This window comes from Nicotiana tomentosiformis, chromosome 12, assembly GCF_000390325.3.
Source record: "Nicotiana tomentosiformis chromosome 12, ASM39032v3, whole genome shotgun sequence".
Classification (NCBI taxonomy): domain Eukaryota; kingdom Viridiplantae; phylum Streptophyta; class Magnoliopsida; order Solanales; family Solanaceae; genus Nicotiana; species Nicotiana tomentosiformis.
In genome coordinates, this window is record NC_090823.1 from 28,445,853 (window position 1) to 28,517,941 (window position 72,089).

A 72,089-nucleotide genomic window follows, 5' to 3' on the forward strand; every position below is an offset into this window, starting at 1 on the left:
TATGACTGTTACTCAGTATGAGACCCGTTTTGTGGATTTAGCCCTTCATGCTCTCCCTTTACTACCTACTGAGGGAGAGAGAGTGAGTAGGTTTATTGAGGGACTCACTCACCCTATGAGGCTTCAGATGGCCAAGGAGACCGGAAGTGATATTTCCTTTCAAGAGGCTCCTAATGTTGCGAGGAGGATCGAGATGGTTCTTGCACAAGAGAGAGGGCAGGGGTCTGATAAGAGGCCTCGTTAGTTCGGTGGGTTCAGTGGTGCCTCGTATGAAGGCAGAGGTAATTTTGGTACAGGCCATCCTCCTAGGCCGTTTCATTCAGCGCTCCATGCATCCCACAATGCTTTAGGTGGTCACGGCTCTCACGTGTCTTATTTTGACCAGCTAGCTTACAATGCACCACTAACTCCTATTAATGTACCTCCGGTTCGTAGTCATCAAAGTAGTTATCCAGGTTTACATAGTCAGTTCCAGGGTCAGCAGTCCTAATAACCGAGGACCTGTTATACTTGTGGTGATCCGAGTATAAGGCAGTTCACAGCAGTAGGGTTCCCGTGCTATGATTCCAGCACCAGTTGTTCCACCACCCGCCCAGCCAGCTAGAAGCAGGGTTTAGACAAATAGAGGTAGAGGTCATGCCGTTAGGGGTGGAGGCCAGCCAGTTAGAGGGTGTCCCTGGGATGCAGTTCAGAGTGGTGGGGCCCAACCCCGATTTTATGCTTTTCCAGCTAGGCCTTAGGTCGAGTCATCTGATGCAGTGATCACAAGTATTTTTCTAGTTTTCCATAGAGATGCTTCAGTTCTATTTGATCCAGGATCTATTTATTCCTATATGTCCTCCTAGTTTGCTTCATATCTGGTTGTGCCTTGTGATTCTCTAAGTGATTTTGTGTGTGTATCCACGCCGGTGGGATATTCTGTTGTGCTAGATCATGTCTATCATTTGTATGTGGTTACTATTGGAAGTCTTGAGAATAGTGTGGATCTACTACTTCTTGATATGGTAGATTTTGATGTCATCTTGGGTATAGATTGGATGTTACTTTATCATGCTATATTGGATTGTCATGCCAAGATGGTGACCCTATCCATGGTGGGGTTACCCCGATTAGAGTGGAAAGGAACTCCTGGTCATTCTACCAACGGGGTTATTTCTTGTATGAAGGCTCGACGTATGGTCGAGAAGGGGTGTCTAGCCTATTTTGGCTTATATTCGCGATCCCAGTGCAAATGTTCTTTCTATGGACTTAGTATTTCCTGCATATTTACTGGGGATGCCACCCGACAGAGATATTGACTTCTGTACTGATTTGGCTCCGGGCACTCAGCCCATTTCTATTCCACCATATCGTATGGCCCCGCTGGAGTTGAAAGAGTTGAAGGAGCAGTTACAAGACTTGATTGATCAGGGATTTATTAGACCTAGTGTCTCACCCTAGGGTACACCAGTATTGTTTGTGAAGAAGAAAGATGGTTCAATGCGGATGTGTATAGATTATCGGCAGTTGAACAAGGCTACTATCAAGAACAAGTATCCACTTCCAAGAATTTGATGACTTATTCGATCAGCTTCAGGGTGCCAAGGTGTTTTCAAAGATCGACTAGGTTTGGTTACTATCAGTTGAAGATTAGGGTATCTGATGTCCTTAAGACAGCTTTTCGGACTCGGTATGGACATTACGAATTCCTAGTGGTGTCATTTGGGCTGACAAATTTGCAGAAACATTTATGGATTTGATGAATTGGGTGTTCAAGCCCTATCTGGATTCATTTGTGGTTGTATTCATTGATGACATCTTGATTTACTCAAGCAGTCGAGAGGAGCATGAGCAACATCTTCAGATTGTGCTTCAGACTTTGAAGAATAATTAGTTATATAACAAATTTTCAAAATGCGAGTTTTGGCTAAACTCAGTTCCCTTTTTGGGGCATGATGTATCGGCAGAAGGCATAAAAGTGGATCCTAAGAAGATTGAGGTAGAACTGGTCTAGGCCTATTTCAGTTACAGAGATACGGTGTTTTCTAGGTTTGGCGGGTTATTATTGCTGGTTCATGGAATGGTTTTCATCTATAGCAAGCCCATTTACCAGACTGACCCAGAAAGGTGTTCCATTCGGATGGTCAGACGAGTGTGAGTTGAGCTTTCATAAGCTCAAGACTGCTTTGACTACGGTGCAGGTCTGTATTATGTTATGGGACTTGTTGGTACATTTGGACGGGATCCCGAGGGGCTCGGGTGAGTTTTGGACGTAGTTCGGATCATTTCAAATGGTTTTTGCATTGCTGGTTTTTCTGTTGTTACTTGTTGCTTCTGATGTTCTACGCGATCGCGAAGGCTAGGCCGTGATCGCAAAAGGTGTTTGGTGTGTGGCACTATTTGCACTACTTGTTCGCATTTTTGAGGTCGTGTTCGTACTAGATTGAATATTTTAGTCTCCGCGTCCGCGTCCATGGCTATGCGTTCGCGTAGTGTTGAGCAGGGGTTGGTCAGTCTATATGGATTCATCATCGCTTTCGCAGAGAGTTGTCCGCGATCGCGGAAGTTTGGTAGTGTGTTTCATCGCATTCGAGAGGCTTTTTCCGCGAATGCGTAGTGCAAAGTGAGGCAGTGTAGGTTTGTGCTTCGCGAACACGAGGCTTCTACCGCGTTCGTGTAAGAGGATGCCTCGGCAGAAGTATAAAGTACTCTATTTCAAGGGTTTCAGCCATTTTTACATTTTGGGTGCTATGGAGCTCGGATTGACGCGATTCTTGAAGCAATTATCACCACATGAATTGGGGTAAGTGTTCTCTACTCGGTTTTGGTTATATTTCATGAATCTATCTTCGATTTTAGCATTTGGATTATGAATTTTAAACAGGAAATTTGGGGTTTTGGCCTAAATGTTCATAATATGAATTTTTGAGTTATGAACATCGAACTGGAGTCGGATTTGAGTGAAACTAGTGTAGTTGTACTCGTAATTGAATGGGTTGTCAGATTTTGTAAATTTTGTCGGGTTCCGAGGTGGGGGCCGGGTTGGGTTTGTGGCCGATATTTGGGCTTTTGATTTAATATTTGATCTTTTTTGATTGGGCTTGTTTCCTTGGGCTTTATTTGATGTATTTGAGTTGCTTTTGGCTAGTTTTGGACCGTTCAGAGGTCGCTACGCGCATGATGGCATCTTTGGAGCACCGCTTGACTTGCTCGGCATTGGTATTGGCTTGTTCGAGGTAAGTAACTCTTCTAATCTTAGAGTTGAGGGTATGAAACACTGAAATACGTGTTATGTGATTTGTGTTGAGGTGACGCACATGCTATGTGACGGACGTATGGGCGTGCACCATGTGAATTGGGACTCTGTTATTTCCATGGCACTGTATTGTGGTCCTACTTTGTTAATGTCCGTATTTTCACCATGTGATAAAGTAATTGAGCTGTCAATAATGCTAGATACCATGTTTAGGCTTTATGACGATACTGCTAGGACCCATAGTGGTCGTTTCTTGCTGTTATTTCACTTATTTTATTGATATTTCGTACTCAGTCATATTCATGCATTCATATCATATCTCAGTCTCAGTTATTTATTCATACATCATATCATTATTGTCGGGCTAGTTTCATGGCATTGTGAGCCTTTGAGTGAGACTGGAGACTGATGACTGAGTGAGGCCGAGGGCCTGAGTGAGATTGATATTTTGGGATCAGGATGCACGCCACAGCATGTTATATTGCTATTTTGGGATCGGGCTGCACGCCGCAGCATATTATATTGATATTTTGGGATCGGGCTGCACACCGCAGCATGTTATATTGATATTTTGGGATCGGGCTGCACGCCGCAGCATGTTATATGGATTACATTTTATATGGATTGGGCTGCACGCCGTAGCGATATAGCGCTTGGGCTGAAAGGAGCCCCTCCGGAGTCTGCACACCCCCAGTGAGCGCAGTCGACTATATATATGTGGATCGGGTTGTATGCCGCAACGGGCAGTATGGTCATATATGGATCGGACTATACGCCGCTGCAGGTATTGTACAACGCTGAGTGATTGAGTGTGCTAAACATAGTGAGAGAGAATGCGAGACAGTGAGACTGAGTACTCTGAGAGTGTGAGTACAAAAACTCATCATCGAGATGCATTGCATTTGACATGTGTACTTGAGATACATGCATAGAGGTGCATTTCCTTCTTCTACTCGATTTTGGGGACATTTATGATTTTATCTGTATCTTGACATGTAGACATAGAGAAGTACTTTCCTCATATTATATGAAAATGAAACATCTTACTATTTGTTGAAAGGAGATTTTGAAAAAACCACAGTTTTCAAACTTATTCGTACTTTGAATTTTTCGGTAAAAGATTTGGGTTTTCACTGAGATACTTGAAAAGAAATATTTATTTTTCTGGAACTGTGAATGAACTGAGCCTTTTATTTCTGAGATACTCTTTTGTTATTGTACTATGCTGTTATGAACTGTTGTGGAATATTGGTGTTGTACCCGACCTTTTTGTTAGCTAGTCACTACTATCAACCTAAGGTTAGGTTTGTTACTTATTGAGTACATGGGGTCGGTTATACTCATACTACACTTTTGCACCTTGCGTGCAGATATTGTTGATGTTGTTGACTGTTGATGTTGTTGTGTTCGATGGGAGCTGGATTTGAAAATGTGTATGTATCCTGGTTGTAGCTGCCTCTTGTTCGTGGTAGCCTTAGATCTACAAAACTCTGTTAATGTACTTTTCAAACAGACGATGTATTTACTTCATTTCGGCTTTGTAAACTCTATTCTTAGAAGCCATGATTTGTACTACCAGTTCTTGGGTAATGTATCAGATTCAGATAATTTCTTAAATTAATTACTTTATTGATTGTTATTGGAATTGGTTAGTGGTTAACTGGCTTAACTAGCGGGTTGGGTTAGGTGCCATCACGACTAATTAGATTTTGGATCGTGACATAAAGTTATATTTTTAGAAAAAAATTAAAATTTTAAACAATGATAATCAGCTTGCTACTCTAAGCTCCTTTAAAAAATTGAGTCTTTTTCATTTTAATATGCACAAATAGATTTAGTCTTTATTTTTTGTGTAGAAAGATTTTAGTCTTTCGCTATGGTTCAAGTATACTTATCTTAGAACCTATAAACTTCGGATTCTAGCTTTGTTTATGATATGAAGGCAGATATCATGCTTGAATCTTCAAACTTTTTCGTATTAATTTCTATGTATTCTTATGTGAAAGAAAATAGGAGAAAAATTCATTGCCTAATTGATTAAAGAGACAATATAAAATTGAAACCAATCAAGCCCTTAATCTTCAAGAGTTATCTACATACAAAAGAATATAGGATCCAAAATCTAGCCTGTTATCTTATACTTCAACAATATTCGATTAGATTATTATTATGACTTTTAGAGTGGAAGTCCTTTAAATCTAACAGCTAATTACTTTAATATTTTCCTTTAAACAATGTATTAAAGTAGAGGTATAAATAAAGAGATTTTATGTCCAATTTGAAAATAAAATAAAAAGCTTGATTTCTTGAGTAGAGTATTCTTGCAATTTTAAAAAGATAAAACTAAGAATGCATTGGTCCTTCAAAAAGTTGAATTATGGAGATTGGGAGAAAGAAAGAAAATATGTAGTCAAGTGTCTCTCACGTCTGTTGCTTTTCGGGATGTAAAGGTATGCTCAAACTTTGCTAAAATTACCAAAATGCACACAGACAACTTTCCAATAAAGGATGAAAACCGGGACAAAAAATTCAAAAAGTGGTACAAGAGATGTGATGATGGTTGATGAGATAATCAAGGGTAGTTTCGTCAAGGAACCGAAGTTTTATGTTATAGTTTTCGGCCAATCATGTTGCTCAATTTTCAAAAAATTACTAAAATACCCTCAACTATGCCAAACAGGCATGTTGACCTCCTGTATGCTTATTAATAGGTAGATGTTATAAGCAAAATCAAATTATGGTGGATGTCAACTCTTTCTCCATGATCTTCTCAAATTCTTAATGACATATTCAATGACATATTTCTATGCTTAATGACATATTCAATGACATATTTTCTTCACTTTTCATGTCTATATAAAGGCCTTGTAATAGATAGGAAAACACACACAATTGAAGAAGAAAAAAGAATCTCTCCTATCTTTCTCTCTATATCTCTTAGCTTGTTTTTCCTTGTTCTATATTGTTACTTTGAGCTATATTTTATAACACGTTATCAACATGAAGTCTCTAACCTCAAGGTTGAATTCCACTTCTGGTAAGGTATATGTCGATGATCTATTGTCAAAATTATCCAGATTTTATTTAGAAAGGTATGTAGTGTTACAGACACGTCTTTCTGCTATAACAACAAGTCTGACCTTTGAGCCAGATAAGTTTGTACCACTATTTAGAATAAGCAATGGTCTGGTTATTAGAAAATTAGTATTTATGTGGCTGCTAAGGATGTCACCTTACTAAATTTTCATGAACTAAATAATAGGTGACATGCGGTATACTAAATAATCTACAAAATTAAAATTATACTTTATTATGTATGCTTATGGTTTTACCTTATAATAAGATTTTAGTATGCCTAGTATAATGATTATATATTAGTTTACTGTCAAATATAATATAATAATAATAATAATAATAATAATAATAATAATAATAATAATAATAATAATAATAATAATAATAATATTTGTAACTATTTTATTTTGATAAGATAAAATATTAGTACAAGAAGTATATACTACACCAAATTTTTCATTAATGATAGTTCTTATCAAATTAACATGTTGAATCACTTCTATATGGAAAGCATATAGTAGTAGATAGTAGACAGAGATTTGTCCACTATTTTTTTGATTCCCTGATTGACTTAAAGGTTCTGCTATATCTTTTTATTTTTCTAGAGAGCATAATACTTAGTTTTCACAAAAGTGCATGGTAACTAGTAGTACTGTTATTCTGTTTGATACATAATTTTTCCTTAATGTTCTGATCATATCACTTTCATCTTGAAGTAAGCTTATTGCAGCAAAGACAACATGTGAATTTTTAATATTATTTTGTATTTTTATATATCTGTTTGACACTAATTACTTAACTGATTTGAGTAAATGAAAATATATTGTTGAGAATTATATCTAAATGATATTATAAAGAGTTTAAATCAAGAGGTAAGCATTTCTTTCGTATTTGAAATTATTTTTGTCCTTTGCTATTAATGATATCAACTTCAATGAGTTCAAGTCGCAATGCACTATGAAGGTAAGACATCAGGATCAAGTCCTGATGCTCCATGATGATAAGAGTTGGGTTTGAGTCCCAATTCATTATGGTCTAACATGCTTTTATATTGGTAAGACATTGGGTTTGAGTCCCACTATACCATATTGATGATATAATAATAACTAAAGAAAAATAATATATTTTTCATGAAAATGCACGAATATTGTCCCACTTAATTTACTCCATTCTTGAAGTGAATGTGGTAGCGGCACATAATAAGTCTAAATGAAGACAAGTGGTTGAACAATAAATGCGGGCGTTCCAAAGATCAAAATAATAATAATCATCACTATGATTATAAAAAGAGAACAATAAAGGTTCTCAAAATAGTCCTTCAAAATGTGAAGGCAATGTTTACCATCAAATTGATATGAAAACTAATAAAGCACGCTGCTGATTATGATCCATTCCTTGAAGAGAATGTGACTTGTGATAAGCATTGATAATGCAGACCCATTTCTAAAGGTGACTGTGGCAATATGTAATAAAAGTAATGAATAAAGACATGCAATGCATGATTAAATGAATACCACACAACTCACCTCTAAGGGAGGTTTGAGTGAAATAAAGACAATAAATATTATTGTGTAGTTACATGTATATGTCATTAGTCGCGTACATGTGATACGTAAAATATATATATATATATATATATATATATATATATATATATATATATATATATTGTTGTGCCTTATAAAAGGCTATTAAAGGTAAAATTAAAGCAAAAATAAATTTGCTTATGATGATTTTGACCATGACAATTTATTATGATATAATTTTCTCCGTGAAGGAGACATTTACCATATTAATAGTGTGGCAAAAGATCTTGTATTACAAAAGTTGTTAAGAGCTCCGAAAAAATTAACTTGTTACTACCCGGATGAATAAAATTATTCACGATATTGATATTGTAAAGTCTCAAAAGAAACTTTTTGAGTTTCAAATGTATAAGTCAAAGTGGTTGACATATTTAGATTATAAATGAAAGGAATATTGAATATCTTCATATTTCTATAATCATAACAGGTAAATATAAGAGGTTACCCGATTCTCTTTCTATTTGTACTACACAAATATAAGCATGATGATGGAATCATATGTCACAAGTAAACTAGAGGTTTACTGAAACAAATATTAGTTGGCATGACCGGTTGACCATCCCGGTTCAATTATGATGCAAAAAATTAATTGAGAATTACATTGGCATATATTAAAGAAATAGAAGATTCTTGAAGAATTCTCTTGTGCTGCTTATTCTCATGATATATCAGTTAAGGTTGGGATTGAATCCCTTGATTTCTGGAACAAATAAAAGGTGATAAATATATGGGCCCAGTCACCTGCCATGTGGACCATTTACTATTATATAATTTTAATAGATGCATCTATTTTATGGTCATATGTGCATTTGTTATCAACTTGCAGTTTGGCTTTTGCAAGATTGATTGCTCAAATTATTAGAGCATAGTTCCAGAATATAAATTATGATGATTTATCTTGATAATACTGGTTTAAATCCAAGTTGGTTTGGTAGAAATTGTATGCTTCCAGTTATAGCTAAACCATTGGTTATGAGAACAAAACTGCCAAAATAAAAGTTGGTATGTAATGTATTATTTAATATACAATAACACTTGTACGCATCTAGCCAAGTTATAATAAGTTCTCTCTATCACAATCGGTTCAGGATCAAGAACCAAATAATTTTCACCTAAAAATATGAATGTGCTATATGATTTAATTGTTCCACCACAATGCACAAAGATGGATCCCCAAATAGGGATATGTGTTAGTGATCCCAACAACAGGGGGAGAAAATGGGCAGCTGAAAGAGTAATGCATGTAATGAATTATTATGATTACATCTAGATCCTCGTATGAGAAAATGTGAACTTGAAGTTCAAGTGATAATTCATTTGAAAAATATTGCCAGGCGTATTTGCTGACCCAAAGCTAAATATCATATTCAGCTGCTAATGCTCCAAATAAAATAAAGTTCAAAATGAATAGAGTATATGGCATGCATGAAGCATAATAGACTAATCGGTTCCAAAGATAAAACTCCTTGAATAAGAAGAGGAGCAAATATTCAAAATGGTCATAATAAGGAGGCAAGTGCTCTAGAAGAGCACCACGATATAACACTTCATAAAACCTCATGGGAGAGGCTCAGGTTCCTGAAAATAATAAGATGTCACGACCTAAAATCTGATCTGTCGTGATGGTGCCTATCTCGAAACTAGGTAAGCCGATAACATCAATAACCCCCAATTTCCGTTAAGTTTGAAAAACATAATAATTTGAGTCTAATAAAAGGCCACACAATTTTCGATACAAACACTCCCAAAACCTAATGTCATTGAGTACATTAGCATCTAATTACGAATACAAGTCTGAAAAATACGGTTTGTAACAGTCTGAGACCAAATACAATAATAAGGAGATAAGGAAGGAGAGGCAAGGTCTACGAAACATGGCAGCTACCTCAGAATCTTTGAAAAATCAGTTGCGTGAAAGAATCAACACCCGTTATGTCCGGGAACACCGGGATCTGCACACAAAGTACAGGGTGTAGTATGAGTACAATTAACTCAGCAAGTAACAATAATAAATAAGGAACTGAAGATAGTAACGAGCTACACAGTTATGGTTCATTTCCAGTAATTCCAGCAAAGAATAGACCTGCTATCAAATCTGGCAGTTTAATGTCAAATTAATTTTTATACAGTTCCTGTTCATGTAATCCGTATATAAAAATTTTTCAGAGATATCACAACAATGACAGATAACAATTAAGTGCAATAACAAATGGAAATCAAGTACAACCTCTCAGGATAACAATCACTCACTAGGCTCCCAGCCCTCATCACTCACTGGGCTCCCAGCCCTCATCACTCACTCTCAATGGTACCCGTGCTCACTGGGGGTGTACAGACTCCGAAGGGGCTCCTACAGCCCAAGCACTATAATCTGCACGGCCAACTCACGTGCTGCACGGACAACTCACGTGCCATAGTATCTATATCTGGATCTGCACGGCCAACTCACGTGCTGCACGGCCAACTCACATGCTGCACGGACAACTCACGTGTTATAGTATCAATATCTGGATCAGCACGGCCAACTCAGGTGCTATAGTATCAATATCTCACAATCAGGCCCTCGACCTCACTCAGTCATAAATCTCTCCAGTCTATCGGGCTCTCAATAATCATGAAATCAGCCCAAGCAACAATGATATGATGCATCAATAATGAACAATAGAGACTGAGATAAAATAAACAAGTAAACTGTGATTGAGTACCAAACAACAATTTAGCAGATAATTCAACATGTACACGACCTCTGTGGGTCCCAGCAGTACCAACATATAGCCTAAACATGGTTTCTAACATGCCTTACAACCAAATTTCCACAACACATAGAGAGCATATAGCTAACAACAAGTTATTCAACTTTACAGTTTCACGGGACGAACCAAGTCACGATCCCCTCGGTGCACGCCCACACGCCCGTCACCTAGCATGTGCGTCACCTCCAAAGTAATCACATGATACAAAAATCCGGGATTTCATACCCTCAGGACCAGATTTAAAATTGTTACTTACCTCAACCCTTGTAATTCTTTATTCCGCTATGCCCCTGCCACGAGAATTGGTCTCTAAAATTCTCGTATCTCTTTGAAGCTATAGCAAGATCCTTGTGAAATCTTCAAACCTTGAACAAGAATTGATGGATAAATGACTAAGTCTTTACTTTCTCTCTCTAAAATGCTCTCACCTCTCTCTAAAATATCAGATAAAACCCTTCAAAATGACCCCCAATAGTATTTTATAAGAATGGAGTCGGGTTTATAAAACTAGAAAAATGAAGCTCCGGAACAGGTTTGGTTATGCAGACCGCATATCGGTCGCATAATCGGTGTCCAATACTGGCAAACATTTGTCTGTGTATGCGGTCACTCTACGGCCCGCATAACTGTTCTACGGTCGCATAGGGACCGCAGAACAGTTATATGGTCGCATAGGCAACCGCAGAACAGTTATATGGTCGCATAGGCGACCGCAGATTTCATCCAAACTGGCTCTCTTCTGCCTCACTTCTGTGGCCATTATACGGCCCGCAGAGTGATTATGTTGTCGCATATTGGACTGCAGAAACGTGTTTTTCCGCCAAAATATTTCTTTTACTTTCCGGTGCGTTGTTCAACCCAAAAACTTTCCTCTACAACCTTTGTACTAATTAATATACCTCGACATCACAAAATCTTAATTTCCTTAGCAAAAATTCTCCGGGTCACTACACATACATCAACATCTGATCAATCTTTTCAACTAAATTTCAAAACCTTGGAACTAAGTGTTCCAAATCATTCAAAAACCTTACCGGGCCTAAACCAATTACCCCCGGCAAGTCACATAACAAATGTAAAGCATAAATTGAGCAGTAAATGGGGAAACGGGGTTATAATACTCAAAACTACCGGTCGGGTCGTTACATTCTCCCCCTCTTAAATAAACGTTCGTCCTCGAACAGGTTTAGAATAATACCTGGAGTCCTAAATAAGTGTGGGTATTTACTCCGCATCTCCTGATCAATCTCCCAAGTAGCTTCTCCGACTGGCTGGTCTCTCCACTGCACCTTCACTGATGCTATGTTCTTGGGCCTCAATTTTCGAACCTGCCGGTCTAAAATAGTTATCGGCTCTACATCATAAGTCAAATTACCGTCCAGCTGTACTGTACTAAAATCCAAAATATGATACGGATCCCCAACATACTTTCGGAGCATGGATTCATGGAACACTGTATGAACACCTGATATACTAGGTGGCAAAGCAAGTTCATAAGCTACATCTCCAATTTTCTTAAGTATATCAAAAGGCCCAATATACCGAGGGCTCAACTTGCCCTTCTTCCCGAACCTCAACACACCCATCATTGGTGAAATTTTGAGCAGAACCTTCTCCTCAACCATGTAAGCAACATCACGGATCTTCATGTCGGCATAACTCTTCTGTCTAGACTGCACCATGCGAAGCCGCTCCTGAATCACTTTAACCTTCTCCAAAGCATCCTGAACCAAATCAGTACCCAATAGCCTAGCCTCACTCGGCTCAAACTAACCAACCAGAGATTGACATCGTCTCCCATATAATGCCTCATACGGAGCCATCTGTATACTTGACCGGTAGTTGTTATTGTAAGCAAACTCCGCAAGTGGCAGAAATTTATCCCAAGAACCTCCAAAATCAATGACACAAGCGCATAGCATATCCTCCAATATTTGAATAGTGTGCTCGGACTGCCCGTCTGTCTGAGGGTAAAATGTTGTACTCAACTAAACTTGTGTGCCCAATTCTCGTTGCACTGCTCTCCAAAACTATGATGTAAACTGCGTGCCCCGATCTGAAATGATGGACATCGGCACACCGTGTAGGCGAACAATCTCGCGGATATAAATTTCAGCCAACCACTCCGAAGGATAATTAGTACCAACTGGAATAAAATGCGCGGATTTGGTCAATCGATCTACAATCACCCAAACCGTATCAAACTTCCTCAATGTCTGTGGAAGCCCAACTACAAAGTCCATCGTAATACGCTCCCATTTCCACTCCGAAATTTCAAGTCTCTGAAGTAATCCTCCCGGTCTCTGATGCTCGTACTTTACCTGTTGACAATTTAAACACCGAGCTACAAACCTAACTATATCTTTCTTCATTTGCCTCCACCAATAGTGTTGCCTCAAATCCTAATTCATCTTCGCGGCGCTTGGATGAATAGAGTACCGCGAACCGTGAGCTTCCTGAAGAATCAACTCGCACAAACTATCTACATTAGGCACACATAGCCTGCCCTGCATCCGTAATACATCATCATCTCCAATAGTGACTTCCTTGGTATCACCGTGCTGAACCGTGTCCTTAAGGACAAGCAGATGTGGATCATCATACTGGCGATCACTGATGCAATCATATAAAGAAGACCGAGAAACCACACAAGCCAAAACTCGATTCGGCTCTGAAACATCCAATCTAACAAACTGGTTAGCCAAGGCCTGAACATCCAAGGCTAAAGGCCTCTCTGTTACCGGTAAGTATGCTAAGCTACCCAAACTCTCCGCCTTACGACTCAAGGCATCAGCCACCACATTGCCCTTTCCGGGATGATAAAGAATGGTGATATCATAATCCTTAAGTAACTCCAATCACCTTCGTTGCCGCAAATTAAGATCCTTCTGTTTAAATAGATGTTGTAGACTCTGATGATCGGTATAAACCTCACAATGGACACCGTACAAGTAATGCAGCCAAATTTTTAAGGCATGAACAATAGTTGCTAACTCAAGGTAGTGGACTGGATAATTCTTCTCATGTACCTTTAATTGTCTGGACGTATAGGCAATCACCCTACCGTCTTACATCAGTACTGCGCCGAGACCAATATGCGACGCGTGACAATACACAGTATAAGACCCTGAACCTGTAGTAAAAGTTATCTTGAGCTTCTGAAAGATCTCTTTACATTCATCTGACCACCTGAACGGAGCACCTTTCTGGGTCAATTTAGTCATAGGTGATGCAATAGACAAGAAACCCTCCACGAAGCGACGATAATAATTGGCCAAGCCGAGAAAACTCCGAATCTCAGTAACTGAAGATGGCCTGGGCCAACTCTGAACTGCCTCTATTTTCTTTGGATCCACCTTAATCCATTCACTGGACACTATGTGTCCCAAGAATGCTACCGAACTAAGCCAGAACTCACACTTAGAGAATTTGGCATAAAGTTTCTCCTTTCTCAGCCTCTATAGTACAATACTCAAGTGTCGTGCATGCTCCTCCTGGCTACGTGAGTACACCAGGATATCATCAATAAATACTACGACAAATGAGTCAAGATATGATTGGAATACACTATTAATCAAGTGCATGAATGCTGTCGGGCCATTTGTTAGCCCAAACGACATTACAAGAAATTTATAGTGGCCATAACGAGTTCTAAATGTCGTCTTTAGAATATTCGAATCCCGAATTTTCAAGTGGTGATACCCCGAAGTCAAATCAATTTTGGAGAACACCCTCACTCCCTGAAGCTGGTCAAATAAGTCATCAATATGCGGCAAGGGATATTTATTCTTGATTGTAACCTTGTTCAACTGCCTATAATCAATGCACATCCGCATAGTACCATCTTTCTTCTTCACAAACAGAACCGGTGCACCCCAAGGTGACATACTGGGCCTAATAAACCCCTTTTCAAGGAGTTCCTAAAGTTGCTCTTTTAATTCTTTTAACTCAGCGGGTGCCATATGATACGGAGGAATAGAAATGGGCTGAGTGACCTGCACCAAGTCAATACCAAAATCAATATCCCTGTCGGGCGGCATACCCGACAGGTCTGCGGGAAATACATCCGGAAAGTCTCGCACGACCGGTACTGAATCAATAATAGGAGTATCTGCATCAACATTTCTCACAAAGGCCAAATATGACAAATATCCCTTTCCAACCATACATTGGGCCTTCAAATAAGAAATTACCCTGCTAGGAACAAACTCTAGAGAACCCCTCCATTCAACCTTCGGCAACCCTGGCATCATCAATGTGACAGTTTTTGCATGACAGTCCAGAATAGCATGACATGGAGACAACCAATCCATACCCAGGATTACATCGAAATCAACCATACCGAGTAATAAAATATCAACCCTAGTCTCCAGTTCCCCAATAGTTACCACACACGACCAATACACACGGTCCACAGTAATAATATCACCCACCTATATAGATACACTAACATGTGAAACTAAGGACTCACATGGCATATCCAGATAATGAGCAAAATACGATGATACATATGAATAAGTGGAACCAGGGTCAAATAATATGGAAGCCTCCCTGTGGCACACTGAAACAATACTTATGATCACTGCATCTGAAGCAACAACATCTGGCCTGATAGGAAAAGCATATAATCGTGCATGACCGCCACTTGATCGGCCTTCCCCTCTTGGGCGACCCCTAGCTGTCTGACCCCCACCCCGAGCTGGCTGGGCGGGTAGTGGAACTGCTGGTGCTGGTGCCGTCAGTCGAGGAGTCTGCTGGGGAGCCCCACTCAACAGCCTAGGACACTCTCTCTTGAAATGACCAAATTCCTCGCACTCGAAATAACCCCTCCTTGGACGGAACTGCTGCTCCTAATATCCCGAGGAATTACCTGTAGAAGCCTGAGCGAACGAGGCATGATGAGAACTCTGCACTGATAGTGCACTGAATGAAGATTGGCTTGAGTGTGCATTGTAAGAACTGCGGCTAGCTGATGCACCACGATGAGATGGACGATCCGTCTGAGCATGTATGTAAGAACGACCCCTACCGTGGTAAACCTGACCCCCTGAAGGAACACCATTGTAATCACCTGGACCACGAGGCCTCTTAGCCTCCCTCTATTCACGTTCCTGGCTACGAACCATCTCTATCTGCCGAGCAATGTCAACTACCTCATCAAAAGTAGCACCAGACACCCTCTCCCTAGTCATAAGTAACCACAGCTGATATGTGAGGCCACCAATGAACCTCCTAATCCTCTCCCTATCAGTGGGAACCAACCAGACTGCGTGACGAGCCAACTCAGAAAATCTCATCTCATACTGCGTCACAGACATGCCATCCTGACGTAACTTCTCAAACTGTCTGCGCAGCTCCTCTCTGCAAGACTGCGGCACGAACTTCTCCAAAAAGAGGACGAAGAATTTCTTCCATGTAAGTGGTACTACACCAACTGGCCTGCGCCTCTCATAAGCCTCCCATCATCTGAAGGCAGCCCTAGAAAACTGAAAAGTAGTGAAAGAGACCCCACTGGTCTCCAGAATACCCGATGTCCGAAGCATCTACTAACACCTATCTAGAAAACCCTGAGCACCCTCTGACTCAGTACCGCTAAATGGTGGAGGTCGAAGCCTCTCAAATCTCTCAAGTCTGCTTTGCTCATCATCAGCCATAACAGGAACTACTGGGGCCTGAGCAGCTACAGCAGGCTGGGCTGGTAGCGCCCCCGGCATCTGAAGTCCTTGTACTACCTGGTTTGGAGTACAGGCAACAGGGGTATGAGTACCGACCTCAACCTGAGAATTGGCAGGTGCGGCCGGAGCCGAAACCGCCTGATCAAGACCAGTGCAAGCTGCCAATATCTGGGCCAAAGTCTCCTAAAGGCCTGGAATCTTAATGGGCACAACTGGTGCGTGAGCTGGTCCTATTGGCTCAGCTATATATGGAATCTGCTCCCGACCTGGAGCAATTGGTGGTACTACAAGTACGGGTCCAACTGTGGTACGAGCTACAGCTCGACCTCTACCTCGGTCCCGGCCTCGCGCGACCCTAATTGGTGGCACTGGTGGCTGACCATACAATCTGGTAGTACGTGTTCTCACCATCTGTGAGAGAATATAATAACAGAAATTTAGTTTCCGGAATCAATAAATTTGTACGACAGAATACAAGAAAGTGAAATTTTCCTAAGGGTTCTGCAGCCTCTCGAAGATAAGTACAGACGTCTCCATACCGATCCGCAAGACTCTACTAAACCTGCTCATGACTCGTGAGACCTATGTAACCTAGGCTCTGATACCAACTTGTCATGACCCAAAATCTGACCTGTCGTGATGGCGCCTATCTCGAAACTAGGCAAGCCGATAACATCAATAACCCCCAATTTCATTTTTAAGTTTGAAAAACATATTAATTTATGTCTAATAAAAAGCCTCACAATTTTCAATACAAACACTCCCAAAACCTGGTGTCACTGAGTACATGAGCATCTAATTATAAATACAAGTCTGAAAAATACGGTCCGTAATAGTCTGAGACCAAATACAGTAAATAAGGAGATAGGAAAGGAGAGGCAAGGTCAGCGAAATACGACAGCTACCTCAAAATCTCTGAAAAATCAGCTGTGTGAAAGAATCAACACTCACTATGTCTGGGAACACCTGGATCTGCACATGAAGTGCAGGGTGTAGTATGAGTACAACCAACTCAGCAAGTAACAATAATAAATAAGGAACTGAAGATAGTAACGAGCTACACAGTTATGGTTCATTTCCAGTAATTCCAGCAAAGAATAGACCTGCTATCAAATCTGGCAGTTTAATGTCAAATCAATTTTTATACAGTTCCTGTTCATGTAATCCGTATATAAAAATCTTTCAAAGATATCACAACAATAACAGATAACAACTAAGTGCAACAATAAATGGAAATCAAGTACAACCTCTCAGACAACAATCACTCACTAGGCTCCCAGCCCTCATCACTCACTGGGCACCCAGCCCTCATCACTCACTCTCAATGGATACCCGTGCTCACTGGGGTGTACAGACTCTGGAGGGGCTCCTACAGCCCAAGCGCTATAATCTGCACGGCCAACTCACGTGATACACGGACAACTCACGTGCCATAGTATCCATATCTGGATCCACACGGCCAACTCACATGATGTATGGACAACTCACGTGCTATAGTATCAGTATCTGGATCCGCACGGCCAACTCATGTGCTATAGTATCAATATCTCACAATCAGTCCCTTGGCCTCACTCAGTCATAAATCTCTCCAGTCTCTCGGGCTCTCAATAATCATGAAATCAGCCCAAGCAACATTGATATGATGTATCAATAATGAACAATAGAGACTGAGATAAAATAAATAAGTAAACTGTGACTGAGTACCAAACAATAATTTAGCAGATAATTCAATATGTACATGACCTCTGTGGGTCCCAGCAGTACCAACATATAGCCTAAACATGGTTTCTAACATGCCTTACAACCAAATTTCCACAACACATAGAGAGCATATAGCTAACAACAAGTTATTCAACTTTACAGTCTCACGGGACGGACCAAGTCACGATCCCCTCGGTGCACGCCCACATGCCCGTCACCTAGCATGTGCGTCACCTTCAAAGTAATCACATGATACAAAAATCCGGGGTTTCATACCCTCAGGACCAGATTTAAAACTGTTACTTACCTCAACTCGTGTAATTCTTTATTCTGCTATGCCCTTGCCACGAGAATTGGTCTCTGAAAGTCTCGTATTTCTTTGAAGCCCTAGCAATATCCTTGTGAAATCTTCAAACCTTGAACAAGAATTGATGGATAAATGACTAAGTCTTCACTTTCTCTCTCTAAAATGCTCTCACATCTTTCTAAAATATCAAATGAAACCCTTCAAAATGACCCCCCCAATAGTGTTTTATAAGAATGGGGACGAGTTTATAAAACCAGAAAAATGAAGCTCCGGAACAGGTTATGCGGTCGCATATGCGACCGCATAATGGTTATACGGACCGCATATCGGTCGCATAATCGGTGTCCAAAACTAGCAAATATATGTCTGTGTATGTGGTCACTATGCGACCAGCATACCTATTCTGCGGTCGCATAGGAACCGCAGAACAGTTATGCGGTCGCATAGGCGACCACAGATTTCATCCAAACTGACCCTCTTCTGCTTCACTTCTGCGGCTATTATGCGACCCGCAGAATGATTATGCGGTCACGTAATAGACCGCAAAAACGTGTTTTTCTGCCAAAAAATTTCTTTTACTTCCCAGTGCATTGTTCAACCTAAAATGTCCTCGACACCACAAAACCTTAATTTCCTTAGCAAAAATTCTCCGGGTCACTACACATACGTCAACATCTGGTCAACCTTTTCAACTAAATTTCGAAACCTTGGAACTAGGTGTTCCAAATCATTCAAAAACCTCACCGGACCCGAACTAATTACCCCCGGCAAGCCACATAACAAATGTAAAACATAAATTGAGCAGTAAATGGGGAAACGAGATTGTAATACTCAAAACGACCGGCCAGGTCGTTACATAAGATAAAGAGATCTCAATAAGTTATGTCTTTATTGGGTAATAGTAGAACCGATATAAAATGATCATCGACGATATTGTTAATATAATGTAGCGCTCAATATTATTAATATTGACGAGGATCTTAAGCTCAAATCTGTCATGAAATTTGGACAGATAAATGATTGGCCAAATGAAAAATACGTAATGAAAATTGATTTCACCTGAAAAATATGAAGTTGGACGGATAGTCTCGACACCTGAAAGTATAAAGCCAGTGGAGGTATAAATGTGTTTTTGTGTAAAAAAAAAAAAGGTCAAGTCAATAGACATAAAAACGACTTGTGTCACAAGAAGATTCGTAAATATCCTGGCATTGATTATATAGAGACATGTTCTCATGTGGTGGATGTCGTCATTTCAAGTTTTAATCTGGCAATACAAGAAAAATATGATATGCGTATAATGGAAATCATTGAAGGATTTAAATTGTTCCGAAGCATATTAAGGTTTCCAAGAAATTTATTAAATAAAACTTCAAAAATCCTTATACGGATTGAAACAATCAGGGCACATGTGGTATAATCGCCTGAGTGAGTACCTGTTGAAAGAAGGGTAGAAGAATGATTCAATTTATCTTTGTGTCTTTATAAAAAGATTTGGATCTAAATTTGTTATAATCACCATGTATGTTGATGATTTAAATATCATTGGAACTCCTAGGGAGCTTCCTAAAGCAGTAGACTATTTAAAGAAATAAGTTGAAATGAAAGATCTTGGAAAGACACAATTTTGTCTTGGTCTACAAATTGAGTATATGAAAGATGAAATTTTTGTCCATCAATCAGTATACACTAAAAAGATTTTAAAGCGATTATATATGGATAAAGCACATCCATTGAGTATCTCGATGGTTGTGAGATCACTCGATATAACTAAAGATCAATTCCAACCTCATGAAAATAATGAAGAGCTTCTTGGTCCCGAAGTACCATATCTTAGTGCAATTGGTGCACTAATGTATCCTTCTAACATTATAAGGTCTGACATAACTTTTTCAATTAATGTCTTGACAAGATATAGCTTTGCTCCTACAAGGAGACATTGGAATGGAATCAAACATATATTACGGTATCTAAAAGGGACTATCGATATGGGATTATTTTATTGCAATGATTGCAGTCCCGATCTTGTTGGTTATGCCGATGGTGGGTATTTATCTGACTCACACAAGACTCGATCTCAAATAGGCTATGTGTTTACATATGGAGGCACTGCTATATCTTGGCGATCGACTAAGCAATCAATCGTGGCTACTTCATCTAATCATGCTGAGATAATTGCTATTCATGAAGCAAGTCGAGAATGTGTATGGTTGAGGTCTATAATACACCTTATTCGAGACAAATGTCGTTTGAAGTATGACAAACTACCTACAATTTTGTATGAAGACAATGCAGCATGCATAGCCCAATTAAAGGGAGGATTCATAAAAAGGGATAGGACAAAACACATTTCACCAAAGTTATTTTTCACGCATGATCTTCAAAAGAACGGTGATATCAATGTGCAACAGATCCGTTCAAGTGATAATATGGTTGATCCGTTCAAGTGATAATATGGTTGATTTGTTCATAAACTCTCTACCAATGCCAACCTTCAAGAAACTAGTGTACAAGATTGGGATGCGAAGGCTCAAGGATGTGAATTGATGCTCTCATCAAGGGGAGTTAATACGCGTTGTACTCTTTTTCCTTTACAAGGTTTTGTCCCACCGGGTTTTCCTTATAAGGTTTTTAACGAGGCAATCAAAAGTCGTATTTCTAAACATGTGTACTCTTTTTTCGTCACTAGGATGTTTTCCCATAAGGTTTTTTCCTAATAAGGTTTTAACGAGACACATTATTTATGGACATCCAATGGGGAGTGTTATAAGAAAAATCAAATTATAGTGGATGTGTACTCTTCCTCCATGATCTTCTCAAATGCTTAATGACATATTCAATGACATATTTCTATGCTTAATGACATATTCAATGATATATTTTTCTTCACTTTTCATGTCTATATAAATACTTTGTAATAGATAAGAAAACACGTACAATTGAAGAAGAAAAAGAATGTAGAAAGTAATAATTTTCCGTGATAAAATTTTAATAATGGATTTGGTCCTTAGTGCGGTTTTCAATTAAAAGGTCAAGACTCAAACATTATCTTTAAACTCAATCTGTCTGAAAGTAATTATTGGTTGAAGCAGCTATGGTGGTTTTGGGAGTTGTTTCTCCACAGCATATCCTCCCTTTAGTTCCCATCTGTAAAACCCAAATTCCCCCGAATTCTGCTGTTTCTTCAGAAACCCAATATTTGACGAAGCGTAAAGCTCTGATATTTACTTCTTCTTCTCTGATTTCCTCGTTCATATATACACCTCATCACTACTCTGCCACTGCTTTCCAAATCGATCAATTTCAGCAAGATGAAGATAGAATTGTTCAGCTCTTTGAGGTAAATGTCATTTTCCTCATTGTGTTTGTATGTTACTCCTTTTGTCCGAATTATGTATCATGCTTTCCTTTTTAGTTTGTCCCAGAAACAATTTTTTTCTTAGTTATTTATTTAGAACTAATTTAACTTTAAACTTCTCCTTTTTTCGTTAATGAGATTTTATATCCACACAAATATTTATGGCTTATTTTAGATTACAAGTTTCAAAAAAAATTCGTTTTTTCTTAAATTCTGTGCCGAATCAAACACCGTCACATAAATTGAGACGGATGGAGTAGTAATAATTGACTTAAGCATGACGGAAAATTCAATGATGAATTGTGTTACCAATTTGGTGCTTTTTGTGTTTTATTCAGTATTGTTAAAAATTGAACATTGAGTTTAGCTCAACTTCAAAAGCTAGTTTAGAGGAGTGCGGATAACATAACATGGGTGCCCAACATTGAGATAGGTTTGGCATTGATACAATGATCAAAGATGGACTTTGAGGCTAACTCAAATGAAAAAAAAATCTAGCTCAAGACGTTAGGATTACTCAAGATCGTATAAGGAGACAAACAACTCATTCCTCAATCATACATTACCAATTTCGTACGTCTTACATAAAGATCTCATGTGATATGGATCATATAACTAAAAGAACATTTATCGTTTGAACTAGAATTCAGTTGTGTAATGTGAACAGTGAAGAATACTTTTATATCCCTATATCGAGTAAATACTGCTCCCATTGTCTCAATTTATATAGTACTCTTTTATTTTCGAACTACCCAAAATTGTTTGAACTAGATCTATTTTTATACAGCTTTCAAGAATAATTAGAGGTAAAGTTAACCATTTGTTACGGTATGGAAAGTGAAGATTGAAAATTGGATGTCTTGAAGTAAGAACTCGTTATATACTGGCTGAACTTTGTGAGTCGTGTATATCCATTAGTATAATATAATGTTGGACTTGAGTCTTAGTGGTATTGAACTCTTGACAATTGTGAGTCTTGTGACTTGTATACTTACATTGCAGCCGTTGTTAAACTTGTCAAATTGCTTAACTGAGCTAAGGTTTCTCATCTTTGCTAACCGTACTACAAAGTTGAAAAGCAATAACCTTGTTAACACTTGCTGCATTTCAACTCAAATTAATGGTATTGGACATCTAAGTCAACGGATAGCTTGAAGAATAAGATCCGCCTAAGCCATTTGCAATTGGTCTACACAAAGCTAATATGTTTACTATCAGTAAGAAGGCCACAAATCAGATCTAAGAGAAATTTAAATGTTCCTTGATCAGGTCATGAATAAATCGTTCAAAATCTTCGTAACAACAACAAGACGAAAGCATCAAAACATCGTCTTTGTATTATCATGTTTATTAATTCCTCAGATTATCAGTTTGAAATGTAGTAACAGAACTAATTATGCAAATGCAGGAAACATCCCCTTCTGTTGTTTTCATTAAGAACCTTGAGTTGGCTAAAGGCTCCAATGATTCTACTAAGGTGCTAGCCAACGACGAGAATGCAAAAGTTGAAGGGACAGGTTCGGGCTTCATTTGGGATAAGTTTGGTCACATTGTATGATGTTTCAACTTTAAACATTACAAATATGCAACCAATATCTAGAACTTTCCATGTTAGTTGGATGAATTCTCTTGCTGCTTATCTCAAGAAATTTAAATGCCTCATCTCAAGAAAGTCAAATGCTTGATGTCAGACTTGTATTTAAGATTCCAATGGTTTTTACTTTCTTACGTCCACCAAAAATTTCACACACTTGAAATTCAGTTTCTCTCGTCTAAATTTCTGACCCTGCTTCGAATCTTGCTTTGGAGTTTGCTGTAAATTTGTTTCAGTACTAACCAAAATATAATGTACCTATAATTCTGAAATCAGACAGTTCTCTGAGCATGGGGCATGATTATTTTGAGTTTATTGCAGGTTACCAATTACCATGTCATTGCTAAATTAGCTACTGATCAAAGTGGACTGCAGCGTTGTAAGGTTTTCTGCATTCCTGGTGTTTTATCCCTTTGTTTTCTGTTCCTAACTGGATATTGAACCGCACTGCTCCATTTCAAGTCATTCTAATTTTAAAGGTTTCTATTCAGGTTTCTTTAGTGAATGCTAAAGGAGAAAGCATAGCTAAGGAAGCGAAGATCGTAGGTGTTGATCCAGCATATGATCTGGCTGTTCTCAAGGTGTTAAATCAACCTATTACTTATTGTTGTTGCCAATTGTCATTTTGTTACTAATTTATTCTCTGTACTGGTCAACTTTATACTGACAATTCTAATTTTCCGAATTTCTCCATCAAAAAGATTTTATATATTGGTTAGTTGAAGTAAACTATGACAAATATGATATTAACTAATCCTTCCATTCTATATTATATGACACTTTTTGAGTGGGAATGGAAGTTAAGATATTAATTTGGTTTATATATTGTATTAGTGATTTTGGAAGAAAATATTAAAGTAATGATCAAAAAGTTTGATGGAAAAAATATAAAGCGTGTCGCTAAATAAGTAAGGCAGTCCAATTCCCCTCTGGCTCAGAAAAATATATTCAAGGTCTTACAATTCCAACACCCCTTCCTCTCTAACTTCTCAATACTTATCTGTCTCCTTTAGCAAAAAAGCAATTTTACAGGGACAAGTGAGAACACTTCTCTTAGATTAGATCTAGTGAAAATGAAATGGTAAAAAGAGAATGGTTACTAGTTACTAAACATGAACAATTTAGTGCCAAATAAAGTTGTCAAACAACTCTCGATATCTATACAAGCTGATTGGTTGAAGAGTTCCCTCGGTTTAATTAGTTTTTCTGTTATTCAACTGCAGGTTTATGTTGAAGGCGATGAAGTAAAACCAATCTCTGTTGGTACCTCCCGTGGCTTACGTGTAGGTCAAAGTTGCTTTGCCATTGGAAATCCCTATGGATTTGAAAACACTCTGACAACTGGGGTAATACTTATCTACAGTTTATTCATAGTTCAGAAATATTTCCATAAAGAAACTCATTTTTATGGTTTTATTCCCAGAGGAAAACCCTTCTAGCATTAACTTTTCATGCATTTCTGCTAAACCTACTCAGCATAGAACTTATAATCTTGATTTCCTCTTAGGATGCAAAATGTTTCCATTTCCATAAAAGGTCAGCTCTTTGCTTTTGCTTCATGCTACGTCATCTGATATAAAGAAGGGAAATATTTTGTTCAACTCATAATATTATGTACTATCAACTCTCAAGAATGTCAGTTTACTGCTAGCCAAAAGGGAAGCAAAATCTTGAAACTGATTTGCTCCTGTTTCTCCGTGCAAAGGGAAAGGGAAAAAAGAAGAAGAAACTTAATCATGGGGGAAACGGATATTATTGTAGTTTGTCTGATTGTTTCAAATATTACAGGTAGTTAGTGGATTAGGCAGGGAAATACCTGCACCAAATGGAGCCGCCATTAAAGGAGCTATTCAAACAGATGCTGCTATTAATGCTGGTAACCATTTTTCCTATATAAGACATTTACTGGTTGCGAGAAAAGTTTGGCGAATAGCACTATAGTCACCTCTGCACACTGCACTGTTTGAATAGGACGTAAGACATTGTTTAGAGGGCAAAAAGAGCAGAGCCATTTAAATGGCTGTTAATCTGGTTTACTTGAGCATGAGGCCGGGGCAGAATGCTGGTTTGATTTAGCGGATGAAGTTCAATTTCTAACCGCTGAAGATGTCAAAATAGATTACTTTTCTTTGTCTAAAACTCATCATTCATCTGGTTATGCATCTATGGGAAGCTTTAGTTTTGACCTATAGTTAATAACTTATGCAGGGAATTCAGGTGGCCCACTGATTGATTCATCTGGTCATGTAATTGGTGTAAATACTGCAACCTTCACCCGCAGAGGTAAGAAATTCATTACTTTCATTATTTCTAATAACATTAGTTAATGAAAAAAACTGAATAAAACCTCCCAAGTCCCTTCTCATATTGAGTGAGACTATTGACATTGAAGCTCAATAACTTAGCTAAATGTGGAATCCTACTTAGTATATATTTCTAGAATATCATTAATATATTTGCTATTGAATCTTGATTACCCTAGAGGTTACATCATCTTGTGATTTTACTAAAGAACCTTTTGTCATATACAGAATACTGCAAAATCGCGTTATCTGAAAGAATTTATAGTTCAAACTTTTTTGATGCTTAGAGTTGGACAGGTGAATCAGTAAAACTATAACAGATATTTGATCATCTTGTAGTCATTTCAGTTAAGGGGAGCTTTGGTGTAACTGGTAAAGTTGCTGCCATGTGACCACCATGTGATCAGGAGGTCACGGGTTCAAGCCGTGGAAACAGCCTCTTGCAAAAAATGCAAGGTAAGGCTGCGTACAATAGACCCTTGTGGTCCGGCCCTTCCCTGGACCCCACGCATAGCGGGAGCTTAGTGCACCGGGCTGCCCTTTTATAGTCATTTCAGTTACTTGGTGTTAAACTGAACTGCTACTTTTCTTGCTACCTCGTTGGAGTTTAACACCCTCTGATCCTCATGAATATCTTATATATGCAGAAACTTAGTGATCAGAAAAAGATGAAATCTGAGTGAATGTCTTAACTGCTTTTCGTTTTCAATCATGATGCAGGCTCGGGTATGTCATCAGGGGTTAATTTTGCCATACCAATTGACACAGTTGTACGAACAATACCTTACCTGATCGTTTATGGAACAACATACAAAGACAGATATTGAACATTATGTAGTAAGAAAGTTACTTATGCATGATCTGGGTAGCCTTTGTTGTCTTCACTGGACGGTATTGAACTTGACAGAAAAGGCTTTTGTTTGAAGCTGGAAGAATAATCATGTTCTTAACTGCAGCTCCTTGTGGTGCTTAGTCAATACGTGTTATTTTATTTGGAAAAGGACCAGATTTGTCCCTCTATTTTAAAAAATGTATACATTTAACCTCTGTTATACTATTAGACCGAAAATGCCCAGGGCATTAGCAAAGTTGTTTAAGAAACCCCTAACCCTAAAGGAGGTCTATGGCCCAGCTTTGCACTTTTTTGCCTCTTCCAGCAAAACCATTTCCTTAATCTTCAATGGCATGAATAACTTACTCTTTCCTAATACTATCCAATGGCTTCTGTAGTTGTATTCAGAGGCGGAGCCATGATTTAAAACTTATGGGTTCGGAATTTTAAAAATTTTAAGCTAGTGGGTTCTAAATTAACAATTTATACATGTTCAATAAATTTCTCAAGAAAAACACAGTTGAACAGAAAAAGAAAAGCAATTGTAAAGAAGTGTTGTAACCAAACCCCAAGGGGATTTCCTCAAGCCGCTTACATTTTTGCAGCAACAGACACTCGGCCTTGGGAAGGCATTCCATTTGTGCAATATACAGAAAGTCTAGTTTCAACAACTTAAGTCTCTTGAACTCCACATCCTACTGATCCCCTCAAACGCTCTGAATACTAACTTCAGAACCTCACGATTTTGCAATGCACTAATTGCAGAAATTTCACTCCAGGGGGGGCGAATTTTGGATAGTGTCAAGCTAAATGATAGAGGCAAATGCTTGCAGCTCAGTTATAGTATGTCCATCCAGTTGTGCTCTCCATCACAAACCAACTTAGAACTTAAACCGTATGACATTTCCTTCTCTTTAACTGAGGCTTGTCTCTGGGAGGGGATGGTGAGAGCAATTGGTTTTGTACTATGCCAATTCACGTTGAACCAACACTACTAGAAATTCGGTAAAAACCGATCAAAAAAACCGACCAACGTTGGTCGGTAATGGCCAAAAACCGACCAAAACGCGACCATTTACGTGTGGACGGTATTTTTGTGGTCGGAAAGGCATACCGACCAAAGTTGGTCGGAAATTACCGACCAAATTTGGTCGGTCAATTAAATTCAAAAAAAAAATATTGCAAAAAAAACCGACCAACTTTGGTCGGTTTTTTCCTACCAAAGTTGGTCGGTATTTTAATTATGTAATAAAAAGATTCACCATCTGAGAATCGAACCGGGGTCTGTACTATGACAGGATACTATTCTACCACTAGATCATTGGTACATTTTGTTTTAAAACTGTCTTTTATTTGATTTATACTCTTTAATTATATTTTCGCACGAAAATAACCGACCAAAGTTGGTCGGTTTTATTAAAAAGTAAAATTACCGATCAAAGTTGGTCGGGTTTTTTAAATGACCGGCCGAATTAACCGACCAATTTTGGTCGGTTTTTTAATATTAATTTTTATTTATTTTAATTGAAAAACCGACCAAAGTTGGTCGGTTTCTTGAAACATAAATTTTGCGGGACTCAAAAATAGTTTCCCGCATTTTTGCGCCAAAGAAAACCGACCAAAGTTGGTCGGTTTCATAAATAAAAAAAAATTGAAAAACTGACCAACTTTGGTCGATTTTTTGGTCGGTTTGTTGACCGACCAAAGTTGATCGGTCGACCTTGGTCGGTTTTTACCGAATTTCTAGTAGTGCAATTGAGAGTCGAGCGTTGTTTCTACAATAGTAGTGATAGAATTTATTTTCCTCCTCTTTTGGTTGAATTTTAAAAAGGATGCTTTGCTTTTTCCAGGGGTGCCGTGGTGCATACTATTTGCAGATGATATTGTATTGATTGACGAGACGCGACGCGGTGTGAACACGCAGTTAGAGGTATGGAGGCAGACCCTGGAGTCTAAATGTTTCAAGTTGAACAGGACCAAGACAGAATACTTGGAGTGTAAGTTTAGTGGTGAGACTCAAGGAGGGAAAAAAGAGGTGAGGCTAGACTCGCAGGTCATCCCTAGGAGAGGAAGTTTTAAGTACCTTGGGTCTATTATTCAGGAGGTGGGGAGATTGATGAAGATGTCACACATCGTATTGGGGCGGGATGGATGAAATGAAGACTCGCTTCCGGTGTTTTGTGTGACAAGAATGTGCTACCGAAACTTAAAGGTAAGTTCTACAGAGTGGTGGTCAGAACGACGATGTTGTGGGGCTGAGTGTTGGCCAGTCAAGATCGCTCATGTCCAGAAGATGAAAGTAGTAGAGATGAGGACGTTGAGATTGATGTGCGGGCACACCAGGTTAGATATAATTAGAAATGAGGTTATTCGCGACAAGGTGGGTGTGGCCCCTATTGAGGACAAGATGTGGGAAGCGCGACTTAGGTGGTTTGGTCATGTGAGGAGGAGGAGCACAGACGCCCCGGTGAGGAGGTGTGAGAGATTGACATTGGAGGGCCTACGGAGAGGTAGAGGTAGGCCAAAGAAAAGGTGGGGAAAGGTGATTAGGCAAGACATGGCGCAGTTTCAGCTGACCGAGGACATGACCCTTGATAGGAAGGTATGGAGGTCGAGGATTAGGGTAGTAGAGTAGGTAGTTTAGAGTGTTCATAACAGTAGTATTGGCACGCAGTCTCGCTTTCTGTTGGTAGTAGGTTTTTATAACTAACCGTTATTTTCTTTCATTGTTGATCACCTTACTACCTTATTATTTTTATTCTGTTTTTATATGGCTTTTTGGTGCTATCTCTTCTTGTCTTATTTTTATTAATGTGGTGCTTATACTTTCCTGAGCCGAGGATCTATTGGAAATAATCTCTCTATCCTCACAAGGTAGGGGTAAGGTCTGCGTATACACTACTCTTCCCAGACCCCACGATGTGAGATAATAGTGAGCATGTTGTTGTTGTTGTTGCTTTTTCCCGGGGGATAGTTTTTAATTGGCTTGTGAAACGGTCTTGTGGATTGTTCAGTGTGACCGTTTATCATTGAGATTCCTTGATCGAGTTATGTCACATGCATTTGTTGTCATGCTACTTTTTGTCACGATCCAAAATCCCACCACAGGCGTCGTGATGACACCTAGTATCTAAGACTAGGTAAGCCGATTTCCATTACATTTCGAAGCCATTTATTTAAAAAAAAAAAAAGTAATCAAAACTAACAGCGGAACAAATATGAATATACAATCTCCCAAGACTAGTAGTACTGAGTCACGAACTCTAACTGAATACATGGAATAATCACGAGGACCGAATATACAATACTGTTTGATTAAAAATTAACAGTACAATGAAATGAAAAGACTCCAAGGGACTGCGACGACCAAGCAACTCTACCTTGAATCCTTACGATCCCGCTTTACTCTGCCCAAGTCCGATATCTCTGATACCTGGCTCTTCACAAAAATGTTCAGAAGTGTAGTATGAGTACACCACGGTCATTACCCAGTAAGTATCAAGACTAACCTCAATGGAGTAGAGACGAAGTACAGTCAAGACACTCACTAGTCTAATAGCCTTTGCAATATAATATACAAAATAGTAGGAACATATAACAATAAGGGCGATATAAAACAACCAGTGATATGCATAACAAAACAACAAGAACACCATTAATATCGCTAAATAATTAATAAATATAATTACACCCAATTAAATCAAGTCTTTCAAATAAATGTCTTTCACATATAATTCTTCCAAAACTCTCTTTCAAATATAATATCCTCAAATACTATCTTTCAAATATAATTCTTTCATATAATACTTTCTAAAGAAAAATCATTTATTTCCTCAAATACTATCTTTCAAATACAATTCTTTCATATAATACTTTCTAAATAAAAATCCTTCCAAATAAATATTTTGAATATAATTCTTTCAATTAAGAAGTCAGCCTGTGACACCTCATTTCAAAATCTTAAAAATACGGGTCTCAACCCATTTTCATATATTTCCATGGCACTTCGTGCCCATATTTAAATTATCATATTTCCCCGGCACCTCGTGCCTTCATTTCATATCACAACTGCACGGACAATTCACGTGACAAATATCATTATCATTTACTCGCAGCACCTCGTGCCCACATTTCATATCATAACTGCACGGACAATTCATGTGCCAATATCCTCATTATTTACTCACGGCACCTCGTACCCACATTTTATTTTATAATTAATCTGGCAATAGCTATAGGCTCTCAATTTCAACATAAATCAGATTGTTATCAATTTACCAATAACAAGACAAATTGCACAAGGTATAAAATAAACACAATGAAAATCACAACATCACATGAAAATTACTATCACAATAACTTCACATCATCACATATCATCCCAAACAATAGCCACCCTTATCTCTTCTATAGTCACCCTTATCTCTCCTATAGCCACCCTTATCCCTCCGCCCTGACAATATCAATAGCCACCCTTATCGCTCCTATAGCCGTCCTTATCGCTTCGCCCAGACAATATTCCAATAAATACAACTACAGTAAAATACCACCCTTTTTCCCACATAATATCAACGGTGAAATTTCACCCTTATCTCCTCAAAACAAGAACTCACACAACACACAATTTATACGGGAAAAATATCATGGCAATATAACAAAATCATTTCATATCACAATTTGCCCAATGGCCACAACCAAAATTCCAACGATACAACCAAATCAATTAATTTAACAACAAATAGCTGAAAGCCCCACACAATGTGTATAACACCCCAAAAATAATCAACAGAGATAGAAATTACTCATCATAAAGTAAAGCCTTCATTAATCCAAACTGAGATAATTAAGTTAACACTTTTTTTTAAACTTGCTTAATTAATTATTTGTATAGGAAAAATTCATATTGAAATTAAATTTCAAGAAATATCAAACCAACCATACTCACGAAATTTCATAAATTTTCAAGTAACAATCACATCAAATTGTCATATAAAAATAAATTTAACAACAAGGATTTAGGCATGACAAATAGATGATTTAATAAATGTCCACAATTACCCAATTTGCTACACAATAATGCCTAAGACTTTAATCCAATAAAATTGGCACATATAAGCCCGAGTACGTACTCGTCACCTCGCGTACACGACTTTTCACATTTCACAAATGGTGCATAAGACTCAATGCCTAAGAGGTAATTCCCCCACTCGAGGTTAAGCAAGACACTTACCTTTTTGAAGTTAGGCCGATATTTCAAAATAGTCTTCTTTCTTGAATTGACCTCCGGACAGCTCAAATCTATCCAAATTAATTGCACAACCTCATTAAAATTCATCAAAAATAATTCCGGATAATAATACGTCGATTTAAAAATTTGTTCAAAAAAGTCAAAAAAAGTCAACGCGGGGCTCGCCTCTCGGAACTCGGCGTAATTTTTACCAAATCCAAACACCCATTCCGATACGAGTTCAACCATACTAATTTTATCAAATTTCGATAACAACTCGACCTCCAAATCTTAAATTTTTATTTTTGGAAGATTTTGCTAAAAACTTGATTTCTTCCATTTAAATCGAAATAAATGATGAATATAACCATAGAATCTTGAAGTATAATCACTTTAGGATATAGAATACTTACCCCAATCCATATGGTGAAAATCGCTTCAATCCGAGCTCCATACCTCCAAATATGTTAAAAATGGTTGAAACCTCGAAATATAGCTACTGCCCAGGTATTTACTCTTCGCGATCGCGAAGCACAAAATTTTTCAGCCCCAAAATTGCTCTTCGCGATCACGGAAAACCAATCGCGATCGCGAAGAACAAACTCCCCAACTCTTCCAAACAACCTCTAGTATAATGGTCATAACGTTTTGTACAAAACTCCAAATGATGAATGGTTTAACTTTCTGAAAACTAGATTCCAAGGGCTATAACTTTCATGTGTTGCTCATCTCCAATTCCTTATATATTTCGATATATAAGCTTCTAAAGTCAGCCCTATGCAACAGAGATTTTCAAACTCTTCCCGGATAGCCTGTAGTATATCTACCATAATATTTTGTACACAACTCCAAATAACAAATGGTTTACCTTTCTGAAAACTAGACACAAAGGTCTACAACTTTAATTTTAGGATCATCTCCAAATTCCTTATAGATTGCGAGATATGAGCTTCCAAATTCGGGTCAGTGCGGCAAGAGTTTCCTCTACGCGATCGCGAAAAGGCTTCCGCGATCGCGATTCACAGTCTCCAAACAGCAAAATTACTCTTCGCGATCGCGACCGTTTGTCCGCGATTGCGATGCATACCTCTGTGGCCAAAAACCAGCAACTAATCATCTTTCGCCATTTCAAGCCTAATTCCACTACAGACCTCGAAATAATTTTCCGGATACGCTCCCAAATTCATAATCACCATACGGAGCTATTGACATCATCAAAATTCCATTCCGAAATCGTTTGCTCAAAAGTCAACTCTTGGAGAAGCTTGGACAAACAGGCTATTAGTCCGAGTGGGTTAAATATGGGTGCAAGTTCAAAAAAAAAAAAAAAATAGGGAGAAAAAGCATGGTCTCCAAAAATAATCGCACTTATATTCCGCTATAAAATGTTATACCACTTCCCGCTTATTTGCATAGAGATTGGATTGGTGCCATCTGTATCCTCAAGTATGTTCAGATAAATTTTTTGGCCTGGTAAATTTATTGATGGGCTTGGAAGCCCAAAGGTTTCGGTGGTCAAATGATCTAGTAATATCTCGATACGCCTGGGATGGATAAAGTTGGAGTTTTTATTTTTTTTCTATACAATATTTTAAATTTATTTATCAAAATTATCTTAGATTTATAAGTTACCCGCTATAACTATGGTTTATTTATCATTCATATACAATTCCTTTAAGGAGTCTCTTTCCAGCTGTGTTTCCTTCTCTAAAGCATGATTCACGCAACAGTTACAAAAAAAATATCACGGAAAAGAAAAAATTGATTGAAACACAGCAAATCTTGTCTTCCCAAAGTTTCAACAAGGTCTTGACGATCTTATCGGTCTGTTCCACCGTCCTCCATCCCGGAAAGTGAAAACTGCTTGACTTCAGGCTCCAGCAAATTGTGAAGCTTTACGTTTTGTAGGCTCAAGGAAAATCGTCATTGGATGAGTTGCTCCCTATTTGTCTATAGTTCAAAATGTGTCGTAGTTAGAAAGTTTTCAACATTCCATAGGAGAAATTACGCATTTTTTGCTTTAATAGTAAATTACGTATTTATGAATTGTTTGCTGAGTTACGAATGCAATTCTCATGCTTCCTGCGACAATACTCTGCTCACGCAACTAGAGGTAATTGGTTGCTAAATAGTTTTTGCTGTAAAAATTGAATCTTTTTAAAGCTATTTTGTATGGCGTACTTCTTAATCCATGTAGGATGAAGACCATAGCAACTCTGACTATGGAGATCCTCCATGTTCCCTTTCTTTATCAAGTTTCTTCCTCGGCCAGTAATTCCTCTGTTCTAGAAGCTCGACAAAGAAATGAAAGGGAAGCATTGAATAGAATAATTGGGAAAATATTGATGATTCTCTAAAATTCCATGATTAACCCCTTCAAAAGCATCCAATCGTTGCAATTGAATACAAAATTTTCAAAATTGGGTTATTGTTTAAGAATGCTATATGGTGGCAAAGCAATGTGCAAAATTGAGTCATTGATTTTTCAGTTCAAACAAACATAAATTAGTACACATGAACCGATTTGAAATTCATTCTCTACTTTTTTTAAAAAAATCGATTAAGAAAAAAATAATGTGTGGTACAGCAGCATACAAATTAAAAATAAATTTCGTACAAACTTGATACATCTACGACAACATACACACTAAAAATAAATTTCATATAACTAATTATACAGTATATAAATTATTTATAACTTATCTACAACTTTCATACATTAACTACAACATCATACAACTTAAATACAATTTACATGCAAATTTTATACTATATATTTTTTGTATGTATTTTATATATAATTTGTATATATTTTGTATATGGTGTTTTCTTTTCCTCTCTCAAATTTTAATTAAAACTTCCTCTCTTAATATAATTCTGATAAATATCAACAACTTATATTTAAAAAGATAGTATTTATAACTTAAATAATATAAATTTCATATAATAATTCATACATTATACAACTATTTTTCAACTTTCATACAACACTTAAATAAAAAAAATATAACTACATCATAGTACAACTTAAATACAATTGACATATAACTATAATACAATTTTAATACAATTTTGTATACACATTGTATCTTCTTCTTCGAGTTTCAATCTGAAATCCAACAAAAATCAACTCTAATCTTCACCAAACACCCTTAAAATTGAGATATAAACTCCAAAGAATATTCTCAATCGTTTGCAACAATACCCAATCCAAAGAAATAATATTTTTAAAAATTCAAATTCGAATTCAAAGTTTCAATTTTTAATGGATGTCAATGGTGGAGAGTCAAACACCTTCAAAATTTATTGGCAACCAATATTGCGTATTACATAGCAAATGCGCAAAAGAAGTCTCGTGGTCGAGAGCTTTTCTCCCTTTTGTCTATAAATTGAGCCTTGAAAGAGGTCTGTTTTTAGCAATAAAATAACGATGACTAAAATGATTCTCTTCATCAGAGTTTTTTTATTTACTTCTTCATTTTCATAAGACCCGAAGCAAGAACTTTGCTATGCACTAATCTTCTCTCTTTTTTTCACTTAACATTAGTATCATTTTTTCAGCTGCTCCACAAGAAGATATTAATATAAGAATATTGATAGAGAATACATGTGTCTGTGTGAGAGAGAGGGGGGAGAGAGAGAGAGAGAGAGAGAGAGAGAGAGAGAGAGAGAGAGAGAGAGAGAGACGAAGAGACAGTCAAGAGAGAATTCCCTATTCAATTCCTAGTAGAAAGGGATACTCATTAATACTAATTTGTATATAATTGGTAAATTGTATATCAACATCTAATTAATTTAAAACTTAAACAGTAAAGGGTAAATAACGTTCTAATGTAATACATATAGGTAAAAATCTCATAAAGTTGCTACCATATAGGAAGGTGATTATGGAGAAAGCAGGCCCACGGAAGTGGTAGAAATAGCATGGGATAACCACTTTTTAACATGGTATTTAGTTTTTATCCAATATTTTTAATGCTGAGCAAAAATAGCTACTAGTTTATTAAAATTAATACAAAAAGACGGTTTGACCCTTTCTTCATGAGTGCTGTGTAAATATTAAGGACATGGTGTCCCTAACATTTACACTGCACACATGAAGTTAAGGGCATGATGTCCTAAAGTTTAACAACGGAAGGTGCAAATACAGGACACTTTGTCCTTAATATTTACACAACATTCATGAAGTTAAGGACACCATGTCCTTAATATTTACACTGCACATATGAAGTTAAGGACACCATGTCCTTAATATTTACACTGCACACATGAAGTTAATGACACCATGTCCTTAACATTTACACAGAACATACGAAGTTAAGGACATGAGGTCCTAAAGTTTAATAACAGAAGGTGCAAATACAAGTTAAGGACATTATGTCCTTAATATTTACACTGCACATATGAAGTTAAGGACATGATATCCTAAAGTTTAACAACGAAAGGTGAAAATACTGGACACTTTGTCCTTAATATTTACACAGCATTCATGAAGTTAAGGACAACATGTCCTTAATATTTTACACAGCACACATGTCTAGCAAAGGGGTTTTTTTATCTGGGCAGGTAAAAATTTATCAAGCACTGGCTAAAGAGTAAATATATTTTAAACAGTGGCTAAAAAGTAAAGACATCTCTAATTAGTGGCTAACTGTGCACTTCCCCCACAGAAGTGAGTGTACTAAACTTGGGCCGTTGGCTTTCGTAGCATGCTTCGGCCTGGCTTGGGTTATTCGTCCATTCTTTAGTCCAGATTCTCAATGCGCGGTGGGTTCCACAAGCTGCAGCAAAGTTGCTTGCTGGTTGCGACAAAATGGGATTCCTCTTTGTTTGTTTATTTGAACTACTTGTAATTTTAAAGCAAATTGCAAAGAGGTGTAATGCGTGTGCGTTTGGACCTGTACTATATTTCTTAAATTTCAATTATTGAATTCAAATGAATGGTATATTTTTAAAATGGTGGATCTTGGTTTAGCATATGAGTCCCCAATGCTGTTACTTTGGTTACCTCACTTCCAACTGAGACGTCTGCTCCTCCCATGGAGGGTAAAGGGAATGCTACCCTACTGAGGTTTGAACCCTTCATCTCAATAGCAGAAGGCAGGGAGCTCACAAACTTCCTTCTTCCTTTCTTCTCTATTTCCAGCATTAACAGTAAAGAGGGCATCCATTGCTTGAAAAGCTTGGAAGAAAGAAAAACAAAAATCAAGTTGCACAGAATGTGAATAATATGCAAAAAGATTGAGCAAGAAAAGCTGATCAAAGTCAAATTTACTGAACATAATCAACCATTTTATGCTTGTGACATCAGAGATGATTAAGAATTAGAAGAAAAAGACCAACGGAAATGACTATCTTTGTTGATTGCTGTTCTATGTTTTATGTCAATGAATGACATAAAACAAATCCATCAACGGGTTAAAAGCTAAGACAACTTGCATATTAAAAGTAAAAACAACAACAAACCCAATGTAAACTCGCAGATTAAATGTATAAAAAGAAAAACAGTTAAGATGTTCTTGAAACAGTTAATAGTATGCTGCATCATTTAAGCATTTTGTAATACTAACTGATGTGATTCACAATATCATATCATGTAATCTAAAGATTGTCTTTTGCTATGGCAAAAAATAATGTCAATACTAATGCTAAGCCACGATTATGCAATCCAGATTATAACATAATATGAACACAAACACAACACAACACAACACGAACTATTGTTATAAGCATCATCACACTGCTAGCCGACTGGTCCAACTATTTCAATAACACTAGTCATCAAAACAGAAACTTTATGGAACTGGGGGCAGGACATAGTGAAAGGAGGAAAAAATAACTCAAAAAGGAACATTAGAGAGAGGGATGGAACAGAATATGACAGTTTTTCTTGGTATGAGACTCATCAAGGCTTCTTACTAGCTGATAATAAAAACATATGATAATAGTCAATTTAAATCAAAAGGGGAAGATATCCAACCAAGTGGATCAACTTTTATAAAGTTTTTTGCCACTAATATTTATGAGTTTTGCACTCCAAGAGACATTAGGGACATCTGTTCGTCAATAGAACAATCAACATGACACGTTTTCCGACATGAGGAAGGGATTAAAATGAGACCAAGAACTCGCTGTTCCATCGGGGAAGGAGCAGATCTTCTGGTGCTACGGTACTCGACAGCATCTTGAAGAATTATGTTTCCCTGCTTATCAATACAATAAAATGTACCTAGAAAGAACCTCCCATCGCTTATACCAACCAACATTCGCCGATGAAGTAGCTTCTTGACATGAGAAACATAACCTGAATTGTTTGTCTCTAACTGATTTGAGCTTCCAACTTCTGGTACGTAAGTGTCTGGTTCCTTGGTGCTCATTTTAGTCCAATTAAGGTGAATGAAGGAAACTCGAAGTACTATGTGCACAATTGTGTAACTGCAGCTACAGCATACGCTAAGACAGAATTAAAGCATCAATTCCTCTTCCCTGCAGAAAATTAAGAGAGGAAGTTAATCAACTGGGGGGTTGGGGGGGTTGGGGGGGGGGGGGGGGTTCCATATTTTCACCTTTGACTCTTGAAAATACATGAAGATGCATTAACAGGGGAGATGTCAAGGTACATTCTAAAACAGTAGATCTTTTATTATTTTTCTCCCCTCCTCTCGCCACAATCAAATTAAACTTGTGGTTGCAATCAAGAAATGAAGCCAATACATCCTAAAAATCAAGAAATTGTGATATCAAGACATTTAGTAATTAGATTCACTTTTCGTTTCGTTAGGCAGTGGGGAAAGTGGAAACAAACTGAAATTGCTTTCATTTGTCACAATCACTTGAAGAAAACCAACCATGGTACTTAAGTAAAAGGAAAAATGATCGCAGAATACTTAAGGAACGGCGGAGGGAAACACGTTGGGATAGGGGCGGATATACCTTGCCCCAAGCGCAGTCACTTCCTCGAATTTTTTACTAGATATGTATATATTGATAATAAACAAAATGAAAATATTGGGTATAAATATAAAAATGACACCGCTTGTCATTAAAGTGATTTATTCATTTGTTCACTTGTTTAAATGTTGGCACCGCTTACGAAAAGTCAATTGTGTACCATTGCACAAGCCAACTCAGGCTTTGACCCCAAAAAATACATTTTGGATTGAGAACATCCCTTTGTGGTTTCACAAACTGAACTTAGACGGAGGCAATGAATTGCCAGTAAGAGGTTATCAATTTATTACTCTTAGCTTCAGACTGAGCAAAGTATAATTACCAAAAGAGAAACATACATGCTAAAATGGAAGCATTGTCTCCAATTGGGATTTGAAAATAAATATGGATTATCTGAGTCTAATTGCTTGCTAGTTCTTCACATTATCGAAGTTGAACCCATCAATCGCAAATGTAAAACAAAAACTGCGATACGAGTCCCTAGTCCATGTTTATCCAGCTAGAGGGTGTCAAAAAATACAAGTAATTTGCCCCAATAAAGATTTAGATACGAGTCCCCGGTCCATGTTTATCCAGCTAGAGGATGTCATACAATACAAGAAATTTGTCCCAAAAAAAAGAAAAGACTCTGACTCAAATGCAGCTGAATAAAATTATACAACTAATATTCCAAACGACATCAAAAACGATGCACCAAAGATTTATGGGTCTAGTTTTTCCCTTTAAAGTTGAACTTATTCCTGCAGGCTACTAATCATCTAGGACTGACTAATACAATTAAAGATGACTGACTAATACAATTAAAATTAGATATGAAACAATATAATCTACTTAAAATACAATTAAAATTAGAAAGAAATTCGCTTAATCTACTAAGCGAATTCTTTCCTTTGATAAGCACATTAATCTAGTGAATTAGAGGATGTGGGGGGCATATTCAAACATGTGTAGGCACAAAATCAAAACTTTGTTGTCTTCATTCAAACGATTAAAAAGGGATTTAGGGTTTTGAAGGAATACAGAGAGATAGAAAGGAAGAAACTTACAGCTGATTTCGCGGGAACTTGTGGGCAGGCAGAACGTTTCGGGTACTGGGGTGGACTATATTAGGTGCTCATTTGGGCCAATTCCTTCAAAAGTTCGGACATTTGGGGGTCGTTTGGTTTGCAACTAGTTTTCTTTTTGACAATTAATTTTTCTTTTATTGGTTTGCCATTACTTATACTCTAATTATAATGTGAGGATTAAATTAAAAAAAAATTATTTGATAGATATACTTCTTCTAGATGCTTGGTTCATTAGAATTCAAAATAATTTTTACGGGATATAAGATGTGTTTGGCATGAAAATTTTTACCTTGATAATAAGTACTCCTGAACTGGTCGAGAGAGATGAACCCGTACCACATTTTTTCGAATCGAAACCATGTGTTTAATTTATGTGAATATATTTGACTGGTCATAGAGTTTAAGAAATAAATGAAAAATTTTAAACTTGTGATTCTAAACAAGTCATAATATTTGTGTGACTATAATTCTTTTGAAACTTGTGGTGTTAAACAAGCCAGAGTATTTGTATGGCTATAAAAGCTTCTCACTACGGATAAAATTGGAAGTTTAAGTTAAATTATTTTCAAATTTAGAAATAATCATTTTGGAATGGACAAAAAATAAAATAGGTTCATATAAACTGAAATGGAGTGAATAGTATTTTTTTCTTATTTATATATAATCTAAGCAAATATTATGGGAAAAGGGGTCTGAGTGGAGGGTGGGTGTGGCATCCCTTAAACAAAAAGGCTTAAGAGGGTTCAATGAGAAAATGAGTCAAATTCTACCGGATCAAACTTATGGGACTTAAGGAATAATATATTTAAAAAAAAAGGGAAGGGAAGAGGTGGCGAGAGGCTAGCGGGAGATCAGGGGGTCGGAGGTCACGGCTTAAGTCGGGTTTTGAGGAATATGAGTTCACATGAAAAATATTTTTTCAAACATTTAAGTTGACGTTCTCCTTTTAAGCTCTTTTGAATATTCTTTATCTACGAGCAAAATTAACAATAGGCGATCTTCTTTATTAGTAGTACCTTCATCTTTGTTGGTGCTAGAACGAAAAAGGATTTGAAATTGGGATAAGGGCCAAATATACTTTTCGGATATTATATATATTTAATCTCCATTATACTATTCGGATAAATTATCCATGCCGTTATACTATCCAGCCAAAATTTGCCCCTATTATCAGCAAACTTTTAAAAATTACCCCTCCGTCCGTTAGGTGGCCCAGAATCTCCCAAATTATTTTAATTAAGTCGCATATTCTTCTTCTTGATCCACTATTTTTGAAGTAATTAGCATTTACCTGTTTTTTTAATTGAAAAACAATAAGAGAAAGAAATATTAAAATAGTACAACGGTTAGTAAACAAAGTATAATAAATTAAAGAATCTAAATTAGGTAGCTTGTCTAAATTCCAAAAGTATTTACATTACCCCACTTTAATGAATTCGTTGCACCAAAGGTATGTAGACTTTGCAAGTATTAGTGATAGAAGTTGAAGTTCCTTGGAGACTTTACATTGTCGAATTCAACTTTGTTTTAATCATATGCCTACACATTGTGCACTCTTAAGCTAGTCAATCGAACTCTAAATAAACCAGACAATAACAAAATATGTTCGAATATTCATGTACATACATGATGATCAACTGCATATAATACACAATAAATAGACCCACTGAATTCTACCGTGTGTATATGGTTGAAAATTAAATAAAATTTTGAACCAATTTCAAACCCATTATCACAAAAAGAGAAGTGGGTGCATTGGTAATTAAAAATATCCATAAATAATTTGTACAATGTAGTACCTTTAGTATTCACATCAATATTATTTTTGAAAATAGTGGAGCAAGAAGAATAAAAAATAATTTAAATAAAAGAAAATTAGGAGATTTTGGATTACTTAACAGATCAAGGAATAATTTTTAAAAATTTATTGATCGTAAGAGTAAATTTGACTGGATAGTATAACGGTAGCGATAAATTTAACCGAATAGTATAACGAATATTAAGTGTAGACAATATTCGAAAGTAGATGAATATTGTTGGCCATTTTCCCTTTAAAACTTTGTAACAAAAACTATACTAGTGGAAACTAAAGGACTTCCCTTTTAGTATGTCTTAAGCATATATAATAGTTTTGACGAAAAAGGACCTTTTCAATTTAATACTAGAAAATAAGATTTTATCATGACATAAAGTTTTGATTGACTTTTATCTAAACAAAATATTTGTGTTTTCGAGAAGAAAAAAGGGAAATTTCTATGTAAAGAGTCACATCAATAGACCACACGACTTACCAATGTGTCATATTTCGGACTTGAGTAGGGTAAGTGTGTATATATATTTCATATCTGATAAAAAAATAGCTTCTCTTTAGTTTGTCGAGTCTTCTTCTTCAAAAAAATCCAGAGAGTCATTCAGTCATCAAGAAAGCCATATTCAGTCATCAAGAAAGTGATTCATTCATCAAGAAAGCCATATTCATTCATCAAGAAATTAAGCCTAAAAGAAAAAGTGAAGGATGGATAATCAAGAAAGCGAAAAGATGTTGCATTGGAAGAAACACTATGTTGTTGGTACCGGTTTCTATGGAAGCTCGGTATATTTTGCTTCACCAATGGGGGATCCCTCTTACTTCTGTTCTCCCCCATTTGCTGCAGTTAAATCGTCTGAATTTCAATACTCTTCTCCTCTGAGAAAGGAAGGGAAGATTTTGCAAGAGCTTAGGGGCTGTCCCTACATTCTTCATTGCTTTGGTGAGGACGAAAGCCTTGAAAATGGCAAAAGAACCTATAATCTGCTGCTTGAATTTGCACAAGGGGGGACACTTAGAGATTTATTGAATTCAAAGGTGGGAAAGAAAATTTCTGAAGAAGAGGCAGCCTATTACACTTACCAAATTTTAATGGCCATTCTTCATATTCATAGCAAAGGTTATATTCATTGTGATATAAACCCCCAAAACATTCTTGTCTTTCCTAATGCTGTAATTCATGCTAATGGAGTAAATAATAGATTGAAGTTGGCGGATTTCGGTTCAGCACTAAGGAAAGGAGAAAAAACTTGCCTAAAAAGCTGTATGTATCTTGGAGAGAGTCTCTGTTATGTCTCCCCGAGTTTATAGAGAAGGGAAATTTTCAACCAGTCAGCGATATTTGGTCCTTGGGCTGCATTCTTTGTGAGATGATCAGTGGAACCATGGTTTGGTCTGAAGCCGAAGCCAAAGGAAAAGAGGATGGATTAGAATTGCATATTGTTTGCAAGCATCCGAAAATCCCAAACGATGTTTCTGCTATTGCGATGGATTTCATAAAGAAATGCCTTGAAAGAAAGCATGAAAGAAGATGTACAGCAGAAGATTTGATTAAGCACCCCTTCGTACAAAATTTTCTTGATGCTTCGACTGACTGGATTTCAAAGAGGGATATGTTCAACGCACACAGTCGTGACACTCTTGGTAGCCATTTCATACCATTCAAGCTTTTCCCCTAAAGTTGAATTACAGATGTGTATTATTCGTTATTAGCGGTAGAGTTCGTTAAAAGTAGAGGAATACGTATAATTCATATTAGCTTTGATAGTTGTGGCCTGATCTATGGCCTTCTTACTGATACTAAACCACAGTATTAGCTTTGATAGTTGTGGCCTGATGTATGGTCTTCTTACTGATAATAAACCATATTAGCTTTGTGTGGACCAACTGTAAATGGCTCAGGAGGATCAAGCTAGTTGTAAATTGTCTTGAAATGCAGCAACTATATGTTAGATTGGTTATTGTTTTGTCTACTTTGTAGTATATGTTACATGATTGCAGGAACTTCACGTGTTTCATTTACTGCTTACATGAATCACTCAGTGATCTAAGGTGGGAGCATGGTCGTAATTACCACTTTCTACACCCTCTCAATTGTGCATTTACCACTTCTGAATTGTGACACATGAGCAGCTTGTGACTGCAAATTTTTCTTCCAAAGAGCATTGCTTGCTATAAAAAAAAAAAATCCAAAGGAAAGAAGTCAAGAACCAAATAAAATACATATATGGACTAAACACCACAAGGATTGCAGTTAACAGCATGGTCTTTCTCCAGCTCCAAGAAAAGCCTTTTTTTGACTAGTGCAGAAGTAGCTTTTTGATGTCAGATGTTCATTATCTGTCTATGTATGTTGTTCCATAAACGATCATGGTCCGTACAACTGTGTCAATTGGTATGGAAAAGTTAACCCCTGTGGACATACCGGAGCCTGCAGCATGTTTGAAATCTTAAAGCAATTAGAAAGAAATTCACTCAGATTTCATCTTTTCCTAATAGTAAGTTTCTCCGTATATAAGATATTCATGAGGACCAGAGGTATTAAACTCCTGGAGGCAGCAAGAAAAGTAATATATAGTTCATTTAAGATCAAGTAACTGAAATGACTAGAAGATGGTCAAATATCTGGTACAGGTTAACGGATTCAATATCCAACTCTACAGCATCAAACAAGTTTGAGCTCTAATTTCTTTCAGATAATGCAATTTCGCAGTAGGTGACAAAAGGTTCTTTGGATGAATCATAAAATGATGGCAATCTACATAATAACCAAGAGCCACCAGGGAGAAAGGAGTGAACTACAGCTTTTGTAATATAAATAGGGTCTAACTTTGTGATTAGGCTTTATCAGGGAAATTTGATATTTTGATTAGATTTAATCTTATCCTGTTTTGTCACCTAGTTTGGAACTGATCTATAATTTAATCCCTTTAGCATTTAATCTTTGTTTGAAAAGTTGGATTTTTATCAAGATTTTACTATATTATTGATTTCGATTAACTTCTCTTGAATTCCCATGGAAATATGTTAAATATGGCTAATTGCTAGGGGAGGGATCAGGGAATCAGATCCTATGGGCCCCAAAATTCTAACAGCTAGTATATTGGCTTAGGATACTGTTAATACGTTTGATGATTCCACTTCGTGGAAAAATTAAGCAGTTATCACTTTAAAATTTGGAATCAACATATAGCAGAAGAACTAACAAGTTCTGTGTAAAGAAGCAACAGGCTATTAATATAGTCAGCATGCAACGAACCAGATGAATCAAACAACAGGCTATTGATATAGTCAGCACTCCGTCATTTCATTAAGTTGTGGGCTTCAATATCCACATCAATTAATTTCTAGAAACAACAAAAGCAATGAACTTTTTACCGCTGCGGGTGAGGTTGCCTTACTTAAACCAATTACACGACCAGATGAACCACCTGAATTCCCTGCATAAGGTAGTAAGTATAGGTCAAAACTAAGTTTCCCATAGATGCATAACCTGATGAATAATGAGTTTTAGACAAGGAAAAGTAATCTATTTTGACCATCTTCAGCGATTAGAAATTGAATCAAACCAGCATTCTGCCCTGACCTCATGCTCAAGTAAACCACATTATTTAACTGGCTCTGCTCTTTTTGCCTTCTAAACAATGTCTTACGTCCTATCCAAACAGTGCATTGTGCAGAGGTGACCATAGTGCTATTCACTAAACTTTTCTCGCAACCAGTAAATCTCTTATATGGGAAAAATGGTTACCAACATTAATGGCAGCCTCTGTTTGAATAGGTCCTTTAATGGCGGCTCCATTTGGTGCCGTATTTCCCTGCCTAATCCACTAACTACCTGTAATATTTGAAATAATCAGATAAACTACAATAATATCCATTTCCCCCCATGATTATGCTTCTTCTTTCTTTTTTTTCCTTTCCCATTGCACGGAGAAACACGAGCAAATCAGTTTAACAACTTAATCAGTTTTAAGATTTTGCTTCCCTTTTGGCTAGGCCTAAGCTGACTTTCTTGAGAGTTGATAGTATATAGCATTATGAGTTGAACAAAATATTTCCCTTATTTATATCAGATGACATTACATACAGCAAAAGCAATGAGTTGACCTTTTATAGAAAAGGAAACATTTTACATCCTAAGAGGAAATGAAGATTACAAGTTCTCTACTGAGTAGGTTTAGCAGAAATGCATGAAAAATAAATGCTAGAAAGGCTTTTCCCTGGGAATGAAACCATAGAATGAGTCTCCACATGGAAATCTTTCTGAAGTATAAATAAATTGTAGATAAGTATTATCCCTGTTTTCAAATCCATAGGGATTTCCAATGGCAAAGCAATTTTGACCTACCTACATGTAAGCCATGGGAGGTACCAGCAGAGACTGGTTTTATTTCATCACCTTCAACGTCAATCTGCAGTTGAATATTAGACAACTAAAACCAGGGGACTCTTCAATCCAATCAGCATGTTTAGATATCAAAAGTTGTTAGACAACTTTATTCTGCACATCATTTTTTCATGTTTAGTATCCTATAACGTTTTTAGCTACTTGCTTAAGATTTGTATCTAAATGATCCAAACAAACGTTTTTAGCTACTTTTTGTCGACTATCACTATGAACAAAATTACTATCACTTGAATTTTGCAGCTAGTCAAATAGTGTCATATAAAATAGAACGGAAGGAGTTAGGTAATGTCATCTGTGTCATAGTTTTCTTCGACCATGAAATTTGGGTAAATAGAATTGTCTTTATAAAGATGATCAAAATAGATATTAAATAAGAATAGCAATTGGAAACCATATTATGGAACAGTTATGATTTAACACCTTGAGAAAAGCCAGATCATATGCTGGATCAACACCTACGATCTTCGCTCCCTTAGCTATGCTTTCTCCTTTAGCATTTACTAAAGAAACCTGAATAGAAACCTTTAAAATTAGAATGACTTGAAATGGAGCAGTGCGGTTCAATATCCAGATAGGAACAGAAAACAAAGGGATAAAACACCAGGAATGCAGAAAACCTTACAATGCTGCAGTCCACTTTGATCAGTAGCTAATTTAGCAATGACATGGTAATCGGTAACCTGCGATAAATTCAAAATATTCATGCCCCATTCTCAGAGAACTGTTTGATTTCAGAATTATAGGTACATTATATTTGGCGGCCGTAAGAAAGTAAAAACCATTGGAATCTTAAATACAAGTCTAACACATTTGACTTTCTTGAGAAGAGGCATTTAAATTTCTTGATATAAGCAGCAGGAGAATTAATCCAATTAAGATGGAAAATTGAAGATATTCATTGCATATTTGTAATCCTTAAAGTTGAAGAGTGATTAGATGTCTTAGAGCAGCGGCAGAGTGATTAGATGTCTTAACACTGTTCAAATTAACACTTTGATATGATGTTTTCTCCATCAAACTTTTTGACCATTACTTTAATATTTTCTTCCAGAATCACTAATACAATGTATAAACCAAATTAATATCTTAACTTCCATTCCCACTCAAAAAGTGTCTATAATATAATATAGAATGGAAGGATTAGTTAATATCATATTTGTCATAGTTTACTTCCACTGACCAATATATAAAATCTTTTTGATGGAGAAATTAGAATTGTCAGTATAAAGCTGACCAGTATAGAGAATAAATTAGTAACAAAATGACAATTGGCAACAACAATAAGTAATAGGTTGATTTAACAGCTTAAGAACAGCCAGATCATATGCTGGATCAACACCTACGATCTTCGCTTCCTTAGCTACGCTTTCTACCAAATGGTTCTGCTATTAAATTAATTAGAACTAATAAGCTTACCAATTATATTACTATAGATGATAAGACAAAAAATGATGCTTTGAAGTCTTTGTCTTGCTGAAGTTCAAAGAGCTGAACAACTCTTATCTTCATCTTGCTTAAGTTCATAAACTCTGAAATTAAAGCACAGTAGCAGAGTTAGACGAATAAACAAAAGAGGAAACAAAGAGAAGACGTAACAATTAAAGCTTTACATATTGGGTTTGCGAATTTGTTGAAGAAACAGAAGAAGGGGGAATTTGAGGTTGATGGGGTTGCAAATGAGGGGAGGATACCTCCAAAGACGACCACATGGGTAGTGATGTATTAAAACCAGACCAGATAATGTTAGACTACGTGTCACAGCTGATACTTTTAGCGCCATCATTCTTTCTTTCAATTAATGACGGCCTATTCTAAAAGTTTTTATTTTAATTTTGGGATGTATTAAAAAAACTAATATGTATGAACGTGTGTTGCACGTTAATAATGACACGTGATGATTTAAATATTTATTTTATGAAAAAATAATAAAATTTAATTAATGAGAGAAATTTTATGTATAATAATACAACAATCATCTAAATGCCGAAAAATATTACTCCCTCCGTTTCAATTTATGTGAACACATTTGACTGGGCACAGAGTTTAAGAAAAGAGAGAAGACTTTTGAACTTGTGGTGTAAAATGAGGTACATATATTTTAGGTCCCGTTCAACGGCTTAAGGTCTCGAGCAGTTTCGTATAGTGATTTTGAACTTAGGCGTACATCCAGATTTCGAAGCCCGTAGGATAATTCGGCGCATTTTGGCGAAAATTGGAAAGTTGAAGTTTTTGAAGGTTGAGAGGTTTGACCGAGGGTTGACCTTGTTGATAACGGGTTCGGATTTCGATTCCGTAAATTGGAACATGTTCATTATGTCATTTATGACTTATGTGAAAAATTTGAAGCCATCCGGATTGATTTGATATGTTTCGGAATGCATTTTGTAAGTTGGAAGATTTAAAATTTTATAAGTTCGATTCGAGGTGCAATTCGCAATTTCGACGTTGTTGCGTGATTTGAGGCCTCGAGTAGATCCGTGTTTTGTTACGGGACTTATTGGTATATTCGGACGGGATCCCGAGTGATTCAGATGAGTTTCAGACGGGTTTCAGATTGTTTTGGAGATTTTGTTAAGGCTAGTTTGGCAGTCACTGATGCTGTAATGACTAGACCAGTTGTTTTGCTTTCTAGATCCCCGTTCCCTTAATAAGACTCCCAGCATGTGCTTTTACTATTTTATGACTTGCGGGGATGGTTAGTTCGGGTTGAAATCAGAACACATGATTCCTTATTATTGTCTTAAGAGGGTTAAGTTTGACTTGGATCAACATTTTCAGTAAATGACCTCGGAACCGGGATTTGACAGTCCCTATAGGTTCGTATGATAATTTTGGACTTGGACGTATGTTCAGATCGGGTTTCGGATGACCTGGGAGCGTTTCAACACATAAAGTTGAAAGTTGGCGCATTGAAGGTTTTATAGTTCTTTAAATTTGGGCTGAAGTTGGTTTTAGTGTTAGCGAGGTCCGTTTTGGATTCAGAGCCTTGGTTTTAGACTTGCACGTAAAATTTGGTGTCGTTCCGAGTAGTCTAAGTATGATTCGGCGCGTTCGAAGCAAGTTGAAAACTTGAAGTTCATAATTTGATTCAATTTGGTTTTGGGGTGCGATTCTTGATTTCGTTGTTGTTTTATGCGTTTTGAGAGTTCGAGCAGGTCCGTATCTTGTTTATGGTCTTGTTGGTGTATTTGGATGGGGTACCGAGTGGCTCGGGTGTGTTTTGTACCGTCCGAAGTTAAGTTGAAAACACTAGAATTTTTTGTTCTGGTTTCCTTCTTCGCGAACACGGAGAAGCAATCGCGTTCGCGATGAAGGAATGGGTCTGGGTGGAATATTGCACTATGAGTTCGAGAGATGGAGACCGCGTTCGCGGAGCTTTGGGCCACTGGCCTTCGCGTTCGCGAAGTGAGAAACCAGCTGGGAAGGGGGTCTGTCATTGGTCTTCGCGTTCGCTAAGCAGCCATCGCGTTCGCGATGGGCAGTCCAGCTAAGCCTTCACGTTCGCGTGGGCTTTCCCCCCATTTGCAAAGGGTATATTTGGATGCCCAATCACGATCGTGTATAAGGGCCACTGGGCAGAAACATTTTAAAAACGAGACTTAGACCCATTTTTCTCATCTTCTCACTTGTGTGGTTCGAATTTGGAGCTTCTTGTAGAGGGGTTTCCACCTAGCTATTGAAGGTAAGTAATCCTTACCCAATGAAAGTTTAATACATAGATTGTGGGTAGATTTTAACATGTAAAATTGTGAAAATTATGGGTTTAGTTGAAAAACCTAGGTTTTGATAAAAAATGGTATTTAACCACGAAAATGATTATAGAATTGGGAGAAAATTATATATGTGAGTTCGTGAGGTTATGGGTAACAATTATCTTTGAATATTTTCGGAATCTGGGACGTGGGCCCGAGGGTGAATTTTAAGAATCTTTCAATTTGGGTTGGGTAAGTACTCTAATAGCTAAACTATTAACTTTTGAGCGTATATTGATTATTTTATATAACATTTGTCTAGCTTCAGATTTGTTCGACACCAAGTTGGGTCCTTAGAATAAATTTGTGGCCGAAAAGTAAGCTTTGAGACGAGGTAAGTCTCTTGCCTAACCTTGTAAGAGGGAATTTACCCCATAGGTGATTTAAATTGCTATTTGATTCTAACTGTGGGGGCTACGTATGCACGAGGTGACGAGAATCCGTGCGTAACTACTAATTACGCTTAAGTCCGGGTAGTTTAGGACCCAAATCATGAAATACTTCTGATGTTTGCACCCTACTTGTTAATTAAAGTGCTTAAATTATAGTAAAACTTGTTAAAGGATTTGTAAAAATCGAATTTCACTTACTTGAGTTTTGGCGGGTCACTTGACTATTATTAGAGATTGAGCTACTTTGTGTATTAGCCTTATAATAGCTTTTAAATCGGATGTTCATAAAGTAATCTATCTTCTTGTGGAGCGGGCCGAACGCCTTGGCAGTATAATAGATGCATCTACGGTTTGTGCCGCTCAACCCTTGGCAGTGTAAATATTATTCTGGATCGGGCCGTACGATCGACATAAATCGTGCGTGTTAATGCTTGAAGCCCGAACACACGTGATATTATTTTTCATGAATTGAGAGATTATAATTTATTTATTTTTTCGAAATTTATTTGGAATTAGTATGTGCTAATGGAACATTATTGGAATTTACTATTAGTTAAAGAATTATTTAATCACTGTTGTCATTGTGTTAATATTATTATTCACATACTCTATGTCTATTTAGCATTTCTGTATTTTATTGTTAGCCCATAGTAAGTGTCGATGTCGATCCCTCATCACTACTTCTTCGAGGTTAGACTGGATACTTACTGGGTACATGTTGTTTATGTACTCACGCTACACTTCTGCACTAATCGTGCAGGATCTGAGGTAGGTGCATCTGGCAGTCATTCCGGCGCGCACTCCTGTTACTCCGAGGTCTAGTGGTGAGCTGCTCTTCTGAGTCCATTCCGCAGCACCCGGAGTCTGTCTCTCTTTTGTATTTATTTTCTGTCTACTCTATTTCAGACAGTAGTGTAGAGTTTTGTTGTAACAACCCGACCGGTCATTTTGAGTATTACAATCCCGTTCCCCCATTTACTGCTCAATTTATGCTTTACAGTTGTTATGTGACTTGTTGGGGTGATTGGTTCAGGTCCGGTGGGATTTTGGAATGAATTGGAACACTAAGTTCCAAGGTTTAAAGCTTAAAATAGTGACCGGATGTTGACTTATGTGTAAACGATCCCGAAATAAAGTTTTGATGATTACAATAGCTCCGTATGGTGATTTTGGACTTAAGAGCATGTCCGGAAAAATTATTTGGAAGCCTGTAGCTAAATTAGGCTTGAAATGGCTAAAGTAAAAATTTAAGTTTGGAAGTTTGACCGGGGAGTTGACTTTTTGATATCAGAGTCGGAATCTAGTTCTAAAATTTTTCATAGCTCAGTTATGTCATTTATAACTTGTGTGCTAAGTTTGAGGTCAATCAGAATTGAATTGATAGGTTTCGGCATCGAATGTAGAAGTTGGAATTCGTTAGTTTTCGTTAAGCTTAAATCGGGGTGTGATTTGTGATTTTAGCATTATTTGATATGATTTGAGGCTTCGACTAAGTTCGTATGATGTTTTAGGACTTGTTGGTGTATTTGGTTGAGGTCCCGGGGGCCTCGGGTGAGTTTCGGATGGTTAACGGATCGAAATTTGGACTTAAACAACTGCTAGAATTTTTTGATGCTTGTATCTGGCTTCCTTCATCGCGTTCGCGAGGGGAGTCTCGCGTTCGTAAAGAGGAAATTTGGACTGGCCCATTTTGTGCTTTGCGTTCGCGACCGAGGGCACGCGTTCGCAAAGGGTCGAGGGGCAAAGTTACGCGTCCGCGACCGAGGGCATGCGTTCGCAAAGGGTCGAGGGGCAAAGCTACGCGTTCGCGATCGAGGCCTCACGTTCGCGGAAGGGAAAGCTGGCCTAGGGGAAATTTTATCTTTGCGTTTGCGAGATCGGGCTCGCGTTCGCGAAGGAGGAAATTCGGGAAGCACAATTTTGTGCTTCTCGAATGCGAGGAAGCTTCCGCGTTCGCGTAGAAGAAACATCTGGACAGAAAGTTTAAGTTCTGATTTTCCATATTTGACGAATTGGAGCTCGGGAAGAGGTGATTTTCGGGAGATTTTCAAGGAAAACAACGGGGTAAGTGTTCTTAACTCAATATTTGTAACACCCCGAAAAATTTCAAAGTACTTAAGCGCTATTAAGAAAGTTGATGTGTGCTAATTATATTATTTTGTGTGCATACGAGGACTATTAATATGATGGATATCAATTGGATATGATAATAAGTGTATGAGGCATTGTAATGACCCGGCCGGTCGTTTCGGGAGTTATAGCCCCATTTCCCCCATTTCTGTTTCCTTTATGTTTAAGCTATATTATGATATACCAGGTTAGTTGGTTCGGGTCCGGAGTGGTTTCAGAGTGGAATGAGATACTTAGTCTCTTATTTAGAACCTTAAGTTGGAAAAGTCAACCGAATGTTAACCTATGTGTAAACGATCTTGAATTTGAATTCTGATGGTTCCGTTAGCTCCGTTAGATGATTTTGGACTTAGGAGTGCGTCCGGAATGTGATTTGGAGGTTCGTGGTAGAATTAGGCTTGAATTGGCAAAATTAAAAATTTGGCGATTTTCGGTCAGCAGTGGAAAATTTGATATCGGGGTCGGAATGGAATTCCGGAAGTTGGAGTAGGTTCGTAGTGTCATTTTTGACGTGTGTGCAAAATTTGACATCATTCAAACGTGGTTTGGTTGGTTTCGGCATCAGATGCCGAATTTGAAAATTTAGAAGTTCTTAGGCTTGAATCCGAGGGTAATTTGGTGTTTTGATGTTGTTTTGAGTGATTCGAAGGTTCGATTAAATTTGTATGTTGATATATGACTTGTAGGTATTTTTGGTTGAGGTTTCGAAGGCCTCGGGTTTGTTTCAGGTGGGTTTTGAGCGAGTCTGGGCATTATCGGAACTGAGGCATGGTTCTGGTGCTTAAAAATTCCACTGAGAGCGGCAAAATTCCGCTGAGGGCGGAGGAGGGGGCGCCGACCGCGTAAATTTGGTCGCAGAGGCGCTCCAGGGCAGATCTGCAGATTTGTTAGTCTGACTTCGGAAGCCTGTATCTTTTGATCTACAAGGAATTTTGAGATGATTCAAAAACGAAAGTTGAGCCCTTCGTGTCTAGTTTCCGGAATACTAAAGAAATTATCCGTTGGACATCTGTAGAGAAAGTTATGGCAAAAATACTAAAGCCTATCACTACAGCCACCAGAAGCGCGGACAACATTGGATTTTTACGGCCGCGCCTTGATTTTCGCGGTCAGCGTAGTGGAGATCAGAGAGTGCACTATATAAACGGGGTTTAGGGCATTTTTTCACATTTTGGACCTAGGGAGCTCGGTTTGTGGCGATTTTTCGAGGGCTTTTCAAGAAATTCATCGGGGTAAGTGATTCTAACTCGGATTTGGTTAATGTATATGAATATATCACGATTTCATCATTTGATTAGTACTTTGGGGTGGAAAATTGGGGAAAATAGTAGAAACTTCATAAAATGGGTTTTGAGAGTTGAATGTCGATTCGAAGTCGGATTTTGACAAATTTGGTATGGTTGGACTCGTGAGTGAATGGGTTTCCTAGTTTTGTAAATTTTATCGGATTTCGAGACGTGGGCCCCGGGGCCGGGTTTGAGCCAATTTCGGGTTTTGGGCTAATTTGATAGTTTTTCTTGTGGAATTCATTCTATTAATGTATATTGATAGTATTGTACTGATTGTGAATAGATTCAGAATATTTGGAGGTCGCGTCGAGAGGCAAGAGCATTTCGGGGTAGAGATTTGACCGGTTTGAGGTAAGTAACGATTGTAAATCTAGTTCTGAGGGTATGAAACCCCGGATTTTTGTATAATTCTACTATTTTGAGGTGACACACATGCTAGGTGACGGGCGTGTGGGCATGCAGTGTTAGGGATTGTGACTTGGTCTGTCCCGTAGCACTGTAAAGTTGCATATTTTGTGGAAATTATATGATACTTATATGTTTTCGAAAGGCTGAGGCCGCGGTAGAGGCCTTGGTAGGGGCAGAGGTGCAGCTCGTACCGCAGCTGGGACAGTACCTGCAGATCCACCAGTTGTCCCAAATCAGGACAAGGTTCCAGTTGTTGATGCACCAGCTCAGGCACCACCTGTGCCTATTGTGATTCCAGGCCTTCAGGAGGCCTAGCTCAGATTCTGACAGCGTGTACTGGCCTTGCTCAGGCGGTCTCTATCTTGATAGCCGCAGCCACTTCTCAGGCCAGGGGAGGCACTCAGACTCCCATCGCTCGCACACCCGAGTAGGTTGTTCAGGGACTTCAGACACCAGAGGCACCACCAGCCCAGCCGGTTACAGCTGCACAGGATTATGTGGTTCCTGCTATGCCTGAGGATGATCAGCGTAGGTTGGAGAGGTTTGGGAGACTCCAGCCACCACCTTTCAGTGGCAGAAAGAGAGATGATGCTCAGGATTTCTTGGACAGATGTCAGAGGATACTCTATACCACTGGTATTTTGGAGACTTATGGGGTCTCATTCACTATTTTTCAGTTCTCCGGGGCTGCACTTAGATGGTGGGAGACTTAAGAGAGGTGTAGGCCTCTTGGTGCAGCACCCCTTACTTGGCAGCAGTTCTCCGTGGTCTTTTTGGAGAAGTTCGTTCCTCGATCCCGCAGAGAGGAGCTGCGTAAACAGTTTGAGCGGCTTCACAGGGTGATATGTCTGTGACATAGTATGATAAGCGGTTCTCTGAGTTGGCCCGTCATGCTATCTGGTTGGTTCCCACAGACATGGAGAGGATCATGAGGTTTATTGATAGTCTCACTTATCAGCTACAGTTGCTCATGACCAGAGAGAGGGTTTCAGGTGCTACTTTTGATGAGGTTGTCGACATTGCTCGGCAGATTGAGATGGTTCGCGGTCAGGAGAGGGTTGAGAGGGAGGCCAAGAGGCCTCGTGGTCAGGGTGGATTCAGCGGTGCTCCTTTTGGGGGTCAGTTCCAGCATGGTAGAGGTCGTCCTTTCAGACATGCTCAGTCAGCTCGGCCATTTCACCGTGGTGCATCATCTGGACATAGTTCTCATAGTTCTCATCAGGGCCACTCATCACTTAGTGTCCTTCCAGCTCAGAGTTTGTCCCGTGCTCCACCTGTTCAGGGCTCTTCCATGCCAGGTTCTTCTACCAGCTATCCCGGTGCTAGGGGTTCCATTCAGTTCCCGCCACCAGCACCAAGGAGTTGTTTTGAGTGTGGGGAGTTTGGGCATATGTGGAGGCATTTTCCTCGTCATCATGGAGGTCTATCTCAGTAGAGGAGTCAGCCTCCGACTTCAGAACCAGTTACTTCACCACCCGCCTAGTTAGCTCGGGGTGGAGGTTAGTCAGCTATGGGTTGCCCTAGAGGGGGAGGCAGATCAGGGGGTGGCCAGGCCCGTTTCTATGCTCTCCATGCTAGACCAGACGCTATTACTTCAGATGCTATGATTACATGTATTGTCTCAGTTTGTCACCGAGATGCCTCGGTATCATTTGACCCTGGTTCCACGTATTCATATGTTTCCTCGTATTTTGCCTATTTTTTGGATATGCCCCGTGAGTCTCTAGTTTCTTCTGTTCATGTATCTACTCCTGTGGGCGATACTATTGTTGTGGACCGCATATATCGGTCACGTGTGGTGACTATTTGGGGGCCTGGAGACCCAAGTGGACCTTTTGCTGCTAAGTATGGTTGACTTTAATGTGATATTGGGTATGGATTGGTTATCTCCATGTCATGCTGTTCTAGATTATCATGCCAAGATGGTGACGTTGGCTATGCCGGGACTTCCGAGGGTTGAGTGGAGCGATTCTGTAGATTATGTACCAAGTAGGGTGATTTCATATTTGAAGGCTCAGCGTATGGTTGAGAAGGGTTGCCTATATTATTTGGCTTTTGTGAGGGATGTTAGTGCAGAGACTCCTGTCATTGATTCTGTTCCGGTGGTACGTTATTTTTCGGATATGTTTCCTGCAGACCTGCCGAGCATGCCGCCTGACAGAGATATTGACTTCGGTATTGATTTGGTGCCGGGAACTCAGCCCATTTCTATTCCACCGTATCATATGGCACCGGCGAATTTGAAGGAATTGAAAGAAAAACTTTAGGATTTCCTTGATAAGGGGTTTATTCGGCCTAGTGTGTCACCTTGGGGTGCACCAGTTCTATTTGTGAAGAAGAAGGATGGTTCCATAAGAATGTGTATTGATTACAGGCAGTTGAACAAGGTCACAGTCAAGAATAAGTATCCTTGTCCTCGTATTGATGATTTGTTTGACCGGCTTCAGGGAGTGAGGGTGTTCTCCAAGATTGATTTGAGGTCCGGTTATCACCAGCTGAAGATTCGGTATTCAGATATACTTAAGACAGCTTTCAGGACCCGAAATGGCCATTATGAGTTCTTAGTGATGTCTTTTGGGCTGACCAATGCCCCAACAACGTTCATGCATTTGATGAATAATGTATTTCATCCCTATCTGGACTCATTCGTTGTGGTATTCATTGATGACATCCTGGTGTACTCTCATAGCTAGGAGGAGCATGCTCAGCATTTGAAGATTGTATTACAGAGATTGAGGGAGGAGAAGCTTTATGCAAAGTTCTCCAAATGTGAGTTTTGGCTCAGTTCAGTAGCATTCTTGGGGCACGTGGTGTCCAGTGAGGGTATTCAGGTGGATTCGAAGAAGATAGAGGTGGTGCAGAGTTGGCCTAGACCGTCCTCAGCCAACAGAGATTGGGAGCTTTCTTGGTTTGGCGGGTTACTACCATCGCTTTGTGGAGGGATTTTTATCTATTGCTTTGCCCTTGACCAGATTGACCCAAAAGGGTGCTCCATTCAGGTGGTATGATAAATGTGAGGAGAGTTTTTAGAAGCTCAAGACTTCTTTGACCACAGCTCCAGTGTTATCTACCATCAGCTTCAGGTTCTTACAACGTGTATTGTGATGCCTCGATGATAGGCATTGGTTGTGTTTTGATGCAGGAGGGTAGGGTGATTGCCTATGCCTCGCGCCAGTTGAAGACCCATGAGAAGAACTATCCTGTCCATGATCTTGAGTTAGCAGCCATTGTTCATGCCTTGAAGATTTGGCGTCATTATTTGTATGGGGTTCATTATGAGATCTATACTGATCACCGGAGTCTGCAGCATCAGTTCAAGCAAAAGGATCTTAATTTGCGTCAGTGGAGATGGTTGGAGCTTCTTAAGTACTATGATATCACTATTCTGTACCATCCGGGGAAGGCCAATGTGGTGGACGATGCTTTGAGTCACCGGGCAGAGAGTTTGGGGAGTTTAGCATATCTTCCAGCAGCAGAGAGACCTTTGGCATTGGATGTTCAGGCCTTAGCGGGCCAACTTGTCAGATTGGATATTTCGGAGCCTAGTCGGGTATTGGCTTGCGTGCTCTTCGGTTCTTCTCTTTATGACCGTATCAGGTAGCGTCAATATGATAACCCCCATTTGATCGTTCCTCAGGACAGGGTTCAGAGAGGTGATGCTAGGGATGTGACTATTGGTGATGACGACATGTTGAGGATGCAGGGCCGGATATGTGTGCCCAATGTAGATGGGCTTCGAGAGTTGATTCTTGAGGAGGCCCACAACTCGCAATATTCCATCCATCCGGGTGCCGCGAAGATGTAATAGGATTTGAGACAACACTATTGGTGGAGGCGGATGAAGAAGGATATAGTTGGGTTTGTAGCTCGGTGTCTCAACTGTCAGCAGGTTAAGTATGAGTATCAGAGACCGGGTGGCTTGCTTCAGAGATTAGACATTCCAGAGTGGAAGTGGGAGCGGATCACTATGGACTTTGTAGTTGGGCTCCCACGAACTTCGAGGAAGTTCGATGCTATTTGGGTTATTGTGGATTGGCTGACCAAGTTCGCGCACTTCATTCCAGTTGGTACTACTTACTCTTTAGAGCGGTTGGCTGAGATTTACATCTGAGAGATTGTTCGCCTGCATAGTGTCCCAGTTTCCATCATTTCAGATAGGGGCACTCAGTTTACATCACAGTTTTGGAGTGCAGTGCAGCGAGAGTTGGGTACTCAAGTTGAGTTGAGCACAACTTTTCACCCTCAGACGGACGGGCAGTCCGAGCACACTATTCAGATATTGGAGGACATGTTGCGCGCTTGTGTCATTGACTTTGGGGTTCATGGGACCAGTTTCTGCCACTCGCGGAGTTTGCATATAACAATAGTTATCAGTTGAGTATTCAGATGGCTCCGTACGAGGCTTTATATGGGAGGAGGTGTAGATCTCCGGTTGGATGGTTTGAGCCGGGTGAGGCTGGGCTCTTGGGTACAGACTTGGTCCAAGATGCATTAGATAAGGTGAAATTGATTTAGGAGCGACTTCACACGACGCAGTCTAGGAAGAAGAGTTATGCGGATAGGAAGGTCCGTGATGTATCTTTCATGGTTGGGGAGAAGGTTTTGTTGAAGGTATCACCCATGAAGGGTGTTATGAGATTTGGAAAGAGGGGCAAGTTGAGCCCCCCGGTTCATTGGGCCTTTTGAGGTGCTTCAGAGGATTGGGGAGGTGGGTTATAAGCTTGCCTTGCCACCCATCTTGTCGAGTGTGCATCTAGTGTTTCATGTTTCCATGATCCGGAAGTATATTGGAGATCCGTCCCATGTTTTGGACTTCAGCACGGTGCAGTTGGAGGGTGATATGACTTATGATGTGGAGCCGGTGGCTATTTTGGGTCGGCATGTTCGAAGGTTGAGGTCAAAGGATATAGCTTCAGTGAAGGAGCAGTGGAGAGGTCAGCCTGTGGAGGAGGCCACCCGGGAGACCGAGCGGGAGATGCGGAGCAGATATACACGCCTATTCGAGACTCCAGGTATGTTTCTAGACCCGTTCGAGGACGAACAGTTGTTTAAGAGGGGGAGGATGTAATGGTCCGGCAGGTCATTTCGGGAGTTATAGCCCCGTTTCCCCCATTTCTGTTTCCTTTATGCTCTTAAGCTATATTATGATATACCGGGTTAGTTGGTTCGGGTCCGGAGTGGTTTCGGAGTAGAATGAGACACTTAGTCTCTTATTTAGAACCTTAGGTTGGAAAAGTCAACCGGATGTTGACCTATGTGTAAACGATCTCGGATTTGAATTCTGATGGTTTCGTTAGCTCCGTTAGGTGATTTTGGACTTAGGAGTGCGTCCGGAATGTGATTTGGAGGTTCGTGGTAGAATTAGGCTTGAATTGGCGAAATTGAAAATTTGGCGATTTTCGGCTCGTAGTGGAAAATTTGATATCGGGGTCGGAATGGAATTCCGAAAGTTGGAGTAGGTTCGTAGTGTCATTTGTGATGTGTGTACAAAATTTGAGGTCATTCAGACGTGGTTTGGTTGGTTTCGGCATAGGATGCCGAATTTGAAAATTTAGAAGTTCTTAGGCTTGAATTCGAGGGTAATTTGGTGTTTCGATGTTGTTTTGAGTGATTCGAAGGTTCGATTAAGTTTGTATGTTGACATATGAATTGTAGGTGTTTTTTGTTGAGGTTCCGGGGGCCTCAGGTATGTTTCGGGTGGATTTTGACCGAGTTTGGGCATTATCGGAACTGAGGCATGGTTCTGGTGCTTAAACATTCCGCTGAGGGCGGCAAAATTCCGCTGAGGGTGAAGGAGGGGGCGCGGACCGCGTAAATTTGGTCGCGGAGGCGCTCCAGGGCAGATCTGCAGATTCGCTAGTCCGATTTCGGAAGCCTATATCTTTTGATCTACAAGGAATTTTGAGATGATTCAAAAACAAAAGTTGTAGCCCTTCATGTCTAGTTTCCGGAAAGCTAAAGGAATTATCAGTTGGACATTTGTAGAGAAGGTTATGGCAAAAATACTAAAGCCTATCACTACAGCCACCAAAAGCGCGGACAACGTTGGATTTTCGCGGCCACGCCTGGATTTTCGCGGTCAGCGTAGTGGAGATCAGAGAGTGCACTATATAAACGGGGTTTAGGGCATTATTTCACATTTTGGACCCAGGGAGCTCGGTTTATGGCGATATTTTGAGGGTTTTTCAAGAAATTCATCGGGGTAAGTGATTCTAACTCGGATTTGGTTAATGTACATGAATATATCACTGATTTCATCATTTGATTAGTAATTTGGGGTGGAAAATTGGGGAAAATAGTAAAAACTTCATAAAATGGGTTTTGAGAGTTGAATGTCGATTCAAAGTCAGATTTTGACAAATTTGGTATGGTTGGACTCATGACTGAATGGGTTTCCTAGTTTTGTAAATTTTATCGGATTTCGAGACGTGGGCCCAGGGCCGGGTTTGAGCCAATTTCGGGTTTTGGGCTAATTTGATAGTTTTTCTTGTGGAATTCATCCCATTTATGTATATTGATGGTATTGTACTGATTGTGAATAGATTCGGAACATTTGGAGGCTGCGTCGAGAGGTAAGAGTATTTCGGGGTAGAGATTTGACCGGTTTGAGGTAAGTAACGAATGCAAATCTAGTCCTGAGGGTATGAAACCCCAGATTTTTGTATCATTCTACTATTTTGAGGTGACACACATGCTAGTGACGGGCGTGTGGGCGTGCACTATTGGGGATTGCGAGTTGGTCCGTCCCGTAGCACTGTAAATTTGCATATTTTGTGGAAATTATATGATACTTATATGTTTTAGAAAGAGTTTCTGTAAGTTGGGTTGAATGCCATGTTTGGGCCTTGTGCTAGTGCTGTTTGGACCCTTAGGTGCCTTTTCTTACTATCCTCTCACTGTTTTCGATTGAAAATCTATACTCAGTCATGGGTATACTTGTTTATTGCATAACTCAGTTTTATGATTCTTTTTTGATGCATATAAATGTTGTTTTGGGCCGAATGCCCTGTTTTTACTGAAATAGCCGAGTGGCTTGAGAGGTTTATGGCTGAGTGAGGCCGAGGGCCTGATTTGTGAGGATATTTATGGGATCGGGCTGTACGCCGTAACATGTTTGATAGGCCAAGGGCCTGTGTGACTTATGCCATGATTTGGCCTTATATAGTGCTTGGGCTGAATGAGCCCCTCCGGAGTCGGTACACACCCCCAGTGAGCGCAGGTACCTACTGAGTGCGAATGCCGAGTGCCGAGTGCCGAGTAACTGTGAGGCATGAGTGATTGTGAGGTATTCCCGAGTGGCAAGAGTGATGGTGAGGTATGCCCGAGTGGAAAGAGTGATTGTGAGGTATGCGCGAGTCGCATGAGTGACTGTGAGGTTTGCCCGATGGGCTGTTTATGATTTCATCATTTTTGCTCACCTTTGCATTGAGCCTTGTTTGAAAAACTGTTGAAAATTATCTTTAAATGATTTTTACTAGAATCAAGTTTAAACGAGATGATTTGATTCAAACACTGATTCTTAAAGCATGCTGTACTTTACTGCAGAATCATTCTGCGGGCCGCAGAAGTGGTTAATTTACCTATTTTCATAACCCGACCCCATTTTGATAAATAGCCTTTTGGGCTTATTTTGGGGTGTTTTTCTGAGGGTTTTAGAGAGAGAGGTAAGAGTATTTTAGAGAGAGAAGGAGGGAACCTAACATTCTAATCATCCAATCTTGCACCAATCTTCAAGAATCAAGGAAGCCAATCACAGGATCTTCATCTAAGAGGTAAGATTCAAACCCCTAGTCTTCAATTTTGAGTTTGGGGTAAATGATGGGTGATTGGGAGTATGATTCTTGGGTGTAAGAGTATTATGCATATATGCATGTACCAATAAGGTTTATGGGAAGATTTTTGAGCTCAAATAAGTAAGGATTGGGTTGTTTGGTGAAGGAAATCTTGTAGAAGAAACTTGTAACCAAATTTGCACACCTAGTGTTTGATAAAATGCTCAAATGAGCTGAAACCATGAATATCTTCCTAATTATGGTTCACTTTTGTTATGTTTCTAAATAGATTGAAGTTACTAGGATTTCCGGAACCTCATAGTAATGTAAGGAAGGCTCAAGAAAGATTGGAGCCGTCCGGAGGTCAATTCACGTGAGAAAGCTACTTTGGAATATTGGCCTAACTTCAAAAAGGTAAGTATCTTGCCTAACCTTGAGTGGGGGAATTACCCCTTAGGCATTGAGTCTTATGTGGAAATTGTGTAATTGAAAACCATGTACGCAAGGTGACGAGTACGTACTTAGTTTAGATGTGCAAATTATATCGGTTAAAATTCGTAGATGCCCTTATGTATTAAATTGGAAAATCATTGGAACTTAGTAAATCCTTGATTTGTCATGCCTCATTCCTTGTTTGTCGAGTTTGTATTTTATATGATAATTTGGTGTGATTGCCACTTGGAATTTTATGTGAATTCCGTGTATTTGTTGATTTGATATTTCTTGGAAATAATCACATTATGGATTTTTCATATGCAAATAATTAATTAAATAAAATTACTGAGGCGTTTATATATTTATCTAAAATTTGGATTAAAGAAGGCGTTGTCCTATGATGAGTTATTTTCCCATCCTTGTGGTTGTTTTGAGATTTTATATACATTGTGTTGAGCCGTGGACTATCTATTGTGAAATTAATTAACTTTGTTGTACCTTTGTAATAGTTGTGGCCTACGGGAAATTTGTATATACAAGTTGATGATGCTGTGCTGTTGTGATAATATTCTGTTTGAATTATTGTGTGATTTGGGTAACTATTAAATGGCGTATAAGAGTGGCATTCCATCGTTGATATTATGTGAGCATAAGGGTGTCATTTCAGTCTTGTTATGTGTGCTAGGATGTTATCTAGGCGGAGCGAAAAGGGAGGCTATTAAACAGAGCGATAAGGGAGGCTATTATAGGAACAATAAGGGAGGTTATAAGAGCGATAAGGGTGGCTATTGATATTGTCATGGCAGAGGGATAATAGAGGCTATTATAGGAGTGATAAGAGTGGCTATAAGAGAGATAATGATGGCTATTGTCAGGGATGATATGCGATGATGTGGGGTTATTATATTGATGATTTTTATATGATGATGTGGGATTATGGTGTGGATGATTTTTGTGAAATGTTTTGATTCTCCTTGTGTTTATTATTATATCTTGTGCAACTTGTCTTGTTGTTTCGTAAACTTGATAATAGTCTGATCCATGTTGTAATTGTGAGCTGTGGCTGTTGCCGGGCGGATTATGTTATTAGCACGTGATTTGTCCGTGCAGATGTGATATGAAATGTGGGCATGAGGTACCGCAGAAATATGGTGATTATGATATTGGCACGTGAACTGTCCGTGCAGTTGTGATATGAGATGTGGGCATGAGGTGCGTGAGTAAATAATAATTGTATTATTAGCACGTGAGTTGTCTGTGCACTTATGATAGAAATATGTGCACGAGGTGCCGTAGAAATGTGAAAGTGGGCTGAGACTCGTGTTATGAAAATATGAAAGTAAGTTGAGACCGGTGTTTTATGATTATGAAATAAGGTGTTTCACAGTGACTTTTATTTGAAAGAAGTATATTCGAAAGATATTAATTTGAAAGAAGTATATTCGAAAGATATTTATTTGTAAGAAGTATATTCGAAAGATTATTATTTGAAAGAAATATATTCGGAAGGTATTTATTCGAAATAATTATATGTGAAAGATCTATATTTGAAGGACATGTTTAATTGATTGTACTTGTGTTCCTTATTCGTTTGAGTAATAATTATGGTGTTCTTGTTGCCTTGTTGTTTATATCCCTAGTTGATTTTGTTGCTATTATTGCTAGTTGTTTTCCAGTACCATTGTATACTGCTATATTGCACATGTTATTTGACTAGTGTGTGTCTTGACTGTACCTCGTCACTATTCCACCGAGGTTAGTCTTGATACTTACTGAGTACCGACCTTGGTATACTCATACTATACTTCTGCACATTTTTGTGCAGAGCCAGGTAATGGAGATATCAGACTCGGACAAAGTTAGTGGGTTGATGGCAAGGATTCAAGGTAGAGACGCTTGGTCATCATAGTCCCTTGGAGTCTTTCTATTTTATTGTATTGTTAATTATTATTCAAACATTATTGTATATTCAATCCTTGAGATTGTTTCATATATCCAGTTAGAGTTTGTGACTCAGTATTACCAGTCTTGGGAGTTTGTTTGAATATTTTCGTTGTTGGTTTTGACACATGTATTAAATTATATATTTTTAAAAAAATGGCTTGAATTGTTGTTATAGTCGGTTTACCTAGTGTTAGAGACTAAGTGCCATCATGATGCCTATGGTGGGATTTTGGGTCATGACTAGTTGGTATCAGAGCTCTAGGTTCATAGGTTCTACGAGTCACGAACGAGTTTAGTAGAATCTTGCGGATCGGTACGGAGACGTCTGCACTTATCTTCGAGAGGCTATAGAACTATTTGGAAATTTCCACTTCTTTCATTATTGTCGTGCGGGATTTGTTGAATTTGAGCCTTTGCATCTCTATTCTCTCACAGATGGTGAGGAAACGTGCTACCGGGTCAGCTTAGCAGACACCCGCACATACTGCGGGCCGCAAGAGGCCGGGGCCGAGGTAGAGGCCGAGGAAGGGCACGTGCCGCGACTAGAGCACCTGTCAGAGCAGCAGTTGAGGAGCCGCTAGTAGCTCCAGTTGGAGGACAGGTACCAAAAGCACCTGTTGTTACCCCCGGACTTCAGGAGACTTTAGCACAGTTCTTGAATATGTTTGGTACATTAACTCAAGCGGGATTGATTTATATTGCACCAAATATTGCACATATTGGGGGAGTAACTCAGAATCCTACCTCCTGTGCTTCATAGCATCAGGTTCACATTGGTCAGGTTCCAGGTATAGTACCGGTACATCATGTTATTCCAGTTCAGCCTGAGGTCAGACCAGAGGCATCAGAAGAAGAACAAAAGAGCCTTGAGAGATTTAAGAGGTATAGTCCACCTACCTTCAGTGGCACAATTACTGAGGATGCCCAAGGATTTCTAGAAAAATGTCACCATATTCTCCGCACCATGGGTATTGTGAAGGTGAGTGGAGTTGCATTTACTATATTTCAATTGTCAGGAGCAGCGTATCGATGGTGGCAAGCTTATGAAGAGGGCAGACAACCAATGCAACACCACCAATTTGGGCTCAATTTTTGGAAACATTTTTGAAAGAGTTTGTTCCACAGACTCTATGGGATGCATGACGCACAGAGTTTGAACGGTTGCGTCAGGGCATCATGACGGTGTCAGAATATGCTATCAAGTTCAGTGAGTTAGCCTGACACACACCTATCTTAGTTTCTACAGTCAGAGAGCGAGTCCGCAAATTCTTGAAAGGTTCGATTATGATTTTAAAATAAGCATGGCTCGAGAATTGCAAACTGACATTCCATTTCAGCAAGTAGTAGAGATTGCCAGGATATTAGAACGTGTTCTAAGTGAGGAAAATGAGTCTAAAGAGAACAAAAGGTCTCGAAGCTCTGGAGGGTTCAGTGGATTTTACTCTTAAGCTATGACCCATTATGGCGGAGGCTTGAGCAGTCAGCCAGCTCCACCCGCACATCAGATTACTCGGGGTGCTCCAGTAAGTTCTTATAGTACACTACCGGCACAGGGTTCTTATAGTGATTATTCCAGTTATCTGGCACAGACTCAGTACGAGCAGTCGTGACCTCAGAGGGGTTGTTATGAGTGTGGTGAGACTAGGAACATCATAAGAGATTGTCCCAGACTTTGGAGGGGTGGATTTCATCAGAACACTCAGGCTACAAGCGTTATTCCAGTTAATACTCCACGTGCACAGTCAATTAGGGGTAGAGGACAGGGGAGTAGGGGGCGCCCTAGAGGGGGAGACCCAGCCCGTTGATATATTTACTATGGTGTGGCTGAGGCCACCACACTAGATGGTGTCATTACAGGTACGATCCTGATTTGTTATAAAGGGATATTTCGCTTAATTTGATTCGATTCTGAATATTGAGGCGAGTCCTCCTATTATGCTCCGCTTATGGGTGAGCTTCGTAATTTTGTGACACACTTATATATTTATCCATGTTTGGAGATTTGATGATGTTAGCCCATCTCTATCATTTTTATTTTTGTACACGATCGAGGGCTATAAGTCCAAAAGTGACTTTCTATTACTCACTACAGTGATTTTTGATGTGACTTTGGAATAATTGGCCTCAATTTTATGAATTATATGCCCTATTGGCATGGGGGTTTATTATGTGTTGTGAAAATTGTTTACTAAAATTTATTAAAAAAGAAGAAAGAAAGGGAATGAAAAATCTCAGTTGGCACAATGTGCAAAATACTTGTGATTCGGAGTTGAGGACAAGATCCTCGTATTTTTATATGATGTGAAATATTTAACTGGGCTACAAGCCGCAGTGGAAGTTATATAAGGACGAGGTCCTTGTGGTAAAAAATTTATGAGTTTAAATTCTCCCTTTGTGAAATTAAATTTGTACTATAGTATTAATAAGGAGTCATGCCTGTTAGGCTTATTTGATAATTTTGTATGTATTTTCTGTGCATATTTAGCCATATTCATGCTGTAAATATTAAGTTTTAGCCTATGAGATGAGTGCCCAGGTGGCTTTAAATGTGAATTGTTAATTCAGATAAATAATTATGAGGTCTTCATGCCTCACGTGTTGTTGTGAGTGTTGTGAAAAATTTTAAAAGAGATTTTGGTTAATATAAGATTAATTGAGGATGCTGAAATTAATTATGAACAGTTATTATGACCAGAGATGTGATTATGGGAATATATATAATATGAATGTAGGCACGAAATTGCTACCGCCGATTGAGACTAACACAGTGTGTTAATATGGAAAATTAGGCCTTACGAAATCTGAAGGAAATGGTCCAAACTATGAGCATGATGTTTCCCCCATCATGGTCTTCCATGTACCCGGTGTTTCATGTGTCTATGTCTAAGAATGTAGTTGGAAATCCTTTATCTATTGTTCCGGTAGAAGCTAGTGGAGGTGGAGTTAATGGATAGTTAGCTTATAAGAGTGTAACGACCCGGTCGGTCGTTTCGAGAGTTATAGCCCTGTTTCCCCCATTTCTGCTTCTTTTTGAGTCCTTCAACTATATTGTGTTATACCGGGTTATTTAGTTCGGGTCCGGAGTGGTTTTGGAGTGAATTGAGACACTTAGTCTCTAAAGTAGAAGCTTAAGTTGGAAAAGTCAACCGGGCGTTGACTTATGTGTAAACGACCTCGGATTTGAATTTTGTTGATTTCATTAGCTCCGCTAGGTGATTTTGGACTTGGGAGCGCATTCGGAATGAGATTTGGAGGCCCGTGGTAGAATTAGGCTTGAATTGGTGAAAGTTAGAATTGTGGGGATTTTGGTCGGTAGTGGAAATTTTGATATCAGGGTCGGAATGGAATTTTGGAAGTTGGAATAGGTTCGTGGTGTTATTTTTGACTTGTGTGTAAAATTTGAGGTCATTCGGACGTGGTTTAGCGGGTTTCGGCATCGTTGGTGGAATTCAGAAGTTTAGAAGTCCTTAGGCTTGAATCTGAGTGTAATTTGGTGTTTTGATATTGTTTTGAGTGATTTGATGATTTGTCTAAGTTCGTATGATGTTCTGGGATATGTTGGTATGTTTGGTTGAGGTCCCGAGGGCCTCGGGGTGATTTCGGGTGAATAACAGAACAAGTTTGGAAATTGGAGGAATTGCTGAAGTTGAACTCAGCAGTCATAATCGCACCTGTGGATGTCTCATCACATGTGCGAACCCGCAGAAGCGAGCGGGAGATCGCAGATGCGAGATTGGAGGAGCTGGGCAGAAGGCGCAGGTGCGATGAAGTTCCTGCACCTGCGATGGTCGCAGAAGCGGATTATGGGGTGCAGGTGAGTTGTTGAACCGCAGGTGCGAGAAGGCTGTCATATCTACGAGCCCGCAGGTGCGAGACCTGGGGCACAGATGCGGAGAGGAGGAATTTGGCTGGCATCACAGAAGCGGAGGGAGATGCGCAAGTGCACTTTCGCAGGTGCGAGATTTGGCCACAGATGCGAAACTTGGGATTTTAAGTGAGTCCCGCACCTGCGATGGAAATTCCTTAGGTGCGGCATCGCAGAAGCGGAAAAAGGGGCCGCAGGTGTGGTTTCACTGGGAAAAATGTATAAATTGTGGACTTCGTGATTTTTTCTCATTTTCACCATTTTTAATTCGTACTTTGGAGCTTTTGGGGTGATTTTTTAAGGGGATTCAAGGGTTTTCACAGAGGTAAGTTGCTTGAGCTCTAATACTCCTAGCTATGGTGCTTTCCCGTTGATTTGTCATCTAATTAGTGGGGTTTTGAAGTAAAAATTGGGGGTTAGGGCTTGAGATTTTGGAGAGTGTAATTTGAGGATTTGAGGGACCAAATGATGTCGCATTTTGATGAATTCCGTGTGGTTAGACTCGTGAGTGATTGGGCTTTCGGGTTTTGTGACTTTTGTCGAATTTCGAGACGTGGGCTCGAGGGTTGAATTTGGGTCGATTTTAAGTTTTGAGTCTAATTTAGTACTTTTCTTGTGGAATTGATTCCTTTAGCATATATTAATGGTATTGTACTATTTGTGGCTAGATTCTGGATGCTCGGAGACTAATTCGAGAGGAAAGGTCATTGGGGAGTATAGATTTGCTCGCATTGAGGTAAGTAACAGTTGTAGGAGCCCCTCCGGAGTCTGAACACCCCAGTGAGCGCAGGTACCTACTGAGTGCGAGTGCCGAGTGCTGAGCGATTGTGAGGCATGAGTGATTGTGAGGCTTGAGTGATTGTGAGGCTTGAGTGATTGTGAGGTAGAAGTGATTGGAAGGACTGAGTGATGTTAGCCCGAGGGGCAGTACATGATTTCATCATCCATGCTCATAGTTGCTTTGAGTCCTTGTTTGAGAACTGTTGAAAGATATTTTTGACTGTCTTACTTGAACTTGATTTAAACAAGCTGATTTGACTTAAACTCTGGTTGCATAGCATGTCGCACTTTACTAAATTCTTGTGATATGAACGGTACTTGCATTTAGCTCATCACTACTTCTCAGCCTTTATTTACTTCTGTTGCTTACTGAGTTGGTGCACTCACGTTACTCCCTGTACCTTGTGTGCAGATCCAGGCATTTTTGGTCATGGTAGCGGCTGTTGATATTCCTGTAGCTGATAATTAGAGTTAGCAAGGTAGCTGCCCGACGATCGCAGCCTTGTTTTCTTCTTCTTTATCTTTCCATTAGTTGTATTTTGGATTTTCCCCGACTATGTTAGTCTTGTTGTTGTCGGACCAATTTTTAGTAGTTGCTCATGACTCAGTGGCACCCCGATGTTTGGGGCTTTTCATTCCGCATTTCTATTTTTGAGTTCAACCCTTGTTTCTTTTATGAAATTCTACTATACAATACGCCTTTTTGCATATCTTTGAATGAATTATTGTAGTATTGTGGGAGTCGGCTAGCCTAGTACCATCGATAGGCCCATCACGACAGGTTTGAGTTTAGGGTCGTGACAAGTTTGTAGGTTTCATGAGTCATGAGTAGGTTTAGTAGATTCTTGCGGATCAGTATGGAGACATCTGTACTTATCTTCGAGAGGCTGCCGAACCCTTAGGAAAATTTCACTTTCTTGTATTCTATCGTGTAGAATTGATTCAGCTTGAAACATAACTCTTTGAATTCCTTCCACGCATTTCGTATGCGCATACGAGAGCTCGGTATCAGCTGTGCATCGCCGGCTTGTGATTATATGAACGAGGTTCGAGTCTGTATTTTGTTGATGGGCCATTTTGGAGGACTTGAGGCCGGGGTTAGACCGCAGCTTAGGCTTGGTAGTTTCGGTTGTGAGAACTTGTACATATGGACCCCTATATCCGGTAATATCCCCACGAGTAGGATTTGTGGCTCGATGAGCGATTGAATGGCTATATGGTAAGTATGATGTGACTACAGGATGTGTTCAGATGGGTTGAATGTGACGAATAAAGTTTGCTTATGACTCAAGAGTTTGCTATTAGGTACTCGATTTCTGTCTTGATTTGACGTATAGTCTCGAGTTGTGAGTATATTGAAGGATCTTTCACGTTGTTAAATTATGGGACAAAATAAATTCTTATGTCTTGTCAATGAGTTTGGAATCAAGAAGAGTAAGTGATTATGTAGTAATTATAGTTGCGGATGGGCATTTCTAATGTTGATGGCTGGAGAAAGTTCATCTTCGAAGAGGCTTAGAGTCGGTAACATTTTATTGGTTTAGGTGTGATATAGATGCATTTTGATTTGATGCAACAGTTGGGCAGCAAAGTATGAGGGAGACATGACGGGAAGTGTTTTACAGTGGTTAAAGTACTAGCAGGTCAAGTAGGAGAAGTAGAGGTTGAGAAGTTGCTTAAAGGAGATGGTTTAATCGAAGTAAGAGTGGAAAATTAGCATACGGATTCTGCGGTTGGGTAGTCACGCGCCTTGAGAAAGTGTAGAACGGTTTGGAATCGTGATAGAATGTGATTTGGCCTACGGACTTTATTTGGAGTGATGGTTACTGTACGAAGAAAGATTGAATATGGCAGAAAGGAGTTTGTTTGAAGTGAAGAGGGATGTTAAGATCTGATTATCGTTTCAGGCGCAATATGACTTGAGTTCGGAAGGTATTGTTGAACTTTCAGTTGATGTCAATAGGGAAAGTGCAGACTTATACAAATGGTGGGTGAGCATGAACTCAGGAGAATTTACTGATTACGTGGTTGTTGCACCCAGTGCAACGTCTTTGGAATATGTCGGTAAGGAATTCCACAGGTGGGTTATCTCTTGTGAGAAGTTAGCGGTGGTGTGATGTTGATGAAGCTTCTGCGAGGAATATTACTTGATACCCGGTAAGAGGGCGAGTGTGTGACTGTGGCTGGTGATTCAGAATGTTCATGAAAAGCTTAACAAAAGACTTCGAGAAGTCTGACGGGTTAACGGTGCGAGATCATGGTAATTGAGAATGAGTCTAAGTTTATATAATTGTAGCTTAAAGCTAAGCGAGGGAGCATGCTATTGACAATTTGATTTCATGGTTATGTGTTAAATTTTAGTTTTGGTCTGAGGCATACTTGTGGTTTAGTTATGACTTACAGAGGAGGAGATTGAGGATGACTCGGGTAAGTAAATTCCTGGATATGGGTTACATTGCACTTCATGAAAACATGAAAATTATGGAATGATTTAAGTTGTTATTTTGAAGGATGTAGTGCACACGAAGTATGAACTTGATTGGTCGTGATAAGGCAGGGTTACTTATTTGAGTGTTGATTGTGCTAAAGGAGCACATGTCTTTCGGCCTGTTTGGGGCGGAGTAAATTAGATTTGAGCAGAGTGGATGACTCTGGAGAGGGTTCTAATGGATTCAAAATGTATATGTGGAAATTGAAATTTTTTCGAATTTATATATCACTAGAATCAGTTACTCACATTGGATGGTATCAGGACGTGCGGTAATTCTGTTGGCTATGGATTCTACATTTCAGTATAAGAAAGGAAAGAGGAATAAATTTAAATTTGCATAAGGTATTTTCAGAGTGAGTGTTTCGATTGGGGTATTTATGGAGGTGCTTAAGAAGAATACAGTGGCTTATGGGCCTTAGGGCGATGTGGTTTTATGTTAGGATGTCTTGTAATGAGCTTTGGGTAAGGATAAAAGTGTTCTGACAAGGAGAAATGTCAACTTAAGGGCGATTCAGAAGAAACTCGAAGAAAATAGGACAAATGGGTAACATGATGGATCAGTATGGTAATGGTATGCTCGGTTCTTTTGGTTCTTATGATGAGGTGGGGTTTTACGGGTGTTTTGTGGCAATACTCTCGGATTTGGCAACCTATGTGGCTTGGTGGAGTTAGAAGAATTCAGTTCTGATAGTTTGGTTATGTGCAAATGAATTTCAAAGTGTTCATGATGGGTTCTACCATAGTTTGAACCGGATATTTTCTACCGGTGTATGGAACGTGTTATGTATTGCGATTTCCTCCTAGAAAGAAGCAAGAGAGAGGTTTCCAACTAATAAGTTATGTAATTTGCTGGTGACTTAGAGTTTATAATGAGATTTTTGTGCCTTTCACATGATAGACGTGGTGTGTTGCGCGGGATTAAGATTTACATGTACAAGGTGGCAGTTCA

The 72,089-nt window shown here is 38.8% G+C and overlaps 3 protein-coding genes and 2 long non-coding RNA genes across 8 annotated transcripts; 2 read left to right on the forward strand and 3 right to left on the reverse strand.

Moving 5' to 3' along the window:
* Nucleotides 1-21,371: 21,371 nt before the first annotated feature.
* On the forward strand, nt 21,372-26,688 carry LOC104088428 (protease Do-like 5, chloroplastic). Of its 3 annotated transcripts, none has more exons than XM_070191849.1 (8): nt 21,374-21,672; nt 23,099-23,242; nt 23,606-23,668; nt 23,776-23,865; nt 24,508-24,630; nt 25,073-25,160; nt 25,493-25,567; nt 26,308-26,688. In XM_070191849.1, the coding sequence occupies exons 1-8, from the start codon at nt 21,427-21,429 to the stop codon at nt 26,412-26,414; spliced, it is 936 nt and encodes a 311-aa protein (XP_070047950.1). In that variant the 5' UTR covers nt 21,374-21,426; the 3' UTR covers nt 26,415-26,688. The 3 variants fall into 3 exon arrangements, with proteins under 3 accessions (XP_070047951.1, XP_070047950.1, XP_070047952.1); XM_070191851.1 differs by having other exon boundaries at nt 21,533-21,672; nt 23,099-23,207; XM_070191850.1 differs by lacking the exons at nt 25,493-25,567; nt 26,308-26,688 and adding an exon at nt 25,256-25,446 and having other exon boundaries at nt 21,372-21,672.
* Nucleotides 26,689-37,512: 10,824 nt separating this feature from the next.
* Nucleotides 37,513-39,775, reverse strand: LOC138903563 (uncharacterized). The gene is made up of 2 exons (XR_011412831.1): nt 39,644-39,775; nt 37,513-38,132 (listed from the first exon to the last, which is right to left on the reverse strand). It is a non-coding gene; the product is annotated as an uncharacterized lncRNA (long non-coding RNA).
* Nucleotides 39,776-42,179: 2,404 nt separating this feature from the next.
* LOC104099692 (mitogen-activated protein kinase kinase kinase 20-like) lies at nt 42,180-43,150 on the forward strand. Its single transcript, XM_070190262.1, has 2 exons — nt 42,180-42,735; nt 42,873-43,150. The coding sequence occupies exons 1-2, from the start codon at nt 42,180-42,182 to the stop codon at nt 43,148-43,150; spliced, it is 834 nt and encodes a 277-aa protein (XP_070046363.1).
* A 244-nt stretch (nt 43,151-43,394) lies between these two features.
* On the reverse strand, nt 43,395-46,586 carry LOC138902399 (protease Do-like 5, chloroplastic). Its single transcript, XM_070190263.1, has 5 exons — nt 46,500-46,586; nt 46,303-46,392; nt 45,823-45,886; nt 44,850-44,911; nt 43,395-43,902 (listed from the first exon to the last, which is right to left on the reverse strand). The coding sequence occupies exons 1-5, from the start codon at nt 46,584-46,586 to the stop codon at nt 43,840-43,842; spliced, it is 366 nt and encodes a 121-aa protein (XP_070046364.1). The 3' UTR covers nt 43,395-43,839.
* Nucleotides 46,587-46,603: 17 nt separating this feature from the next.
* Nucleotides 46,604-47,634, reverse strand: LOC104121699 (uncharacterized). 2 transcript variants are annotated; one of them, XR_691995.4, is made up of 3 exons: nt 47,493-47,634; nt 47,299-47,411; nt 46,604-46,858 (listed from the first exon to the last, which is right to left on the reverse strand). It is a non-coding gene; the product is annotated as an uncharacterized lncRNA (long non-coding RNA). The 2 variants fall into 2 exon arrangements; XR_004503820.1 differs by having other exon boundaries at nt 46,833-46,851.
* Nucleotides 47,635-72,089: the final 24,455 nt, after the last annotated feature.

Excerpts from the sequence above, each read along its gene's own strand:
- LOC104088428 (XM_070191849.1), top strand. The coding sequence starts at position 21,427 with ATGGTGGTTTTGGGAGTTGTTTCTCCACAGCATATCCTCCCTTTAGTT. Across the intron at positions 23,866-24,507 it reads ATGATCTGGCTGTTCTCAAG|GTTTATGTTGAAGGCGATGA; the intron begins GTGTTAAATCAA and ends ATTCAACTGCAG. Across the intron at positions 25,161-25,492 it reads AGATGCTGCTATTAATGCTG|GGAATTCAGGTGGCCCACTG; the intron begins GTAACCATTTTT and ends TAACTTATGCAG.
- LOC104099692 (XM_070190262.1), top strand. The coding sequence starts at position 42,180 with ATGGATAATCAAGAAAGCGAAAAGATGTTGCATTGGAAGAAACACTAT. Across the intron at positions 42,736-42,872 it reads AAAAACTTGCCTAAAAAGCT|CCGAAGCCAAAGGAAAAGAG; the intron begins GTATGTATCTTG and ends TTTGGTCTGAAG.
- LOC138902399 (XM_070190263.1), bottom strand. The coding sequence starts at position 46,586 with ATGAATATTTTGAATTTATCGCAGGTTACCGATTACCATGTCATTGCT. Across the intron at positions 46,393-46,499 it reads GTGGACTGCAGCATTGTAAG|GTTTCTTTAGTAAATGCTAA; the intron begins GTTTTCTGCATT and ends GTTTCTATTCAG. Across the intron at positions 44,912-45,822 it reads CTCCCATGGCTTACATGTAG|GGAATTCAGGTGGTTCATCT; the intron begins GTAGGTCAAAAT and ends TACCTTATGCAG.